The following is a 71,940-nucleotide window of genomic DNA, read 5'->3' on the forward strand; positions in this document are numbered from 1 at the left end:
CAATGATGATTTCCATCAATGATATTCCTATATTAAAGGGAGACAATTACAATGAATGGTACAGAAAGCTGGACCTATATTTCATCATGGGTGAATTGGATTGGGTCCTAGCTACACCGACTCCCACAGAGCCTGTGCCCCCTGTCAGACAGGACACAGACACAGATGCTTCTTGAAAGCAAACAGAGCTTTCTTATAAGAAAGCAAGAGCAGATTATGAGAGGCTTTATGCAAAATGGTTCCCTGCCAACAAGAAGTGCTTGGCAGTGGTAAAGAACACGATTGAGCCTGCAATTATAGGCTCAATCACAGATTGTGCTACTATCACAGAGTATCTTGAGAAATTAAAGAACCAGTACACTGGTTCTTCAAAGACCAGTGGTGAGTGTTTGTGCAGAAAATTTCTGAATCGGGACAAGTTCTAGGGCCTGAAAAGGGGTCTCACTCCTAGGGTCACGTCCTACGGCCAGCCTACGGCTCTGATACCACCTGAAGCGTCCCCCCATCAGGGAATACTTAAAAGCGTTACTTTATCAGTCCCAGGAGGCTGATAACACTTTTATTACATCAGATGGTACATTACCGTACAACTCTTCGCGGTAATGGGCAGTGAAGCGCCACTATCGCGAGGATTACAACAAAAGCCCATACTACTACACTAACTACAAACAGGGGATCATCAGAGTCTTGCGCCATGCGGAGCTCTAACGGTGACCTCACCCACAGGCAAGACTGGGTGCAGGACGGGACCCTACTCGTCGTTCTCGGGGATGTAGTCGGGATCCTCCACTGTAAAGTAAGAACGGGGTGAGTACAAACGTACTCAGCAAGTCCAATCACACCCACGGGGGGGGGGGGGGGGGACACGACAGAATTAAATGCACAAGAAACATTCAAGATAGGAGTTAGGGTTTATTTACGGAAAACTCGGTTATATGCAAGGGTTCGTTTTGGAAAACATTTTCAAAATAAGTTTTCAAATATCAAAGGACACACGATGTGGATCCACACAGGATTCACGTTTTAAATCGCTACCGGACTCCCCGTCCGCCGTAGCACGCGGCACAACCGCTGGATTCTTTCCAAACAACTCACGCCAGCTCAGCCATTCCCAGAGAGAAACACTAGTTATGTGACCACACCGTAACTTGCCCAGTACCGTGGGCACGGCTATTCGAATAGGTTTTAACTCTGCAGAGGTGTGCAACTTTACCCACAGGTGGGGTACCACAGCACGAACACCTTAGTGCCGGTGCAGATCCCATCGAAGCCCTTACCCACCTTAGCTAGACCTGACTAGCCACCACGGGTTCTATCAAGGGGTCATTCGACCTGTCACCGAGGTTTAACCGGGGCATAAGTCACACAGAGCTTATCCCGTCTCCTTGATCACCCGTTGCTCCCAGCCCTCCTGATGGCTATCAGACTAACTAGTGGGGTTAGGCCAAGCCGTTGCCCATACAACGGTCAAGTGGTTTGCACGACAGGAAGCTAGGTGAGACGACACATCAACTCGGTCCTTAGGGGTGACAAGATGGATATCTCCCTTCCACGCTCAACCACTCAGGTACGAGCACACCAACGGCAATTCACACAGAAATGCCATCCATCCCGTCTAACTCACTTTTCAAAACCACACCTTATCCCTTCCCCCACACACACACACTTTTTTTGCAAAATCAAATGGTCAAGGTATGGTTATCATAAGTAAGGTGGCTATCCTACCATGTTTTAGGCACGCAAAACTATGCGATTTTATAAAACAGGCCTCTGGGTTGTGTTTATGAAAACTAGGACAGAAACATGCATCAAAGGGTGGAGTTGAACTTGCCATCGTCAAGTCCTTGCGGAAAGTCCTGATCGAAGCACTGTCCTTCGGGTTCGGGGTCGCAGAACTGGTCCTCAGTTGCTCGGTCGCAGTCGGGGACCTCGCCGTTCACTCCGTGTCCTACGACGCAAACAAATAGACACACAATCAAGCACAAGAACTGAAAGCTTTTATCGTTGAGCTCGAATCGGAAATAATTTAGCTACGGAGGTAGGGTTAATATTTTCGGGTGGTTTCTGTATAGCGTGCTTAGAACTATGCTAGAAAGGGTGTGGTAAAATTTCGGGTCGATCGGAGGTCGTTTCGCACATAAAATGACGAGGTAAAGGAAGGTCTATGGGTTAAACAGGGTTACCGGGGGCTCATTTGCAAGTTTCTGTAAAGAGGGAGGGCTTATTTGTAAATCCTAGAAATATTAGGGGGCAGTGAAAAGTGTGAGGGGTCTATTTGGAAATAATAATATAGGGTGGAGGGATTAGATTTGAAAAGAAATAGTAACCAGGGGCTTTTCTGCAAGTTTTACAAAGGTGGGAGGGCTCTTAACAAAATGGGAAAAAGGGGGGGGGCTAGGGGGCAAAATGCCCCTTTCTTCTTCCTCCTGCCCGCAAGAACAGAGGAGGGAGGGGGAGGGCTCGGCGCCGGCTCGATCCGGGCGGCCGGGGCTCGGGCGGCTCGGGCGCGTGGGGGGAAAGGGAGAGGGAGGCAAGGGGGTTCGATTCCCGGCCTTACCTCGGGCCGGGGCAGCGTGAGGCGGCGGGCCGGCGGTGGCAAGCGGCGGTGGCTCGGGAGCTCGGCGGGGGCAGCGGTGGAGCGCGGGGGAGAGGCAGGGGCGGCGGTGGAGGCTTGTGCGGGGTGAGAGGCCGCGGCCGGCCTACTTATAGGCGGCCGAGCGGCACGGGGAGGCGGTGGCCGGCGGGGCGGCTCCACGGGCGGCCATTAATGGCGCCCGTGGCTTGCGGCGGGGGCGCGGCCGTGCACAGCCGTGCACGTGGGGGGGCCGGGCGGCGGTGTGCGGGCACAGGGGCGGCACGGCGGGCGAGGCGGCACAGCGGCGGGGGCGCGGTGAGTGCGGGCGGGGCAGGGCGGCGGCGTGTGCGCCACGGCGGCCGTGCGGCCGCGCGCGTGCGCCAGCGACGGGCGGCATGGCGGGCGGCGCGGCACGTGGTGCACGCGCGGGTACGGGCGGCCGGGCACAGGCGCGCGCGAGGGGAGGGGGGCCGGTGGCCGGCGCGGCGGGTGCGGCCAGGCACGCGCGCGGGAGCAGGGGCTCGGGAGCGGGGAACAGGGAGGAAGAAAGAAGGAGGGAGAAGGGAGAAAAGGGGAAAAAGAAGAGAAAAGAAAAGGGGAAAAAGGTGGGGAAGGAAAAAGGGAAAATAGGAAAAAGGAGAAAGGAAAAAAAAAGAAAAGAAAAGGGGAAGGAAATAATGAAAAAGGGAGGGATTGACGCGCGCCGGCGGAATTCGCGGCGGCGACCGCGCGGCGGAACTCGCGGCGGTGACCGCGGCTGGTCGGCCACGCGCGCGCGGCGTTCGCGCGCGGAACGAGGGAAAAGATGGCGTGACTGCGGTTGGATTCGGTTGCCGGTTTCGGGTCTCGGAAAAAAATTAGGGTTTCAGGGGGGGGGGTTTAGGGTTTTGGCGAAACGAAGATTTAGCACGTAAACCCTGGGTTAGATTTTCGGGATGTCACAAACCTACCCCACTTAAAATGAATCTCGTCCTCGAGATTCGGCTGGCTTCTAAACAGGTGGGGAAACTCCTTCTTCAGGGCATCTTCGAGTTCCCAAGTTGCTTCTTCCACTCCATGCCTGCTCCACTGAACTCTGCAAATCCGCACTTCGGAGTTCCTTGTCCTTCTGGTGACGGTGTCCAAAATTTTTACCGGTATTTCCTGGTATCGCAGATCCGGCTGTAGGTCTATTGCTTCTATTGGCACGTGTTCCTCCTCAGGTACTCTCAAACACCTTCTTAATTGCGAGACATGAAATACCGGGTGCACGTCCGACATCTCTTCCGGCAGTTGCAACCGATATGCTACGGCTCCGACTTTCTTTAGGACTTGGTACGGCCCGATGTATCGAGGGGCTAATTTTCCTTGCACTTGAAATCTTCGCGTCCCTCGAATAGGCGAGACCTTGAGATAAACAAACTCGCCTGGGTTAAAACTTATTTCTCGCCTTTTCTTGTCCGCGTAGTTCTTTTGCCGGGACTGAGCTGCTTTCAGTTTCTCGCGGATCTCCGCTACTTTTTCTTCTGCCTCTTTTATAAAGTCGGGTCCTTCTAGGGCACGTTCTCCTACTTCCGACCACATTAGGGGAGTTTTGCACTTTCTACCATAGAGGGCTTCGAACGGGGACATGCCTAGGCTGGCTTGATAACCGTTGTTATACGAGAATTCCACATACGACAGACTTTGTTCCCAATCTTTCCCGTAGGTTAGGACACACGCTCTCAGCATATCTTCCAGAATCTGATTCACCCTCTCGGTTTGACCATCCGTCTGCGGGTGATAAGCCGAGCTGAAGTCCAGCTTTGTACCCATGGATCGGTGCAAGCTTTTCCAAAACCTAGAGGTGAATTGGGTCCCTCTGTCTGAGACAATCCTACTAGGCACTCCATATAGCTTTACTATGTTTTCTATATAGAGTTTTGCCAGCTTCTCTCCACCGTAATTGGTTCGTACTGGTATGAAATGAGCCGATTTAGTGAGTCGATCCACAATTACCCATATGGAATCGTGTCCCTTCTGTGTTCGGGGTAATCCCACTACAAAGTCCATCCCTATCTCATCCCACTTCCATACCGGAATAGGCAAGGGTTGCAATAATCCTGCCGGCTTTTGATGCTCGGCCTTTATCCTTTGACAAATGTCACAATGAGCCACGAATCTTGCAATATCCGCCTTCATTCCGTTCCACCAATATTTTTGCTTTATGTCCATATACATTTTGGTGGATCCTGGGTGGATAGAGTAGGCCGAGTTATGGGCTTCGTCCATGATCAATTGCCGGAAATCTCCATTCTGGGGTACACAAATTCTATCCTCGTACCATAATGTTCCCTTATCGTCTACTCGGAAGCCCGGCGCTTTGTTTTCTCCAGTTTGCTTACGGACCTTCATTAACTCCTGATTCGAGCTTTGGGCTTCTCTAATCTTATCCTCTAATGTCGATTGGACGTTTAGCACCTGGCTGGAACCTCGAGGAACGATGTGCACATTTAATCGTGCTATTTCCTCGCATAGGTGGTCATCCTTGGGTCCATAGGTTTTTCGGCTTAAGGCATCGGCTACCACGTTCGCCTTTCCGGGGTGATACTGAATTTCCAAATCATAGTCCTTGACCAACTCCAACCATCTTCTCTGCCTTAAATTTAAATCCGGCTGGGTAAAGATATACTTCAGACTCTTGTGGTCGGTGTAAACCTCACACTTATTTCCGATCAGGTAATGTCTCCAAATCTTAAGGGCATGCACTACGGCTGCTAGTTCCAAATCGTGGGTCGGATAATTCTGCTCATGAGTCCTGAGTTGGCGGGACGCATATGCAACAACCTTTCCGTCTTGCATCAGTACACACCCTAATCCTTGTCGGGATGCATCACAATAAATGACAAAGTCCCGATGAATGTCCGGTAGGGTCAGCACTGGGGCGGTTGTCAGTCTTCGCTTCAATTCTTGAAAACTTCTTTCACGGGATTCTGTCCAAGCGAACTTTTTCTCTTTCTTAAGAAGTTCCGTCATGGGTCGGGCTATCTTAGAGAATCCCTCAATAAATCTCCGATAGTATCCGGCTAATCCAAGGAAACTTCTGATTTCACTTACGTTAGTCGGTTGCTGCCAATTGGATACGGCTTCAACCTTCTCTGGGTCCACTGCCACGCCTTCCGCAGTCAGGATGTGACCGAGGAAAGCTACCTTTTCCAGCCAGAATTCACACTTGCTAAATTTGGCATATAGTTTATGTACCCTTAGTTTTTCCAGCACTACCCGCAAATGTTGCTCATGTTCCTGAACACTTTTGGAGTAGATAAGTATGTCGTCGATAAAGACTACGACAAACTTATCTAGCTCGTCCATAAATACCTTGTTCATGAGATTCATAAAATAGGCAGGGGCATTGGTTAGTCCAAAGGACATTACGGTGAACTCAAACTGCCCGTAGCGGGTGACGAAAGCTGTCTTAGGGATGTCACTTTCCTTAATCTTAAGCTGAAAATATCCTGACCTTAGATCGATCTTGGAAAAGTATTTGGCTCCTTTTAGCTGATCGAAAAGGTCATCTATCCTGGGAGGGGGTACTTGTTCTTAATGGTAACCTCGTTCAGTGCTCGGTAGTCCACGCACAACCTCATACTCCCATCTTTCTTCTTGACAAACAGCACTGGGGCTCCCCATGGCGACGAGCTTGGTCTGATGAAGCCAATCCTCTGCAGTTCTTCTAGTTGCTTCTTTAATTCTGTCAATTCAGAGGCCGCCATCCTATAGGGTCTCTTGGCTATCGGAGAGGTTCCGGGAATAAGGTTTATGACGAATTCTATATCCCTGTCCGGCGGCATACCGGGAAGCTCTTCGGGAAATACATCTGGGTATTCGTTTACTACCGGGACTCCTTCTAAGGGCTTGGCTTCCATGCTAAATATCGTTGGGTCATACTTACTATCTCGGGTACGGCAGATCACTTGTACTCCTTCGTGGTTGGTTAGGTGTACCACTTTATCAGTGCAGCCTATGAGACCATTGTGTCGGCTTAACCAATCCATCCCAAGGATCACGTCTATTCCCCCATGCTTAAGTACTACCAAATCTGCTAGAAAGTCTACCCCACTTAAATTGATCCTTACCCGTGGACAACCCAACTGACAATTAATGTCGCCTCCAGGCGTCCGGGTTAATAGGGGTGTTTTTAGTAATACTGTAGGTATTTTGTGTTTCTCCACATAGCTCGAGGATATAAACGAGTGCGATGCTCCGGAATCAAATAGTACTGTTGCCAGGGCTGAGTTGACTAAGTACTCACCGAGCACTACGCCCTGAGCTTCTTGAGCCTCCTGCGCGTCGATGTGGTTGACGCGGGCTCGTCCAAATGATTGCTGCTTCACCTGCTGGCTGCCGTCGTTGTTGCGGACGGGCACTCGGTTGGCACCGGTCAGGGCCGGTCTGGGCCCATTCGCCGTGTTGGAGAAGGCCGACGTGGCCGGCTTATTCTTGGCGTAGGGGCAATTGGCGATGAAGTGCCCCGTCTCACGGCAGTTGAAACAGGCCCTAACATTGTTGTTGTCGGAGGCGGCCAGACTTGTGTTGCTCTGCGGGGCCCTCATGGTATTCTGACTCTTGGGCTGTGCTTCAGAGGCTCGTGATCCAGTCACTTGGGACTGAGTCCTATACTGCATTGGGGCCTGGGATCTTGGTGTAGTGTAGTTGGAGTTCCTCGACTTTTGGAAGCGGTCCTGCTGGCGAGCCTTATTTTCCAAGAATTTGCGTTTATTGTCCTTTCTTTCTTCGGCCTTGGCCCTTTCTGTGAGGATGGCCTTGTTCATCAGGGTATTGAAGTCCGGATAGATCTGGGGAGTAAGCAAGGTCCGGAGCTCTGGGCTTAACCCTTTCTTGAACATGTCTTGCTTTTTATCGTCGTCGTTCACCTCTTCCGGCGCATATTGGGCCAATTCTATGAACCGGTGGGTGTACTCTTCCACCGTCATATTCCCTTGTTGTAGTGCGCGGAATTCATCCGCCTTGCACTTCATAGTGGCCGAAGGGATGTGGTAGCGGCGGAACTCCCTTACGAATTCTCCCCAGGTGATGGTAGAGGCATCTTCGGCTGCAGCACAATAGTTTTCCCACCAGGATAATGCCGTTCCGGTGAGCTGGTGGGCTGCCAGAAGGACTTTATCCCGGTCCTGGCATTCGAATGGTTCGAGCTTCCTCTGAATTACTCGCAACCAGTCGTCAGCATCCAACGGGTTGCAGGACCCGGCGAAGGTAGGTGGCTTGGTCCTTAGAAAGGCCGTCAGCTTGTCATTCATATTCTGCCCTCGTGGCTGCCGGTTAATGAGGGCATTTGCCAGAGTCTCCAGTATGAGGGTCTGGTTATGGATGATCTGCGCCAGGTCTCCGAGGGGTGGGGGTGGCGGTAGTTGTTCTCCTTCTTGACTTCCCCCTCGGTTCTGGCTTACTTCTTGCTCTTCTTGGGGAAGATTTTGTTCAACGGGCTGTGCTCCGACACTAGCGGCTACGGGGTTCCGGCCACGGGAGGCCCTCGCGACGTTCCGGGGGGTCACCTGTTGATTGGGTAAATCGGGGTTACAATTTTATGATGTTTAAGTTGTTTAATTCGTATATATAAGGCAGAATCTACCTTCTGCCGGTACCCCTATAAACAAGTAGCACACAACAAACCAGCACACAATCATCACAAGCACAAACCCTTTTATTACAGCAAGGGGGGTACAACTTGGGGGTACGACTAGGTCTCGAGCTATTCGGCCAGGGTCTTGCAAAAGGGCACGTCTTAAACAGAAAGGCTGGGAAGGGCATCACTGGGATGGCGTCGGTCACTCTACTTGCGTGGTGTGTCTTCTTCCGGGGCGGACAGGGTGAGAGGTTCTCGCTCGCCGTCTTTTGGGTTCCCATCGGTCAGGGGTTGTATTGCAGCATCCCCTTCGTCGGCGGCGGCAGAACTTTCAGGATTCTCGGGTGGGGCTCGTGTGCTCCCAAAGAGTGATCCCCACCCTATGACGGGTGTCCCGAGCAAAACGTGGTCTTCCCCTATTGCCGGGACTGGCGTCCCACTTTGGGTCCAATCTTGCATACGCCGGTCTCGGGCCTGCCTGAGGCTTTCTTGGGTGACAGCTTCGCTACTGGCCGCGGCTGCAGCTCTCGCCTCGGCATGGGCGGCTCGGATCTGCTGCATCCTCACCGCGAGCTCTGCTTGCTCGGCTCGATGGGTCTGTTCCCTTAGAAGGTTGGCTTGCTCATCAAAGAGTTGGTCCAGGGCGGCTAGGTAAATAGCCACTTGGTACAGGGGGCCTTCTTCGTGGCGACGTCGTTCCAGGTTCCTCATGCGCGCTTCCCAGACTGGGGTTTTGATGGCCGGTGGAAAGAACTTTGCTGGTGTGGGGGCGAGGTGTTCTTCAAAAATCCGGCACAAATAACGGAGTGCTTTTCTGATGGCCAAGGGGTAGGTGTCTTGGTATCTAAACCCTGTGGCGGTCGCCCGCCAGGGCTGGATGTCGGGGTAGCGGTTGCTCCTGGCGATGACCAGGATCACCCTGCAGCGGAGGGTACCATGGTGCTCGTACTCTCGGCTGTAGTACCTTGGGCGCTCCGTAACGCCAAGGTCCTCCAGGGTGTTGATCAAGAGGCTGGGGAATCCAGGTGCAGCTTGGCAATCGCCCTGGGTCCATCCTTCCTCAGCCATCTGAAACAGAAACAGGGTAAACAACCTGGTACAGGTGCAAAAGGGAGTAGATGATATTTATTATTACAACAAGGGTGGTACAGTTTTCATGGATACGTGGTCATTAGGGTAGGGTTTTTGCTAGGGGTGCTAATCCTATCATGGGGATTCCTCCTCGGTCCTGATAGAGCGCTTCTTTATTGGAAGAAACTGATCCATCTCATTTTCGGTCTGAGTACCCTTATCCCAATGGGTTTCCATGGGTTCTTCTTCTTCTTCCTCGATCCACCCACCTATTCCGTTGCGGTTCTCGTATTCTTGCATCTGGGCTTGGAGGGCGGCTAAGGAATACTCGGCGCTTGCGGCTCTTGTCCGTTGTTCCTCCAGCTCCTGGGTTAACTTTTCAATCCCATGGATCAGCTGCTTTAGTTGTGCCGCCTGTTCGCGGTAGAGTGCATCCAAACCAGTGAGGTAGATGGACAGGTGGGAGACCGTGTCTTCCAGGTCTTCTTCTTCTCGTCCAAGTCCCCTCATTCGGGCAATCCAAGTGCGCCCTCTTCCCTCAGCGGGTGGGAAAAATCCCATAGGAGTCCGCTGAAGGTGGTGCCTGTAGAGCATACGCAGTCGTCGCAGGGCTTTACGGGCGGCCTTTCGATAGGTGTCGGGGAAGCGGAAACCAGTGGTGGAGATGAACCAAGGGTCCACATCAGGGTAGCGGGTGCTTTTCTCCACAAAAACCATTACGTCGCACCGAAGGGTGCCTCCGGCGATGTACTCACGGTAGGCATACTCCGGTGGTTCCATAATCCCGACGCGTTCCAGGCTGAGCAATAGCAACTTGGGGAGGCCGGGCTCTGCGTGGCAGATTCCGCTAACCCATCCGTTGCCAGCCATCTGGAACAAGGCAAAGACTTATGCAACCCAGTTAATTAAACGACTGGTTTCAGAAAGATACAATGGTGGTGGCATAAGGGAACACATTCATCGCATGGTCAACCAGAATAACAAGCTTAAGTCATTGGACCTTGCCTTCAAGGAGGATCATATTTGAAGCGTCCCCCCATCAGGGAAGACTTAAAAGCGTTACTTTATCAGTCCCAGGAGGCTGATAACACTTTTATTACATCAGATGGTACATTACCGTACAACTCTTCGCGGTAATGGGCAGTGAAGCGCCACTATCGCGAGGATTACAACAAAAGCCCATACTACTACACTAACTACAAACAGGGGATCATCAGAGTCTTGCGCCATGCGGAGCTCCAACGGTGACCTCACCCACAGGCAAGACTGGGTGCAGGACGGGACCCTACTCGTCGTTCTCGGGGATGTAGTCGGGATCCTCCACTGTAAAGTAAGAACGGGGTGAGTACAAACGTACTCAGCAAGTCCAATCACACCCACGGGGGGGGGGGGGGACACGACAGAATTAAATGCACAAGAAACATTCAAGATAGGAGTTAGGGTTTATTTACGGAAAACTCGGTTATATGCAAGGGTTCGTTTTGGAAAACATTTTCAAAATAAGTTTTCAAATATCAAAGGACACACGATGTGGATCCACACAGGATTCACGTTTTAAATCGCTACCGGACTCCCCGTCCGCCGTAGCACGCGGCACAACCGCCGGATTCTTTCCAAACAACTCACGCCAGCTCAGCCATTCCCAGAGAGAAACACTAGTTATGTGACCACACCGTAACTTGCCCAGTACCGTGGGCACGGCTATTCGAATAGGTTTTAACTCTGCAGAGGTGTGCAACTTTACCCACAGGTGGGGTACCACAGCACGAACACCTTAGTGCCGGTGCAGATCCCATCGAAGCCCTTACCCACCTTAGCTAGACCTGACTAGCCACCACGGGTTCTATCAAGGGGTCATTCGACCTGTCACCGAGGTTTAACCGGGGCATAAGTCACACAGAGCTTATCCCGTCTCCTTGATCACCCGTTGCTCCCAGCCCTCCTGATGGCTATCAGACTAACTAGTGGGGTTAGGCCAAGCCGTTGCCCATACAACGGTCAAGTGGTTTGCACGACAGGAAGCTAGGTGAGACGACACATCAACTCGGTCCTTAGGGGTGACAAGATGGATATCTCCCTTCCACGCTCAACCACTCAGGTACGAGCACACCAACGGCAATTCACACAGAAATGCCATCCATCCCGTCTAACTCACTTTTCAAAACCACACCTTATCCCTTCCCCCACACACACACACTTTCTTTGCAAAATCAAATGGTCAAGGTATGGTTATCATAAGTAAGGTGGCTATCCTACCATGTTTTAGGCACGCAAAACCATGCGATTTTATAAAACAGGCCTCTGGGTTGTGTTTATGAAAACTAGGACAGAAACATGCATCAAAGGGTGGAGTTGAACTTGCCATCGTCAAGTCCTTGCGGAAAGTCCTGATCGAAGCACTGTCCTTCGGGTTCGGGGTCGCAGAACTGGTCCTCAGTTGCTCGGTCGCAGTCGGGGACCTCGCCGTTCACTCCGTGTCCTACGACGCAAACAAACAGACACACAATCAAGCACAAGAACTGAAAGCTTTTATCGTTGAGCTCGAATCGGAAATAATTTAGCTACGGAGGTAGGGTTAATATTTTCGGGTGGTTTCTGTATAGCGTGCTTAGAACTATGCTAGAAAGGGTGTGGTAAAATTTCGGGTCGATCGGAGGTCGTTTCGCACATAAAATGACGAGGTAAAGGAAGGTCTATGGGTTAAACAGGGTTACCGGGGCTCATTTGCAAGTTTCTGTAAAGAGGGAGGGCTTATTTGTAAATCCTAGAAATATTAGGGGGCAGTGAAAAGTGTGAGGGGTCTATTTGGAAATAATAATATAGGGTGGAGGGATTAGATTTGAAAAGAAATAGTAACCAGGGGCTTTTCTGCAAGTTTTACAAAGGTGGGAGGGCTCTTAACAAAATGGGAAAAAAGGGGGGGGGCTAGGGGGCAAAATGCCCCTTTCTTCTTCCTCCTGCCCGCAAGAACAGAGGAGGGAGGGGGAGGGCTCGGCGCCGGCTCGATCCGGGCGGCCGGGGCTCGGGCGGCTCTGGCGCGTGGGGGGAAAGGGAGAGGGAGGCAAGGGGGTTCGATTCCCGGCCTTACCTCGGGCCGGGGCAGCGTGAGGCGGCGGGCCGGCGGTGGCTCGGGAGCTCGGCGGGGGCAGCGGTGGAGCGCGGGGGAGAGGCAGGGGCGGCGGTGGAGGCTTGTGGGGGGTGAGAGGCCGCGGGCGGCCTACTTATAGGCGGCCGAGCGGCACGGGGAGGCGGTGGCCGGCGGGGCGGCTCCACGGGCGGCCATTAATGGCGCCCGTGGCTTGCGGCGGGGGCGCGGCCGTGCACAGCCGTGCACGTGGGGGGCCGGGCGGCGGTGTGCGGGCACAGGGGCGGCACGGCGGGCGAGGCGGCACAGCGGCGGGGGCGCGGTGAGTGCGGGCGGGGCAGGGCGGCGGCGTGTGCGCCACGGTGGCCGTGCGGCCGCGCGCGTGCGCCAGCGACGGGCGGCACGGCGGGCGGCGCGGCACGTGGTGCACGCGCGGGTACGGGCGGCCGGGCACAGGCGCGCGCGAGGGGAGGGGGGGCCGGTGGCCGGCGCGGCGGGTGCGGCCAGGCACGCGCGCGGGAGCAGGGGCTCGGGAGCGGGGAACAGGTAGGAAGAAAGAAGGAGGGAGAAGGGAGAAAAGGGGAAAAAGAAGAGAAAAGAAAAGGGGAAAAAGGTGGGGAAGGAAAAAGGGAAAATAGGAAAAAGGAGAAAGGAAAAAAAAAGAAAAGAAAAGGGGAAGGAAATAATGAAAAAGGGAGGGATTGACGCGCGCCGGCGGAATTCGCGGCGGCGACCGCGCGGCGGAACTCGCGGCGGTGACCGCGGCTGGTCGGCCACGCGTGCGCGGCGTTCGCGCGCGGAACGAGGGAAAAGATGGCGTGACTGCGGTTGGATTCGGTTGCCGGTTTCGGGTCTCGGAAAAAAATTAGGGTTTCAGGGGGGGTTTTAGGGTTTTGGCGAAACGAAGATTTAGCGCGTAAACCCTGGGTTAGATTTTCGGGATGTCACAACATTGTCCATTTGGTTTTTGCTTCGTTGCCAAAAGAATTTGACACTTTTGTTGTCAATTACAACACCCAACCACATACTTGGGATATAGAAAAGACCATTGCGATGTGTGTTCAGGAGGAGGAAAGGATAAGATCCACCACTAGCGGATCTTTAAATTATGTAAACAAGAAGAAAAATACCAATTTCAAGAGTAATTTTTCTTCCTCCTCTAAAGGCAAAAGCTCTCATCAACACAGACCGCAAGAAGGATAGGCTCTAGTAGAAAAGGATCAGTGTCTCTACTGCAAAGAACGGGGTCACTACAAGAAGAACTGTCATCGATATTTAAAGATGATCATGAAAAAGAGAGGTGAGAATATTATTTCATTCATAAATGAATCCTTGTATATATAATATTCAAAAACCACTTGGTGGATTGATTCAGGAGCAACTATTCATGTTGCAAATTCATTGCAGGGATTCCATTCGACGAGAACCACTCAAAGAAGCGAAAAGCAAGTTAGAGTGGCAAATGGAGCCCAGGCAGACATTGAAGCAGTGGGAGACGTTCATTTGGAACTCGACACTGGCTTTATTATAATTCTTAGAGATGTTTTATATGTACCTTCTTTACACAGAAACTTAATTAGTGTGTCTTGCCTGGACAAAGATGGTTATACCTGTCTATTTGGAGATGGCAGGTGTTTGATTGAATGTAATGATACAGTTATTTCCATTGCATTCAGAAAAAATGATCTTTATTTGATATCGTTACGCGAAAGTGTGAATTCCGTATGCGATAACAATGCGAATGTATTCTCGTCTACACTCGCGAATAGAAAACGGAAAAGAACTCAAGATGCGTCGTCGAAATTATGGCACTGTCGTTTAGGCCATATTTCGAGGGGGAGAATAGAGAGATTAATTAAAAGTGAAATTCTTCCTCCATTAGAGTTCTCTGACTTAGAACAATGCATTGAATGCATAAAAGGCAAATTCGTAAAGAAAATAAAGAAAAATGCTAAGAGGAGCACAGGTGTATTAGAAATAATTCACACGGATATCTGTGGTCCGTTCAATGTAAAGAGTGTGGATGGTTATGACTCGTTCATAACATTCACAGACGATTATTCCCGTTATGGATACATTTATACAATTAAAGAAAGATCTGAGACTTTAGATAAATTTAAAATATTCAAGGCCGAAGTAGAAAATCAACATGATTTAAAGATTAAAATCGTAAGATCCGATCGTGGAGGGGAATACTACGGTCGACATACCCAATATGGCCAAGTTCCAGGACCTTTTGCGAAGTTCCTCATGGAGCAAGGCATAGTAGCCCAGTACTCGATGCCGGGCGTACCTCAGCAGAATGGAGTGGCTGAAAGACGCAATCGTACCCTGATGGATATGGTGCGAAGCATGATCAGCTACTCTACATTGCCAGTGAGTTTATGGATGGAGGCTTTGAAAACCGCCATTCATATTCTCAATAGAGTTCTAAGTAAATCGGTGCTGAAAACGCCGTATGAAATGTGGACAGGTAGAGTACCCTCACTGAATCACCTGCGGGTATGGGGGAGTCCTGCTGAGGCAAAAGTATTTAACCCGACCATTGCAAAACTAGATTCTAAAATAGTATCTTGCCATTTCATTGGCTATCCAGAGAGGTCAAAGGGTTTTCGTTTCTACTGCCCAGACAGATCCACAAAATTTGTAGAAACGAGACACGCAGTCTTCCTTGAAGATCAAATGATCCGGGGGAGCGGCACAGCTAGGAAGATTGATCTTGAGGAGAAGCGGGTATATACACCCAATCCCGTGATTTAGGAATCTTTCTTCCCGCTGCCCGCTGTGTCTGCACCGCCAGTGCAAGTCACCGCGATGCCAACACCTGTAGTGGCTTCTTCTGTGGTAACGATGAATGAGAAAGTGGAACCTATTCATCAGGCTCCTAACGAGCCCATTGCTACACAAGAAGGGGAGCAGCAGCAGCTCCAAATAGATGAGGCACCGCAGGCTCAGACTCGTGGGAGACCTCAAAGAACAAGGAAGCCCGCTATTTCTAAAGACTATGAAGTCTATAATAGCGAAGAAATTCAAATGGAGGATGATCCCACTTCATTTGAAGAAGCCATGAGAAGTGAATACTCGTCAAAATGGCTTGATGCCATGGAAGATGAAATAAAATCGATGAGTACCAACAAAGTGTGGGACTTAGAGGAAATTCCTAAAGGAGCCAAAACAGTAGGCTGCAAATGGGTCTACAAAACTAAATATGACTCCTAAGGGAATATAGACAAATTTAAAGCACGACTCGTGGCAAAAGGATACACACAAAGAGAAGGAATTGACTACAATGAGACTTTTCACCAGTCTCATGTAAAGATTCTTTCAGAATTGTAATGGCTCTTATGGCTCATTATGATCTAGAATTACATCAGATGGATGTGAAGACAGCATTCCTAAACGGGGATCTAGATGAAACCGTCTACATGGCACAGCCGAAAGGTTTTGTCGTGGAAGGTAAAGAAAAATTGGGATGCCGTTTGAAGAAATCGATTTATGGGCTAAAGCAAGCTTCAAGACAGTGGTACTTGAAGTTCGATAAAACAATAAAAGAATTCGGGTTCAAAGAAAATGTTGAGAACAATTGCGTTTACGCAAAGTTCAAGAATGGGAAGTATGTCTTCCTAATCCTATAAGTAGTGATGTCAGTCTACTACTAGAAATAAAAAGGTTTTTATCCTCGCATTTCGAGATGAAAGATCTCGGTGAAGCAAGATTCGTTCTAGGAATCGAGATTCATCGAGACAGAATGAAAGGGGTATTATGACTGTCTCAAAAGACATATATAGAAAAGGTCCTAAAGAAATTTAATATGCATAAATGTAGTGCCTCACCTGCACCTATAGTTAAGGGCAACAGATAAGGGGAATTTCAATGCCCCAAGACTCAATATGAAATTAATCAAATGAAAATGGTACCTTATGCTTCTGCTGTGGGAAGTTTACAGTATGCACAAGTGTGTACACGTCCTGACATAGCTTACGTTACCGGGTTGCTTGGCAGATTCTAGAGTAATTCAGGACCAGAACACTGGAAGTTAGTAAAGAAGGTTCTGCGCTATTTGCAAGGAACCAAAGGCTTCATGTTAACATACAGAAAAACAGAATCTCTGTATATCGTAGGATACTCAGACTCCGATTATGCAGGAGATGACAGAAAATCCACGTCAAGATATGTATTCACCCTTGCCGGGGGAGCAATATCGTGGAAAAGTTGCAAACAAACCGTCACTACATCGTCCACAATATATGCCGAGTTTGTTGCATGTTATGAGGCTACAGGGCAGGTGAACTGGCTAAAGAAGTTCATACCCGGTCTGAGAATGGTTGATGATATATCTAAACCATTACAGTTGTACTGCGATAATGAGCCCGCAGTAATGTATGCACACAACAATAAGACAAGTGGTGATGCCAAACACATAGATATAAATTATTATATTGTGAAAGATAAAGTCCGAGATCAGATTATAAATCTCGAGCATATAAGCACAGCGAAAATGCTTGCGGATCCGCTAACGAAAGGCTTACCACCCAGCACGTTCAAGGAACACGTAGCCGGCATGGGGCTAAGGGATAGCCTATGATCTTCGGACTACAAGGGCCCAAAAGGTTAAAGAATCTGTCTCTGAATGGAAGGGTGAATTGTAGCTGCTAAATCTATCGACAGATGATCGTGACGATGAGGCATGCTCTATACGCAAATCTATGACGAAACGTGAAAAAGTAAAAGTAAAAGAAAAGTACAGGGTGAGATAAGGGGGAGACTGTTATAACAGTTTGATCTCCCAGATCATCGGACCCTAACGGGCCCGATGGGCCTTCTCACCTCTGCGACCTGATCGGGGGCACCCCAGCTCGTCCCTAGCTGGTGGGCCCCCGTCGCGTCACGCTATATAGACAGGTGGGGGCCAGCGGCACGGGGCACGAGATTCACCGGCCGCCGCTACCCCACCAACAGTCAAACCCTATCCGATCTAAGTCGAGCGCGGCAACGGCGGGATGCACCACCGCCGGCTATCACCACCGCCGGCTATCGCCTTCGCCTCCGCCTCGACCCCGAGCCCGTGGACGCGACCTGGACCTCGGCCACTGCGAGCACGAACGCCTTCGCCTCGACCACTGTGAGCTCCTGCACTACATCACCATGGCGGGCACGACGACGTCAGCCGCGACGCAAGGGCACGAAGGTATACCCCGTGCCCCTTCCCTGTCTCTCTCTCTATTGAACGGATTGATTAAGAATTACTCGAGCTTTTCCCAATCTAATCGATGCGGAAGCCGATCCAATGTGCTAACAGCATCTTGTAACAATTTGCCATTTCATTTTTAATAATCCAAATGATCGCTCAATAACATTGCGAATAGATGAGTGAACTCGAGTGAACTTTTCCATAGGAGTTCTAGGTTCCATACCTTCTATGCTATTCCGGTACATGATACCTTTCCACTCAATAAAACGCAGGCAGAGAAAGTACGAAGTAAGTAGGGGTGGGTGGGTGGCGAAAGAGACGTGCACCAAGGAAGGACCAAGGCTGCTGCAACCATGTCGACATTGTGTGGGCATCTGACGACATCATGCCTCCTGGGAGCTACAACCGGACTGCTTGGGGTCCAATTAGGGGTAATTTGCGTGACTGCATGTTGACTCATCGCAAAAAGCCCACAACAGCTCACCTACAGCTAGCCCGCCACCACCGCCTCCCTCGGCTCCGCGGCGGGAGCCGTCGGATCCGCCACTGACCAACCATCCCCGCGCTAAATCGATGCCTTCTCGCGCTCCCCTGCCTGAGACTGATCCACCTGTTGTCTTCCCGACTGCCGGTGGCTCCCGCCGCCTTGCCGCACCGCCCAAAAACCCGCCACCGCTGCCAGGCCTCCCTATCGCCCCCACCCCTCTTCTAAGGCCGCCGGCCACTGGAAGCCCCGGTAGTTCACCTCCCCGAAGTCCGGCCGCCGCTGCGCGGGGAAGAAGATGAACAATGTCATAGGCCCGCCTGCAATGACTCGAGGATCCCTTCAGCGATGAGTCAACTCGCAGTTGCCTCGCCTCTGCCAATTGGCCGGAGATACTCCGTACATAGAGGCAAGGCCCGTAATATGCCGCCCCGCTAGGCCCAAGCTCTCGCAACATCAGCCCATGAGCAGTCTTTGTCCAAATAGGCCCAGAACCCACAGCTAATAGCTCTCTCTCCCAGCGTGAGGTCACTTAGTGCTTTGTTTTGTCTCGACCAAGGAGGAGCAGTTTCGGCAGAATATCGTCAAATTTGGACTTATTATGAAATAATGATTAACTTGATTATGTTTTGGAACTCGAACTTGTAAACGCGGGAGCTAGTCAACAACAAACCTCGTTCCACTTGTGATTCCACTGAGGCAAGCTTGGAGAAAGAAGCGTTCTTGACACTCTAGTCATCGACGAGAAAAGAGACAGTAACTTCTGACACTTTTTAAATACACTTTTGAAGGATGATAATTTTATTTGTACACATGCTGGAGTTCTGGATAGTATGTAAATACATATTGGAAAGGATGCTTCACATGCAAATTGAATCCACCAAACCGGATTAAGATGATTTGGTGCTCTTTTTTTTGTGTGTACACACGCATTGATTTCAATGGTTCGTTCACGAAACCAATGTTAATTTGGCCCTCCATTGACATCGGGGAAAATAATGCGAAATGAGTTTGCAAGGAGTATACTGAAGATCCCCTCCAACAACAACATGCATGCCACCTCACAACCGTCCCGCAGCCGCAGGTGATGAAAATCGAGACGCGAGGAAGATGGATAGGCTCCCATGTGGCCACCGACGAGGAACGCCGGAACGTGAGAAGGGTTACCGTTGAGTCGTCAACGTCGAGGAAAAGAGAATACCAGGATTCAATTTCTGACTTGTGATTCAATGCTTCTGAATTTGTCTTTCTCCAATCTCCCACCTCCCTCAGATGCATAGCTTTGTTTGACGAACCTGTACACGGTGGCTACTGGCCAAGCTGGGCTGCATAATTTTTCATATTTTTGCCCTGCTTTTGACTCTGCACCAGTATTTTACTAGCATAGCATCTCCTAACATATGGCGGCTTCTAGTAGCATGTATATGCACAGATGGAGCGAGAAAAGTTTAGACACCCACAAGAGGTGTAACATTTTTCAGTCTTAGAAGGAAGGCAACATGCTGCATATATATATGGAGCAGCCAACCTTTCCTCTGCAGTCAGAAAAAAAAAGGCTCCAAAGTGGGCATCCAAAGTGGCGCTAAATGTGTGAAGAGGTGCAAAACTTGTGAGGAACTGAGGGAATCCATGGGTTTCTCCCTCAGTTTTCACGATCCCTTGCCGATTATCACTGCAACAACGTGAATGTCATGATGAACAGATGATGCCTTATGTGTTGGTCTTGTATGAACAGAGGGCAGTGAGTCAGCAAACGGCCCAGCGGCAAAAATTCCAGATGATGCCTTATGTGTTGGTCTTGTATGGGTCAGGTTGCGGTCATGTAGTGCTCTGGTGCCTATCAAGTGTCCCAAAAAAAATGCATCCATCTGTTTTTACTTTTTTCTTTGCAGTTCAAAGAAACCTACCGTTTTGCATCAAGGCCGGCAGCAATAATAAATAAGATCAATATTTAATCTGCAACTATTTTGCGATAGCTCGAGCCAAATTGTTGCGAAATGAGCAACAACATAGAACATGCATGCCAGCTAGAGCTTTGCTCACATTCTTCATTTCTTGGCCTATAGTTTATCATATTATTTGATTATTAATCCAAACAACACCTTCAATATTATTCCACCAACTTATCAATTGACCGATTATCAACACTGTTCGAGGAAGAAGATGAGAAACAGAGAGACATCAGAAGAGAGAGAATAAGACTGGAAGATGATAGAAATTAGAGGTGTCGGAAGCTCTCCTGGCGTGGTTGGGATCTACAATGGACCTTTTTAGACAGTGTGAGGATTTAAAAATACATTTTAGAAGTTCAGGGACCTGGTAGATGTAGTGGGACAAGAATGGGAACTTGTGGTGTATTTTACTGAAAAAACAACAATAAGATGCATAGTTTGGTTGATCTATACAAAGCGGTGATCGGCAAAGTTAGCCTTGCTTACTGCGTAGTGCATCACGTAGTAGTAGTATATATATACAGAGGGTATACATACAGAGGGGCAGTGAGGAAGCAAATCTACTCACTAAAATGGTAGTAACATTTTTAGTCATGGAAGGAAGGCATAATGGAGGTAGCAAGATTGTGGAGTGACAACTACGTATTGCTTTGCACACATAGGAAGATTCACCAAGATTGTGGACTGACAACTATGAGAGTATTCGGGAGAGCTCCACTCCAACTTTTCTAGCTCCGTTCTACAAATTCTCTGCCAAACATGTCTAGCTTCAGAAACTTCAGATCCGAAAACTCCAGAAAAAAAATCTGGAGTTGGGGGCCAACTCCATATTTTTTACCTGCATATGTGATTTGAAAGTTTGTATGCACTTCGTGCCTAAAAAGTAATTCCAGTTTTCTACTAAGTTAAACCATCTCAAATTTGACTAAGTTTATATAAAAAATATAATATTTATGGTACCAATAAATTACGGTTAGATTCACCATGAGACGACTTTCATGATGTACCTATTTGGTGTCATAAATGTGGATAGAATCCTCCAGAAATTTAGTCAAACTTAATATAGTTTATTTTATGATAAAACTACAATATTTTTTCAGAATTAGAGGGGGTAGATAATCGTAACTTCAACCATATAGAAAAGTGTGTCGTTGCCTTGTTGGATGAGTTGATATAATAGTAATAATAGCTAAACAAGCGAGTAAAAGTAACAAAAAATTCAATTTGGATGTGTTGACATATGATAGTTAAAAAGTGAGTTTTATTTTAGAAAATGAGTTAAAAAAGTGAGTAAAGGTAAAAAAAATTCAGTCACCGTTTGCACCCCCTGTTACTGTCTGGTGTTAATCATCTGCATTAATCACTAATCATGGGCTTAATCATTGTCCAATGTAAAACTTGTAGTCTAGTGTGTGTACTTCAAAATGTTTAACTTCCTTTTTAGTGAAAACTTAGTTAAACAAATCAAAACTTTGGTCAAAATCTGGTCAAACCCATGCTTCAACCTTAGCTAAAAGTTCAGCTTATAAGTCCACCGTTCCAAGGTCTGAAACCAAATGTTCAGAGCTTAATGCGTTTTGAATTTTCATATCAACTGGCCAAAAACCTAAACTTAAGTTTGAAGCCTATACTTGGGCCTACACATTGGTGATGACCTTGATCAATGTTTCAAATCTTTGAGCATGTAAATGTTTGGCCAAATTTATTTCGCTTGAAATTGTAACCATGAACATTTTCTTGCACTGTGCGGACCAGACTTTGACCTCCTTGATCTAAAAAAAAACCCCATGGTCCTGATCACCAAATATTGAATACCAAAGTTGTAACTCTATAATCCATCTACAGACCATAGATAAACATTTTGGTGAGCTGGTGTGCAAAATCATGAGAATTTATTTTTGGGAAAATTGGTTCTGTAACATCAAAAGATCACCACCGAAAGCGTTAGCTCCCGCAAAATACCACCGAAAGATATAAACGTTACTCGATATGTTGTTCACTAAAATGTTTCTTTTGTCTCTTTTCAGCACAATATGGACGTGAAATGACTCGTATACCCCTAGTCCATATGAGCCTTATCCATACGAGCCCCTATGCCTGTCTGGCCGCCACCCCTCCCCACACCCGCGACGCCGCCTGCCCTCCTCCCGCACCGCTGCTGCTGGCCGCCCGCCCTCCTCCCGCACGGGTGACTTGATGCCGCCCGCCCGTGGCCCCTCCGTGCAGGCATCAGAGCGGGCCACAAGGGGCGCGCGCGGTCGTCCCCTGGCCGGGGTCTCTCGAGGCCGGTGCCCTCCAGGCTGGGGCTCTGACCGCCCACCCGCCCGCTGGCCGACGCCAGTGCTGCTTGCCGGTGTCCAGTGCCCGCCGACGCATCCACCTGAGATCCCCAAAGGATAAGAATCAGATCGTCCCATCTCTGTTGTTCCACATGGTTCCTCTAGATTGATAGTAGATGCAAAATGGACTTGTTGGGTCAGGTTTGGACCGATTTTGGTATGCATTGGATATGGTGAGTAATGATTCAACGGAAATTGCAACAAATAAGACATATAGGTAAGAATTGTTGTTGATTTTTGCACTGTTACTATTCCAGGATAGTTGAGAACAATGCTTGTAGAGTAGTGATTGATGATGCTCCTTCTCAACTATAGAGGATGGTCGATCTGTGTACCGGAAGGGCAGACCATTGTAATGGTAGGTAGATTAAGAGGAGTACTCCATCATTGATATGGAGAAAGATGTTCGAAAACACTTCAGTTGGGCAATTTTTCAAGAGGCAAATTTTTGGTTTGCGGATCAGAATGGTCAAACAAGTCACCTTGCTACTGATCAACAGCTTCTAGCCTTGTTGCAGGCTTCACAAGTTGTGAAGTTCATCATGACTATTGATAGATGTGACCATGGTGATATTTCTGTGAATGTGACTCAAATGGAGGATCAAAGCCAAGTGATAAATGATGATGTGCAGGTGGAGGGAAATGAGCAGCAAGTTGTGGTCAGTAATGCAAGGGATGTGCTACAGGTCTCATCTTGAGGTGTGATTGCAGAATCAAGGCAAAGAATGGGCAGAGGAACCAGAACTTGGGGTTACAACAGCTGGTCCTAATAGAATGGAGGAGGAGGAGAAGGATCACTATATGGAGTGTGGTTTTGACCCTGAGGGAGATGATCCAATTGGAGCTGATGAAGAATGGAGACATTTCAAGAAGCAACAAAAGACACCAGAAGGAGGAAGTAATGAGAAAGTGCAACAGGAAAAGAATAAAGTAGAGAAGAAAGGGAAGGTATATGAAGGTACAGATCCTGATGCTGTACCAAGTGATGAAGCCACTATGATTAGTGATGCTATATATTTTTCACACACTACATATGACAGAGACAACTCTGACATAAAGGAAGGATCCACATTTGCCGACAAAGATGCATTCATGCTGATTATCAAACAATATGCCATAAAAAGGGGGTTTCAGACATTTGTAGAGCATAGTGAAAAATCAAGGTATAGGGCAAGATGTTCTGATTCAGAGTGTGAATGGAAAGTTCATGCAAAGAAACTTCGTGGCTGCCCTACATTTATGGTATTTATGTACTGTTTTCAGATTGTATATATACATTTAATGTATATGTTTTGCCCATATTTTCATACTGTTTTCAGATTGCCCATATTTGCATAGTATATGCTAATATACATGTTTTGATTATGTATGTATCTTTTTTTTCTCAGATTGTTTACATTTCAGAAGTCCATACATGTGCTAGCACAAGCCAGGTGAAGGGTAAGGAGGCCACCGAAGTTTGGATTGCGGACAGGGCAAAAGAGGGACTAGAAGGACTTCATGGCACTTGGGAGGACAGTTTCAAAATGTTGTGGAATTTCAAAGCGGAGTTAGAAGCAACATGTCCTGGCAGCATAGTAGAGATTGATTGCAAGAAGAAGAAAGATGGCCGAGTGTACTTCTCTAGGATGTTTGTTGCTATCAAAGCATGTGTTGATGGATTCCTTGCTGGATGCAGGCCGTACCTTGGAGTTGACTCTACTCATCTCACCGGTAAATACAATGGACAGCTAGATGCAGCAACAACAATTGATGGTCATAATTGGATGTATCGAGTGGCATATGTGATTTTTTAAAAGGAGACAAAGGCTGATTGGACTTGGTTCTTGATGCAATTGAAGAGAGCAATCGGAACATGACATGGACTGACCATCCACACTGATGCTTGCAAAGGTTTAGAGGCAGCAGTCCACAAAGTCTTCCAAGATGAAGTTGAACATAGAGAGTGTTTTAGACACCTCATGCAGAATTTTAGGAAGCATTTTGAAGGAGATGTCTTGAAGAACATGTGGCCATGTGCTTGGCATGTACTGCTAGAAGGTATCAGTGGCTTTGGGACAGAATTGTAGAGAATTGTCCAGAAGCAATTCCTTACTTAGAAGCAGAGCACAAACAGATCTGGTCACGTGCTAAGTTCTCAGGAGAATGTAAGTTGACTATGTCAATAACAACATATCAGAATGCTTCAACAACTGGATTAGGGAAACTAAAGGTTTTCCTGTGGATGCCCTTATGGACACAATTAGGGGGATGATCATGGAAAAGATAGCGATGAGGCAATAGATAGCCGAGAGACTTGAAGGGCCAATTCTTCCTAGTGTTATCAATGAGCTGAAGATGAAGAGTAGAAACTTGAAGTACATGATCAAGGGGAGTGGTGGGCTACAGGCCGAGGTATCTGGATTGACTAAGGACAACTATCCTTGGAGGCATGCTGTGGATCTTGATATGAAAACATGCTCATGTGGTCAGTGGCAGATTTCTGGTAAACCTTGCACCTATGCTATCTTTTTTCATAGGTTCACTCAGAAGGGTTAAACTAGAGGACAAGTGCATGATTACTACTCACTTGAGCGTTTTAAGGCTACATATCAGTTTGTGGTAAATCTAATGGTTGACAAATCAGAATGGCGTGTGGCTAATCCCGGTTCTGAGATGTTGCCTCCGAAGCTAGAAAGTATCAGATCTAGAGCCACGGAACTGCGCACATGGTATACATATTTTAGGATAAGGGATGGGACATGGTCCACGCCCTACATCAGTTGTAACTACTCGTACTGTAGTAGAACTAGTCGGAACAGAAGGAAACTACCCGAGTAGTACTTGGGTAGGACTCCTAAGCTCGTATTTGGCTAGGATTTCTATGGAATCCTATCCCCCAGACTATATAAGGGCAGGCAGGGACTCCCTAGAAACACATCAACACCTAAGGCAATACAAATCACAACATAGGATGTAGCGTATTACGCTCTCAGTGGCCCGAACCTATCTAAATCTTGTGTTCCTTGCACCTTCGAGTTCCTGATCTCGGCGACACCCCACCTACAATCTACTACCTCGGGGATATCCCTCGGTGGGCTTGGAGGTTAAACACCGACAGCTGGCGCGCCAGGTAGGGGTGTTCATCGAGCATCCACCGGAGAAATCGATGGCATCTTTCGACTTCACTAGCACTGTGCTCGACGAGGGCACAACGTTTATCTTTGGCTTCTGGATCTGAGTCGCGAACGGCTCAGGTGGCTTTGACAGCCACCTAGCCAACACCAGCAAGCCGCATGCCTCTACAGCAACCTGATGCAGCGATCTCAACAAGTTCGTCGACAACCTCGATGAGAAGCTGCTCCCCGATCTTGCCGGGGAGATCGAGAAGATGTCCGTTCACGCGACTTCAACTCGTGCTGCACCAGGACTTGCCGGATGAGACTCAAACCAGTCTGAGGAGGGCCGTACCCGATTCTCGTTTAGGTTACGCAATGCCGCCTCGGTCTACTAGGAGGCTATGCGGTTTGAGTCCCTCTCTGACTTGGAGGAGGACTTAGATCATCTGCTCAAGATCAGAGATGAGGGAGCCAGTGCTTGCCGGGAGGCCTCTATCTTCAACAACTACTCGGATTCAGACGATGACCCCAAATCCTTTTTGGGTAGTCACTTGGGTGTGACCATAACTACTACGCCGCAAGGCCGGCTCATGTACTGGAAGGGCATGGAGCCCTTTGAGGTACTCGAATATGACTCCCGCCTTGTGGCCTTCATGCAGGAACTGCCTTTCTAGGAAGGCAAGCTCCTTTCTCACATCACTGAAGAGGAAGAGGGCAACAGAGCTAGTCGAGTACAGCCATACGGCTAAGACCTTGCTGGATTGCCAAGTCTACATGGCTTCCCTTCGCAACGCGGAGGATGATGAGCCAGTCCAGAGTACGATACCGAATTACTCGCAGATGTATCCGTCGGTGAGCGCACGACGGACGCTCCCTAGGATGAGAACGAAGAGCACAGGAGGATCTGGCAGTTGAAGAACGCCAAGCGCAGGTGGAACATGGAAAACCGTGCACGCAACCCGCTGTACCGTAGGAACCTCAACAACGCCTTCGCAGCGGCCGAAGATCAGGAGTACTGCATCCCGATCGGCGCCATTGCAGAGGCAGCACTCCTAGTTCAACAACTACCGCCAAATCCCCAGGTGCAAAGGCTGCAATACCTGACCTAGTGCGTGCTTGTGCAACTCAATGAGCAAAACCCCATGTCCTCGACACGTAACACCCTCTCAAGAGCCGAGCGTCACGGTGACTCTGCATAGGTCAGTCGCACCCCCGAAGGTGGAGCCTGACCCTGCGCGTGGGGGGTGTTGGGGGGGGCGACAATCACCAGCGCAACCAGGACAATCAGGGCAGCCACGGAAATCACCAAGGCCAGTAGTCCGCGTGTGGCAACATCGACCAAGAGGTGCAGCAATCTCTACGACCACCCTGTAGCCAGCACAACGCAAGGCCTCAGGGCGAAGCCCAGCCTGAGGCCATCCTACAGAACGCTCCTACGGCTGATCTGAGGCAGAAGATCAATGATGGTCGCGACACGCGACGCGTCACTGAGGCAAGGAGAAGGGATCGACCTGACAGATACCATGACGCCGACGATAGTGACCGATTCCCTGTGTTCACCTCCAACATCACCGATCGTTCCTACCCCAAGGACTTCAAACCAACCGGCATCCCCAAGTACAACGGCAAGCAAGGCCCACACCGGTGGATTCGCTGCTACTCCGTCATCATCGAGGTGTCAGGTCGATCCAACTCCACCAAGGCGCTATACTTCCCGGTAGCCTTGGAATCGGCACTATTGAAAAAAAGCAAGTCAATCTTCTAGAATACTCTTGACCATGCAAGAAAAAAGATATTTTGAAGGTGAAAATATTACCATAGATATAAATATTTATGGAAAGTTCTAGAGTCACTTGTCTTATATGACAAGTGAAAAATATCTAGGAATATTCTAGAATATCTTTTGTTGTATGGTAAAGTAGAAAATATCTAGCAAGGTTCTAGAGTAGGGGACACATGTCATCACCATATGTGTCACCATGGTCTATATATATGAGAACCCCCTCTCCCTCCCCTGGTAACCTAAGAGGCAACAACACATACAAGCCACAAGCATTAGAGAGAGTTGGGGTTGTAGTGTTTGGTGAGTGTGTGAATGCGTGCTAGGATAGCCACTTAAGAAGTGTTCACACTCTCGTGTAATATTGTTGTTCGTGTAATAAAGTGTTGTTCAAAAGAGTTGGTCTCCCAATCTGCTTCTATAGTTTCTAACTATTTAGTGCGTGGATTGTGATCTATCAAAGGTTGGCTTTGCCCCCGAATCACAATGGTCCAAGCTTCATCTGAAGGTTGGCTCTGCCACCCGGAAGCAAGCTTCATCTGTAGGTTGGCTCTGCCACCCGGGAGCTAGAAGGTCGGCCCTGCAGTCAAAAAGGACCAAAAGGCACTAAGTAATTAGAAATTATAAAGCTGTCCACTACAGAGTGAGTGGGTGTTCCTAGGTATAGGTCCACCTTCTAGTGGGTGATTAGGGCCACCTCCATTTCCAACAATTGGTATCAGAGCTAGGTTCGTCCGGGACCGTCATCTTGAGGAGGCATCGGTGAGCACAAGTGCTTGTGGTATCCACTGTCAAGCAGGCGCTAAGGGGAGATTGTGTCGGTGCACAGTCTGGGACTGTGAAGCTTGTTGGTCAGGGACTAGAGGAGCTGATGCTGGGTGTTGATCACTATGGCAGATCTTGGCGCAAGCAGTGGAATCAGGAAGCTCAACAGCCACAACTATGGTTATTGGAAGACCTGCATCGAGTCCTACTTGCAAGGTCAAGATTTATGGGAGGTTGTTGCAGGCAGTGAGGTTGTGCCTCCAGTGAAGGAGAAGGATCAAGGGGAGCCCTTACGAAAATGGAAAATGGAAAATTAAAGCTGGCAAAGCCATGTTCGTGTTGAAGACTACAATCGAGGAGGACCTACTAGAGCATATCAGAGATGCAGATACTCCGAAGACAGCTTGGGAGACTTTGAAAAAGTTGTTTTCCAAGAAGAATGAAGCACGCCTACAACTCCTGGAGAATGAGTTAGCAGGTATCTCTCAAGGAACCTTGACTATCAGTCAATATTTTACCAAGGTGAAGTCTATTTGTCGAGAGATATCTCAGTTTGAGCCCGAGGAGAAGATTGGTGAAGCTCGTATGAAGAGGATAATAATTCATGGGCTTAGACCTGAGTATAGTGGATTTATTGCTGCCATGAGAGGGTGGCCGAATCAACCATCTTTGGTTAAGCTAGAGAATCTATTGGTTAACCAAGAAGAGTTGGCCAAGCAGATGGGGAGCGTTACCGAGAAGGAAGAAGAGGAGGCTTTCTTTACAAGTAAGAAGAAGGGCTCGTTTAGGAGACAGGAAAGATTCAAGCCAAAGTGGACAGATGGTGACATGTATCATGCAAAGGAAAGAAGTCCTTCTTCAGGGGGAGCAAGAGGAAGAGAAGATAAAAAATATCAACCAAAAAAGCAAAATGGAGGGTGCTTCAATTGTGGTAAGGTGGCCATTTTGCTAGAGATTGTCGTCTTCCAAAAAGACGTTTTGAAGGAAATATAGCCACTACCATAAAGGAAGAGAAAAAAGGAGGAAGCACCTAACAGTGAAGAAGAATGGGATATTGAAGCCGGTTTTTCTCAAGAAATAGAAGATAATGAGTTGGAGGAGGACATGGAGGTACCTGCTTTTGCAGCGACAATTGATCCAAAAATTGACTATAAGGAAGATTGGATCATTGATTCTGGGTGCTCCAATCACATGACTAATGACGACAAGAAGTTAGAGGATATGACAGACTACAAAGGAGGAAGAGAAGTATTAATAGCCAATAATTCAAGATTGGCTATTTCTCATGTTGGAAAGACAGCCATTCCAAGGTATGGTCCTCATCAACTCCAACTCAACAAGGTATATCATGTCCCCGGGTTGAAGAAAAATCTTCTATCAGTCTCTCAGTTGACAGAAGAAGGAAAATATGTTCTCTTTGGATCGGAAGGTGTGTCTACATACAGAAAAGTAAAGGTGATTGGCACACCAATTTTGGAAGGAAAGAGGAGACAATCAGTCTATGTCTCTCTGCTGAGTCCGCTGGATAAGAGTCAAAGGAGTGAGACCGGGGATCTTTGGCATGCCCGCCTTGGACATGTCAATTATAGGAAATTAAAGGAGATGATGCAAAAGCAAGTTTTGAAGGGGCTTGCTCAAATGGATATCCGAATTGATATGGTTTGTGCCGGTTGTCAGTTTGGCAAGGCTCATCAATTACCATACAAAGAGTCTGAGCACTGATCGATGACACCGTTGGAACTCATACATTCGGATGTTTTCGGTTCGGTGAAGCAAATATCTCTTGGAGGTATGAGATACATGGTGACTTTTATTGCTGACTTCTCAAGGTATGTTTGGGTTTACTTTATGAAGGAGAAGTCGGAAACCTTTTTGAAGTTTAAGGAGTTTAAGGAGAAGGTAGAAGGTGAGCTCGATATGAAAATTAAGTGTCTTCGGACTGATGATGGGAAAGAATATTTATCAAATGAGTTCACCAACTATCTCAAGAACAATAAGATAAGGAGGCAATTAACATGCCCTCATACCCCACAACAAAATGGAGTTTCAGAGCGAAAGAATCGGCATCTTGCAGAAATGTGTCGAAGTATGCTCCATGCAAAAATTGTTCCTGGAAGGTTCTGGGCTGAGTGTATGAGGACAGCAGCCTATGTAATTAATAGGCTCCCACAATCAAAGTTGGGATTCAAGTCTCCTCATGAGATGCTATGGAAGGTGAAGCCAACGGTAAGCCATCTCAAGATCTTTGGATGTGTATGCTACGTATTTGTGCCAGACCACCTAAGGAGCAAGTTTGAAAAGAAGGTAATTCGATGCATCTTTGTGGGCTATGATGATGCACGGAAAGGTTGGAGGTGCTGTGATCCAACCACGGGGAAATGCCACATCTCAAGGAATGTGGTGTTTGATGAAACTTCGGCATGGTGGTCTCCTGAGAAGGTTGCGTTGCCAGAATCTCATGACTTGGTGGAGGTACCGGAAGAGATCCAAGAGGAGTCTCATGATGGCATTGAGAAGTTTCTAAAAGAAGTATAAGGAGAGGAGCAGATCCCCACTCCGGATCATTCTCCAAGCAATGGGAAGAGCCCATGGAAAACGGGTGTACATTGGCCGGCTCAAAAGAAGGTTCAAGAGCCTATCCAAAAATTACGGAGGACGACAGGGAAAATAGGGCCACCTCCAAGGTATGGGTTTGTTGCTCTCACTGATGAATTACCTATTGAGCCATCTTCATATGAAGAAGCAGAAAAAAGTCAAGAGTGGCAAAATGCTACGAAGGAGGAAATTGAAGCACTAAAAGGAAATCAAACATGAGAATTAGTGCCAAAACCAAAGGATGTGAGACCAATATCCTGCAAATGGGTATATAAGATAACGACTCGCTCTGATGGCTCAATTGAGAGGTATAAAGCTCGAGTTGTTGCTTGGGGATTCTCTCAACAGTATGGACTGAATTATGAAGAAACATTTAGTCCGGTTTCCAAGATTACAACTGTCCGAGTATTACTTGCACTGGCAACAACTAAGTCATGGAGATTATGGCAGTTGGATGTCAAGAATGCATTCCTACATGGAGAACTTGACAAGGAGATATATATGGAGCAACCAAGAGGCTTTAAGAGTAAGATACATCCAGAATATGTTTGCAAATTGAAGAATGCACTCTATGGTCTTAAACAAGCCCCAAGAGCATGGTATGGAAAGATCGGTGAGTTTCTTATTCAAAATGATTTTAAGGTTGCTCCATCGGATTCTAGTTTGTTTGTGAACTTTAAAGAAGGAAGAATAGCAATAGTTCTTGTTTATGTTGATGACTTAATTATCACGGGAGACAATGTTGAGGAGATACAAAGGATTAGAAAGAATCTCTCCATCCGATTTCAAATGAAGAAGCTTGGAGATTTAAAGCATTTCCTTGGATTGGAGGTGGAGCATACAAAAGAGGGAATATTCTTAGGTCAACAAAAATATACCAAATATATTCTTGAAAGGTATGGCATGCTGGACTGCAAACCTATCTCTACTCCTATGGATCCCAATGTGAAGTTCAAAGTGGATGATGATAAGAACTTGGAGGATGTGACTATGTATCAAAAAATGGTTGGAAGTCTCATATATCTTACACTAACCCGTCCCGGTATTGCTTACTCCGTTGGTGTGGTTAGTCGATATATGAGCAATCCAAATAAATCTCATCTTGATGCAGTCAAGCGTATTTTAAGGTATGTTAAGGGTACCATCAATTTTGGTATTCTATATAAGAAGATAAAAGACTGTCAGTTGGTTGGCTATTGTGACGCTGACTATACCGAAGACTATGATATACGAAGATCAACAACCGGGTATTCCTTCAGTCTTGGATCCGGGATTATATCTTGGTGTAGCAAGAGACAACCTACTATGGCATTATCAAGCACCGAAGCAAAATACCGATCAGCAACAATAGCAGCACAAGAGAGCACTTGGCTTAAACAATTGATGAAGGATCTACATCAGCCAACAGAGTACCAAGTAAGGATTTTCTGCGATAACTTATCTTCTATCCGATTGGCTGAAAATCCAGTTTTTCATGCAAGGACCAAACATATAGAAGTTCATTACCATTATATAAGAGAAAAGGTCCCTGAGGATGAAATTGAGATGGTGCCTATCAAGACTGAAGAGCAAAATGACGATATCTTCACCAAAAGCCTTCATAGGGAAAAGTTTGAGAGATTTCGGGAGGCGCTTGGCATGGTCGACAAAGCAACTATTGTGAGAAGATTGCCTTGAGGGGGAGTATTGAAAGAAAGCAAGTCAATCTTCTAGAATACTCTTGACCATGCAAGAAAGAAGATATTTTGAATGTGAAGATATTACCATGGATAAAAATATTTATGGAAAGTTCTAGAGTCACTTGTCTTATATGGCAAGTAAAAAAAATATCTAGGAATATTCTAGAATATCTTTTGTTGTATGGTAAAGTAGAAAATATCTAGCAAGGTTCTAGAGTAGGGGACACATGTCATCACCATATGTATCGCCATAGTCTATATATATGAGAACCCCCTCTCCCTCCCCTAGTAACCTAAGAGGCAACAACACATACAAGCCACAAGCATTAGAGAGAGTTGGGGTTGTAGTGCTAGGTGAGTGTGTGAATGAGTGCTAGGATAGCCACTTAAGAAGTGTTCACACTCTCGTATAATATTATTGTTCGTGTAATAAAGTGTTGTTCAAAAGAGTTGGTCTCCCAATCTGCTTCTATAGTTTCTAACTATTTAGTGCGTGGATTGTGATCTATCAAAGGTTGGCTTTGCCCCCGGATCACAATGGTCCAAACTTCATCTGAAGGTTGGCTCTGCCACCCGGAAGCAAGCTTCATCTGTAGGTTGGCTCTGCCACCCGGGAGCTAGAAGGTCGTCCCTGCAGCCAAATAGGACCAAAAGGCACTAAGTAATTAGAAATTATAAAACTGTCCACTATAGAGTGAGTGGGTGTTCCTAGGTATAGGTCCACCTTCAAGTGGGTGATTAGGGCCACCTCCGTTTCCAACACGCACCTCTCACTTGGCTCGAGAGCCTCAAGCCGAACTCCATCGACTCCTAGGAGGATCTCAAGAGGCCCTTCATCGACAACTTTTAGGGATCCATGATCCGAGCAGGTTCTTGTCATGACTTATCTTAGGTTAAGCAAGAGATGAACGAGACCCTGAGGTCTTACACCCGGTGTTTCTTCGAGATGCGAGCCACCATCGCCAACATCACCGATAAGGACGTCATCCGCTGCTTCCAGAATATTTTTTCGAAGCACACCTACCACAACTTCGGATGCAACTGCTTGATTACTGCCGTGGAACTCCATGACATGATGGCATGGTGGGCCGACCAGGAGGATGAGGAGAATGAGCGCTTCCCAAAGTACAACAACAACAGATAGGGCAACGACAGCAACTACTCTGACAACGGCTAGCGGAACAACTCGGGAAACCCCCGAAAATGCAAGCTAGACCATGAAGTCACGACTGTTGAGTGCAATCCGCGAGGCAAGAAGTCGGGGAACAATCAAAATTAGTTTGAGAAAGTCCTGCACAAGCAATGCCCGATGCACCCGAAGCCCAAGCATTCGCTCTTCGAGTGTGTCAGCCTCCACAAGACACTCAACACTCCACTCCCTGATCAAGACGGCAAGCGGAAGGATCAAGAGGATGATGATGAGAGCGATAAGTCGGGGGCCAAAGATTTCCAAGACCCAAAAAATATCATCAACATCATCTTCGGTGGAGACGGCGGCTTTCCCTCGAAGCATGCGCAGAAGCTAATTCTGCACGAGATCATCTCTGTCAAGCCGGCCATATAGAAATCTCTGAGATACAGCGAGGTCCCAATCTCCTTCTCCACGGAGGACTAGTGGACCAGCTTCTCCGAGCCGGGAAAATTCTGGCTCGTCCTAGATCCTATCGTGGTAGGCTCACAGTTGACCCGAGTACTCATCAATGGTGGGAGCGGCCTCAACCTGAGCTCCGTGAGTACACTGAAGAAGATGGGGCTGAACATCACCAAGATGCTCACCCCCACCAAGGCTCCCTTCTACAGTATCGTCCAGGATAATGCGGCTACACCACTCGGTTCGGTGGTACTGCCAGTTACCTTTGGGACCAAAGACAACTATCGCACGGTATGGGAGGGAAAGAAGAAGAAGAACGTCGGCAAAATGCATATCTGTAAGACGGAAGCAGTAATCCCATAGCAAAACTGAAAAAATGGGAAAAATTGCCCCCAAAGCGCCAGCTGCTGTCCAAAGACAATGGCGAACAACCACTTTGCTCGCGGGTAGCGGTCACGGGCTGTAATAATGGAGCGAGATCATTGGTAACGGGCGTAGAATGCGGACCGTTAAAAATGTCCTTTGCCTAATCAAATGAGGCTTACCCGCTAGGACCACTCTCAGTCTTGGTAACGGGTGTAACATGAAGCTCGTTACCAATGGCCGTCATTTATTACGGTCTTTGGATACTGCCCATTACAAATTCTAGACTGACGATAGGCCCACCTGCAGGCCTAGTTCGGACCTTATGTCCGAATGGATAAGACGGCTGACTAGCCGTGAAGCAGCTTTCTTGGTCTGCTATTGCTCGCTCTCGCTCTTGCTTTCAGCCGCCGCTGCCCATTGCGCCACCCCCAAGATGTCACCACGGCCGACATCGCCACCGCCGTTGTCAACTTGTCAACTTTCTCGTCTTCCTCTAGTTCCTCAACATCCCAAGATTTTGAAGGGCAGGGGCTTTCCATGGCGAGCAGCAGCCGGCCGCCATCGTTGTTGCTTAGTGGATTGGTGACGAGTGGCTATCTCCCCCTCATCGATTGCAAGCGTTACCGAAGCAAGATCATTTTTCTAAGGAGCCGAGCTGACGAAGTGTTACACGTGCCCCAACAACTTCCAGGTGAGCGGCTAATACCGAGATCTTGGGTCCTATTCTTTTTGAAATGGGTTTTGCAGGCAGATTTGTTTGCTTGGTGCTCTAGGATGATCCAAATAATCCGTGCCGCCTCTCATACTGGCTTGAGAGAAACTATATGAATCACTTAACCGACAAGTTTCCCCAGTGTTGCACAAGAGGGAGGTCAAACTTCAACAGCTGCAATGAGGCCTATTCCTGAACGGATTCCACAATGCCCAGTTGAAGAACCAAGCAACAGGTGTGACCATGAATATGCAAGATATGAAGATGCAAATTTGTGATATCAAGATGGAGATTTTTCAAATAAAAATGAAAATTGCAGAGCTTTCGGGAGTTAAACTTGGTGGTGTTGGAGTTGTTCTTGTTGTAGTTATAGGTCTATTTGTTGGAATGTATCTTTCTAGGGTGAAGGTGGTAGCTCAATGACAAGCTTAGCTTTCTAGTACCTTTGTTGTGTGTTGTTTGATCACTAGTCTTGTACTGAGGAGCATGAGTTGCATTTTAATTACTGTGCTTGAATTGAGTATTGAATTTGGACTGAAATGGCCTGAGCTCAACATATGAATAGGTAACGGGCTTCATATGACGCCTGTTACCGTTCGAATATCGTAGTAGGCAAGTCGTCACATGACTTGGTAATGGTCTTCATGTGACGCCCGTTACCTTTCATTGTTTACTGGTAACAGGCTACATATGAAGCCCATTACCAATGACATATCAAAAGGTAATGGCCGTATAATGATGCCCATTACAAATGACATATCCTTATGGGCACGCTAGCATTCGAGGTAACAGGCTTCATATGACGCCCGTTACTGGACGGTCCAACTTCCTATTCACACCTCCCTTAGTTATACACGTTCATACACGCTCAGGGATCTAGAGAAGTGGAAGCATCCAGTATTAACTTCTGCAGTCTAGTCAATTCATCTTCCACTGCAAGCTGTCGCGGTTTATTCTGCCTATAAAGTAGACCTGGTCACTCTCGCATCTTATCTCCCCTTTCTTGATCAACCAGCAGTAGTTGTTCTTTCTCTTCACCTTCGATCTTTGTTGCTCTAATATGTTTCAAAAGGCAAAAGGTTTTACATTTTGGACAATTTTTTAGATTTGCTTCGATTGTATTGTTATAATCTAGATCCAATGATCGTATAGGGGGAGTAGAGCATGGCCTTCATCGGACCACCATCACTAGTCGAGGTAATCATCTCTAACTGGGTCATCGAGTAGTTGAGAGTGTGGAGCAGATTGCAGGATTGCATCGTCGCTGCCTACGTGACAAGGGAGCACTTCAAGCTATTCATCACCACCAGCGTCGTTGCCAAGCACGTCATCGGCGACTACAACTGCCGGATCGTCCACGATAATGATTCTAGCTTAATCTTCTACGTGCGGCTTCCGTCCCTGTGGCAGAACCGCTTGAATTATTCCGGTTCAAGTGCGCAGACCATCGCTATACATGCGACATGACCTCAACGCACTTCAAACGGAACAACCTAATGGTCTGTCGGGTAACGTCCTGATGAAACCATCGGATTCCGGATCAATCAAGCGTACCTCGCACGAAGGCGAGTCCAGAGATACAATCACCGTCACATTTTTACAACATAGGTGCAAGTATTTATTACAAACCGGGTTTTGATAGAGTACTGCAAACCTAACTAAAACAAATTTATACAGGCATTGTTCGAAAACTTCAGGTTTTAACGGACATTATTCAGAGATGGCAGCGGAAAGGAAACATCTACATGACTACACATCGCAACAGCAGGCACCATACTTAGCCCAAAGCATGGCGTCATTCCGAAGGGTCATTGTCGGCCGGGGACGGATACCATTCCACGGACCAGCCAGGTGGTAAAGTGCAGGGCCAAGGGGAACTAACAACTGAGTCCTCGAATGACGTACCTGAAAAACCACATTACTAGCAAGACTAAGTATACTAATACTCAGCAAGGGTTACCCGTCAATTGGGTATAGTTAGCCCATAACTTGACCATGAGAGGTTGAAAGGCTCTAGGTTTGTTTTGCTAAAAAACAACAAAGAATATGTCCTTATTTCCATATTTTAGATTTCAGATTCTAGTTCAATTAACCATTCTAAGTGAGTATTTATACTAGACAAGCAAGGTAGGTATTAAAGCATACATCAATATTGTTCCATCAACTGTTGCTCTTGTTACTCTATGTGGCAGAAGTATCAAGCAGTCTCAATCACCGTGAGAAATGGACGATTCCTGAATCGAATTTCATAACCTTGCAAGGGATTCTAACTCACATGCTCGGAAACTTTCCTTTCAGGGCAACCATTCCTCTCATATTCCGGGTCGTGGATCAGCGCCACCGCAAGCGACTGCAGGACCATACGCACATCCAATGTGCAGGATGTACGTCTACAGCGCGACTGTATGACCGTACTCCCGTCTACTATGCAGAATGTACTCCCGCACATCCAATGTGCAGGATGTACGTCTACAGCGCGACTGTATGACCGTACTCCCGTCTACTATGCAGAATGTACTCCCACACGTCGGTGCGTGTGAACATAAACCAAAATTCGAGTGGTGGGGGATATGTCCACTTGCTGGGCCAATCAGGTATTAGGCTTACCGCGTACCATATTTACGGTATGTGGCTAGTACTTTCAAATGCTTGACCACCACTACCACACACTGCAGCCTTATCAAATTGATCAACATAGACGGGGTACCATTCCAAGCCATAATACTGCACATAACCCCGTCCATGATCCTTATATGTATTGCAGAAAAGTAAACAATCAACTCCTATATCGCGCGAGTGACAGGAAATCACTCGACTTCTGCCGGTCCTATTAGCAGAGCATCTACTCGATAAGAACTTGGAAACATTACATAGGTTCCTAGGTTTCATGCAACTAGGGTTTCATAACAATTCCTAGAACTTAATGCACAATATAGATATATAACAATATAAGTGCATAATTTAAAATACTGGGTTATGCACCGGGGCTTGCCTTCACTGGTGAGGCTGGGGCCAGTGATGTCAGTATCTTCCGAACCTTGGTTCGGGTCTTCAGAAAGATCCTTGGCGACGTTCACTTGAGCTTCAGAAATACCCTCGTTGGGTTCCGGGATTAGCTCGTAGGTACTGTCGGCGAGTGTTGTCAAATCTACATAATATGCAATGATTTGAAGCAAATGGTTATTATCTTAATATTTTATTTTCATGATAAAGTTGCAATCCAACAAGAATACATCACTTCAAGACTTAACTAATTTGTACAAACAAACAAAAAGATTTGAAAAAATAAACTTAAGTAGAGTTTTTGGGTGTAGAAACTTTGCTCAAAACGACTATTTGGTAAAGGTTACTACAGAGCCGATCGGATCTACTTCATAGCATGTTTTTCAGATAGCTTTTCTAGCCGATTAGGGTGTGCATCGGGAAAATCCGATCCGTGCATTCGGCATCGACTGTGTTTAGCCAATTGATGTGTCCTATATCAGCTGTGCCTAGCCGATACCTGCCTGAGGTGTTAACCTAGGTAACTACTTGTGCACGCATCGGCCCAATTTTTCTTCGGCAAAACTAGCCGATAGAAGTGTAGCCGATCGACGTGTAGCCGATGGGCATGTGGCCGATGGGTATGTAGCTGATGGGCGTGTAACTTACAGACGTGCAGCCGATTAATTCCTGGTATTTTACAGAAAAGATCCTAGAAAGAAACAAAGGCTTGCAATTGGGTCCCTAATCGACTTGAACAAAAGAAGCCGAGCGGCGGCGATCAAAATCCAGCGAGGAGGCTCACCGGCAGTGAGGGGAAGGTGGGGAAAAAGGTTCAGGAGCTCACGGCGGACTTGGAGGTGGCTGGAATCGTAGAAGGGAAGCTCGGAGGCGGCGGTTCGACTAGAAACAGAGCCGGCGTGGCGAGGTTCCGAGGGAGGCGGCGGTGTTCCAGCGACCTGAGTGCAGGAAGACGAATGTGAATTGATCAGGGAGCTTCGGTGTGGAGATGTGGTGCTGATGGTGCTCTTGGCGAGGTAGGAGAAGGGGTGGAACTTTGGTTCGAGTAGAAATAAGACGGCGGCGGGGGTGAGATCGCCGGTGCGGCGCACACACGGGAGGAGGAAGAAGAGCGGGTCAGGAAGGGGCAGTGAGATGCGGCGGTGCTGGTGGAGCACGAAATTGGAGAGGAGGAGCGGCGGAGGCGGCTGAAGGCGGTGGACAGAGAAGCTCCGGTGAAGTAGACGAGCGGAGAAGAGAACAGGAATGCGGGTGCACGCGAGGGAATAAAAGAAGGAAGAAGTTCACTGGGCACATTCCAAAGCCAAAAAGAGGCACGCGGGCGGCTGGCAAGCAGCTGCTGGCAGTCGACAGCGCGCGTGGCGGCTCGGGCGGGCAGCGGCGCGACGCGTCCGTGCGAGGAGGAGCCAGCGGGGTTGGGCGAGCGGCGGGCGGACTAGCTGGGGACCAAGTGGCGCAGGAAATGCGGCGAGGGGGCAGCTGGCGGCCCGGGAAAACGCCGATGATGGGCGGTGGGCGGCGCTGCAGAGAAACAGAGAGGGGGAAGCAGGAGGAAGAAGATGAGGACCTGCTCGTAAATTTTGTAAAAGTTCAAGGAGTTCACTGTAAAGTAAAATTTTCTTCCAAACTATAGCTCTAATGAAAATATTCTCAATATCAAAAGTGTAGAGCTTAAAAAGATCTACCACTTTGCTTTAGGGTCTAACTTCAAAAGAGTTAGGGTTTTGAAATTATTTTTAACAGCCAACAAATTATTCAATTTCAAATAAATCCAAAATAAATTTTACCTTTTCAATGAAGCCTTGGAGTATTTACTCTTCTTACAGTGGTTAAAGAGTAAAAACTTACATTTGCAAATCAACCCTTCATACATTTTTGAAATTATCTCCCGTTTACACACAATTTACAAAAATAACCCTAATTTTTCCAATATTACAGAAATACCCTTTAACGTGTATTTAAGTTTTTAAAGGCATTCATCAAAACAAACACAAATTTCACACTAACAAGCACAACGTCGCACTAGAAATTAGTGTGCCTAGCTCCTAAGTACCTGAAATGTCATAGTCCCCTTTGGATGTGGACAAGTTCTATGGCCACGTAAGGAACTGGTGGGGGGAGTACATGTTCTTCCACCACGTCAGTCAACTCCAAGAAGCTCTATCTCGGAACCTGTTAAATGATCACCTCCCTCGTGAGCTCCATTACTCTGCATTAGTCTTCGATAAGTCGTATATTCGCATTATTTTGTTCTATGTCTAATTTCATGTTATCTGGATGTCTTTGTAATACGAACAAATTTCCTTTAAGTAAGTATGCTAATGCGAACAAATTTTCTTTTTCAAGTGCATTGGCAACATCACGCAGCTTCTTGACCATGTGCCTCTTTAGGACTTTGAAATTTCCCTAAACCTTAGTAGCAACACGTGCACAGTCAAAAGTTAGTGGTAACGGGCTTCATATGACGCCCGTTACCGAAGACTTATCAAAGGTAATGGGCATCATATGATGCCTGTTTCTGATAATGTTATGGGCAACAATTATGTAATGATGCCCGTTATAAATGTCAATTAATCCTTAGGTCAAAAGTCATTGGCACGCATGCATCTTAACAAGTTCACAACCATCAGGCATCTTAACAAATTCACAACCTAGGCTTCTTAACAAATTAACTACCTGGGCATCTTAATTAACAAGTTCACAACCAAGGCATCTTAATTAACAAGTTTTGCAACCCAGGCATCTTAACAAGTTCACAAAACATTCCCCAGCAAGGGCAAAAGATTGGCCAGGAAGGGCAAAAGATAATTATTACAAACTAATCTTGAGATCAAACTAATCATCTTGCTACGGCATGTGGTACATATAGCTACCAGCTAGTAAAAACTAATCCTGCCTTCTACCTACGACATGCCGACTCCTCGCGTAAAGCTTGAGCACCATCTTCCGCGCACGATCAACTTCCACAAGGCCCGGCTCCTCGCATCTCGCCTTGCATTGGGCCAGCCAAGCTTTATCTTCAGTAGTGCCGTAGATAGCCGCATACCTAGCCTATATACGAGCCGCACGGATCCACGCTAGTGCAACACTCGCATGACGCATATGTTCCCGAGCACGAATGCTTAGAAGCCCTACACGATCCACTGCTCCAATGAGAATAGGGTCATACCCTGCACGTGCAATCCGTAGACGGGCTTTGGCCCGATGCTCCAATGCTCGGGGCTGAATCATTGCTGTGTAGCAACAAGATTAATATATGAAAGTTTGTAGTACATTTATTCATCTTTTTCATAGCATATCCATCTACCTATTCATCAAAAATCATATGGCATATGTCCACATTATCACTAACGTTGTTCTAACCATATCATGAATAGCACATTGTTTCCAGCCCCATGAACTAACATTCATCTAACATCCATCATATGACAGCACATTCATACATCCATGCATCCATAGGGCATAAGGAGGAGAACTCACCTCAGTGGAGGATGCCAAGGCCCGAAAGGCACACCGGTGGGGGAGGAGGAGAGGTGGAGGAGGCGCGATGGTGGAGGAGGCCGTCGGTGGAGGATGCCAAGCCGGTGATGGAGGCGCAATAGTGTAGGAGGCCGAGCCGGTGGAGGAGATGGCCTAGCCGTCGGGTCCGCATCGGGGAGAGGCGCCGGTTGTGGAGGAGGAGTGGCGAGGTTTGCACGCGGGATCTACCGGGGATGGCCCGCGCCTCCATATATCCTAGAATGAACTCATTGGTAACGGGCAAAGAAACCTCATTACCATTGTTAACCATATTGGTAACAGCCCTTAACAACGTATGTTACCAACGAAAACTAATTGGTAATGGACATAAGATGCCAGTTATCATGGTTTACCAGATTGGTAACAGGCGTTAACACTGACCGTTACCAATGATAATAGTAACCGATGTAGATCAGGCGCGGACCTGAGGGTCTTATTGGTAATAGTCTATAGGAAAGTCCGTTACGATTAATGTTTCTTGTAACGGACATCTTGTGCCAGTTACCAATGGCACGTTACCTAATTTTGCTTTTCACATAGTGAATATTACAAAAAAAGCAAGAAGATCTTTGCTAATCAATTTGTTTTGGCTGATATAGCAAAGCACTTCATGACATGATCAGCGAGGTTTCCATCTACAACACCACCGATGACTCACATAACAGGCTGGCACATAATTAGACAGTAAACATGCATTCTTGAATTGCAACTTTATCGTGAAATAAAATAAAACAGTATGCATTCTTTAATTTACAACTTTGCATATCATATAGACTCGACTACTCTCGTCGACGGTGACTACGAACTGATCTCGGATCAAGCCGTAGAAGTTTCTGAAGACCCTGAGAGCGCCGTCGAAGGTCTAACTAAAGCTCCGAACCAGAGTTCGGAAAACTTTGACGCTACTACCCCCAACCCTACGCAAGAAGGCAAGCCCCGGATATAAGCTCTACTTTGTTTACACTGCAATCTATACTATTTATATATATATATATCTATGCATTAAGTTCTTAAGAATTGTATGAGAAACCTTAATTGCATTTCCGTAGGAACCAATGTATTGAGTATTAGCACTTGAGTTCGAATAGCCGCTATGCTAATAAGACCGGTAGAAGTCGGGTGATTTCCTGTCACTCGCGCGATTTAGGAGTTGTAATGTTTACATTCCTGCAATCACTATAAGGATGACGGACGGGATTCGTGAGAGGTATCATGGTTGAGATGATACCCCATCTGTGTTGTGAAATTTGATAAGGTCGCAGTGTGTGATAGCGGTGGTTAAGCGTTTGAAAGTACTAGCCACATGCCGTGAAATATGGTAAGCGGTAAGCCTAGTAACCAATCGGCCCAAGGAGTGGACATACCTCCCACCACCCGTAATTTGATTCTTCCTGTTACTCGATTCGACGTGTAGAAATACGTGTTGCAGGGCAACCAGAAGTATGGTCGTGTAGTCGCTCTACAGGCATACGTCCTGCACATTGGATGTGCGTATGTTCCTGCAGTCGCTTGTGGTGGCTCTGATCCATGAGTCGGAATGAAAGGCAAACGGTTGCTTCGGAACAATCGTGGGATGTTCCAAGCGTGTGAGTTAGGTTTACCCTTGCAAGGCTGAAATTCGATTCAGGAATCGTCCATTTCGCGCGGAGATTGAGACTACTTGATCCCTTTACCACCTAGAGTAACAAGAGCAATTATGTGGTTAGTAAAGATGATGTTTGACCAAAAGATTCTACCATGCTTGATTATCTATAGGTGCTCATCTAGAATGGATAACCACATAGAAATGGAAAGCTAAAAGTTGAAATTAAGGATCTACTCTTTGTTGCTTTTCAGCTGAAAACCCTACCCAAAACCTGAAAAGCCTTCATAAGTCTAGTTACATGGCTATGTATACCATGAACGGGTAAGCCTTGCTGAGTATTAGAATACTCAGTCTTGCCTTGTAACTTTTGTTCAGGTAATCTCCCTGACGACTCAGCTCTGCCTGTATCGTGGCCCTACCCTCTACCTGATGGTTGGTCCGTGGAGTGGGACCCGTCCTCGGCCAACGCAGACCCCTCCGAATGATATCATGCCAGGGCTAGCATGATATCCGAACTGACGACGTGTACAGGGCCCGTGTTTTAAAACTCCGCTGCGTGACTTGAAACGTAAGACTGTTTTGTAATAATTGCCATCAGTTGGAAACTGATGTCACTTTTGAACTCTCATGTAATATACTTGCCTGTGATGTAAAATGTGATGGTATTTGTATCTCTGGACTCGTCTTCGTGCAAGGTACTTTTTTTGATCCTGCAATCGGTGGTTTATCGGGACGTTACCCGACAGGCCAAGAGATTATACCGTTTGAAGCACGTGGGAGCCCTCACGAGTGGACTCGCGTACTTGAGCCGGTGTAATTCAGGTTGGTTCTGCCACAGCTGGTATCAGAGCTAACAAGAGTACACTGGAGATATGAAACGTCTTAAAAATATTTTTAGTATGAAATTTGACTAACCAAGTCTTTGTAAAACTGCGTTGGTTTCGTTAAGACTTGTGCTTAGTACGTAAAGCCCTAGGGTGATATCTAAGGGAATTAGAGGTGGCTCTAGTATATATAAATAACTCTAACCACCAGCATTACTTTTCTGTTAAAACTTAAATTCATGCACAACCCAACTTTACTTTCTGTATCGACACCTTCGATGGAAAGGTAAGGAGGTAAGGATCCTCAGCTAACTGGGGAGTTAGCCTTCCCGTCGGTGATAGGAACCGCACGCTGTTTCTCAAGCAGTGGCCTACTTGAGATGCTGCCAATTTATCAACTTCGGTTGATTATATTGGGAGTATCTGGTTTGGCGCAGGGTATGGCGATTGCTATTCATACCCCCGCATTATGCGGTACCCCCGTGAATACGTTGTTTCGATGACGTATGTTAACGTTGTCTGTACGGCGGTAATGGTACAGATGCTGTTTCTATAGTGAGCAGTAATGATTGAGGACGCTTTCATGATATGCTGGAATGAAAGGTTCATTGAATATATATTGTGATTTTCTGCAGGTACACTAACTATGATTATGAAATTAGGATGGATAGGGTTTATTGACTAGTTAATAGTGAGAGACGTATGTATTATGCCACCGAAAATTGACCATGTAAGTCGAAAGATATTTAGCAGTTGTTTTAGTTGTGACGTTAAATAGAACGTGCATGCATAATTCATCATCAAACACATGAATAAAATGTATGTTTTGGTTTCCTAAGGATATGTAGTAGGTTGTTTATCTCTAGTATGGGTTAATTGGATTCTTGTGGTAACATTGGTCGAGTACCTTAAGTATCCATCTGTTTCCAGCCTTTGCTGTTATCAGAATCGTTATCTCATTTTATTTACCTTGTAAGTTCTCAGCAGGGTAAACATATCTCACCATTTGCATTCTTGTTGCAGATGGCAGGCTCTTCCAACGTCTTTTGGGATCTGGCAGGGTATCTTCATACAAATGCCTTGCATTGGGAGGGTTTTCCTCATTTACTTTGGGAATCTTTGAGGTTATTCTGCTATACAGAACCTCCACAATATGATGCAGTAGAATATCAGGAAGAAGGTGTTCATCGAGCTCGAGTCAGAATGACTATTCCTCAACATCCTTTTTGATCCCAATGGCAGCCCATTGGAGTTGACGTGATGGGCTATCGAATAGTTGACACCATCGAAGGAGCAGCACTGGAAGCCATTTATCTTTTCTGTAATCAACATCCGGGAGAAGTTGCAGGACAGCCGATTGGTATATTTTCTACTACAGATCCCAATGATCCAGACTGGAACCTCAGGATAGTCCCTGAAGGTCACAGGTTAGAAGGTTCCATAGAAGAAGCACTGCGAGGTACTATGTGATTTATGAAGGTGCAGCATCACTATCAACTGCTACTACGTCGCGAGATGGGTCAGTTGATCAACACCGCGCGAGGTCATTATAGGGAGGCTGATAGAAAAGTTACTCAAGTTGATCAACTTCGAGCCTTGGTGACTCAGAAGGATGAGATCATTGCAGCACGGGATGAGACCATCCTTCATCGAGAAGATCAGATCAACGAAAGTGATCATATAATCACTCAGCACAACACCATCATTGAGTTCCTTCAGGAACAAATTCATGGTCTGATCCTTGAGGCTGATGATGCCCAGGCTCACCTTGAAGAACTGCAACAGCAACCAATACCTCCCGCCGCACCCGCAGTACCCAAGGCTGAAGTAGAAGATCCAGAGGAAATTGAAGGGATCTCAGAGCTTGACTCTGAGCATGGGGACCCTATTCTTAGCCCCCATCATTCTTCTTCTGGCAGTCAGTCTTCTGTAGGAAATTTCGATGATTTCTAGTTGTCAAATCGCCGACTCTCTAGATGTAACCCGTGAGTAGTGTAATGTCTTAGATAGTACGTAGCTTACTTAGACCTTGCACCATTTGTTGTAACATAGATGGCCTGTGTACGGATCCTTCGGATGTATGATGGGGAGAACAATCAAAATTTGCGTTGTAATAGAAGCTTCCTATTTTGTCCTTTTGTTCCCTATCTTTATGTTCTGAAATGAGATGATGGAATGGAATATGTGCATTGTTTATTTGAGTATTGTATCTTCTGAAATTGGGAGTAAGGCCATGAGGTTAATAACGGACGTCTCCTTTATTTCAGATGGTTGGAGCCACGCGCGGAACCCCGGAAGGCTTCCGGGCAGAACAAGTCAGTGGTTCTCAACAACCGCCACCGCCACCTCCCAACCTAGCTGAGGTGATGGCACGACAAACTGAACTCCTCAATCTGCTGATACAAGCACAGCAAAACCAGCAACGTCAACAGTCCCGAGGAGGTCATGACGACCTCAATCCTCCAGTGGCCAGCTATCTGGACTTTCTCAGTACCCAACCTCCATTTTTCAGTAAGGCTGAAGAACCTTTGGACGCTGATGCCTGGCTTCATATCATTGAATCGAAGTTCGCTCTCTTGACTATACCTTGTGCGGACTCGAGTAAAGCTTATTTTGTCGCCCAGCAACTTCGCGGTGCTGCCCGTGTATGGTGGGATAATTTTTACGCCATGCAGCCCGTGGGACATGTCATCTCCTGGGATGAATTTCGGATTGCCTTCAGGGCACATTACATTCCTGAAGGATTGCTGCAGCGAAAGTTGAACGAGTTCTTGGCACTTACCCAATGTTCTAACACAGTATTGCAGTATGCACAGACTTTTAATCATCTATGCCAATATGCAGGCTATCATGCAGACAATGACGTCAAGAAACAAGATCGTTTTCGTCGTGGCCTTAATACCAAGCTCAAGGAGCGCATGAATCTTATTAGGGCTAATAATTTCAGCGAGCTGGTTAATATGGCCTTGACCCAGAAGGACTGCATCATGGCACATCGTGCTGAGAAGAAGAGGAAGATCCCTACTGGACCCTCGAGTGCTCAATAACCGAGGTATCGGGTTGTTCCCAACACACAAATCAGAGCGCCACAGCGGAATGCCCCGTTTGGCAGACTAGTTTTCCAGCCGCCCCAACAACAAGGAAGGTATAGACCTCCTGTACCTCCGCAACAACCACAGCAATCTGGCCCAAGGCCAAATGTTCAACAAGTTCAACAGAGAAATAGCAACTATCGCTGTTTCAATTGCGGGAGCGCGGATCATTTCATCAGGGATTGTCCGCGGCCCAAGAAACCTAATCAAGGGCAGAATTCCAGTCAAGGTAACCAGAACAAGGGCAAGAGGCCGATGATGCAAGTCCGGCAAGGGCGAATTAACTTCACTACCCTTGCAGAACTTCCAGACGGAGCCCCCGTCATGTCGGGTACATTCTCTATTTACCACAAACCAGTTGTTACATTATTTGATTCAGGAGCAACTCATAGTTTTATTAGTAACAACTGTGGTACCTGAATAGGACTTGATCTTTGTCCTACCCAGGGATCATACATGATTTCTACCCCTGGAGGCAAGATCACTTCCGATCAAATGATTAGAAGTGTACCAATTCAGTTAGGCAGCAAAATAATCAAAACTGATTTGGTTTTGCTAAACTTAGAGGGTATTGATGTTATACTTGGGACAAATTGGATGACTGAGCATAGAGTACTGTTAGATATCTCTTCTCGAGTTATTGAGATTGATTCCCCATACCATGGAGCCATTACCCTCTATCTGCCCCAGCAGGAGTATCTGTATTCTTGCGCTTATGCCATCCCCAACATCAAAGTAAAAGATATTCCTGTAGTCTGTGAGTTTCCCGATGTCTTTCCAGACGACTTGCCTGGAATGCCACCAGACAGAGACATCGAGTTCATCATTGAACTTCAACCTGGCACTGCTCCTATTTCAAAGAGGCCATATCGTATGCCTCCAAATGAATTGGCCGAGCTAAAGATCCAACTTCAAGATCTTCTTGATAAAGGTTTCATACACCCAAGTGCTTCACCTTGGGGTTGTCCCGCTCTCTTCGTTAAGAAAAAGGATAATACCCTAAGGTTATGTGTTGACTATCGACCACTCAATGCGGTCACTATCAAAAACAAGTATCCTCTTCCGCGCATTGATATCTTGTTCGATCAGTTAGCTGGAGCTAAAGTCTTTTCCAAGATTGACTTACGCTCTGGTTATCACCAGATCAAAATCAAGCCTTGTGATATTCCAAAAACGGCTTTCTCGACCAGGTATGGGCTATATGAATATCTGGTTATGTCATTTGGGCTTACTAACGCACCGGCATATTTCATGTATCTCATCAATTCAGTCTTTATGCCGGAACTCGATAAATTCGTCGTGGTCTTCATCGACGATATTCTAATATATTCCAAGACTAATGAAGACCATGCTAATCATATATGTGTCGTTCTTCAACGACTACGTGATCATCGCCTTTACGCCAAATTCTCGAAATGTGAATTTTGGCTGGATAGTGTGAAATTTTTGGGACACACTATCTCTAGTGAAGGCATATCGGTTGATCCAACCAAAGTTCAGGAAGTTATGGATTGGAAGCCTCCAACTTCAGTCCATCAAATCCGAAGTTTTCTTAGATTGGCGGGATACTATCGCCGATTCATTCCAGACTTCTCCAAGATAGCCAAACCTATGACTGAGCTACTTAAGAAAGAAGTTAAATATCGATGGGACGATAAGTGTGATGAAGCGTTCCACACCTTGAGAAAGCTTCTAACAACCGCTCCAGTACTAGCTCAGCCAGATAACACTCAGCCATTTAATGTTTACTGCGATGCTTCCGAAACTGGCCTTGGTTGCGTTCTAATGCAAAACAACCGGGTCATTGCTTATGGATCCAGAGCACTCCGGAACCACGAGCAAAACTATCCAACTCATGATCTTGAATTGGCAGCAGTTATTCACGCTCTTAAAATCTGGAGATATCATCTCATGGGTGCTAAGAGTAACATTTACACTGACCATAAGAGACTCAAATATATCTTTACCCAAGCTGACCTTAATATGAGACGAAGGCGTTGGTTAGAATTGATCAAAGACTATGATCTTGAGGTACACTACCATCCTGGCAAAGCCAATGTGGTTGTGGATGCACTTAGCCGCAAGGCACATTGTCATTGCTTATCTATAACAGCTTTCAGTAACACTCTCTGCAATCTGATGAGAAAACTCAATCTAGAGATCATTCTTCAAGGTAGTCTAAATCTTTTATCTATCGAATCTACTCTTCAAGATAGAATCATCATGTCACAACAACATGATGAAGGTATCAAAATTATCAAGCTAAAACTATCTCAGGGAGAAGCTAAATACAAGTGTTTTCACACCGATCATCAAGGAGTCCTATGGTTCAACAATCGTATTGTTATACCTAAAGATCACCAACTTCGAAAAAAAATCCTTGATGAAGCACATATATCTAAATTCTCTATTCATCCTGGTAGCACCAAAATGTATTAAGATCTACGACAACATTTTTGGTGGACCAGAATGAAAAGAGAAATTGCCAAGTATGTATCCGAATGTGATACGTATCAGAGAGTCAAAACCAGCCATCTAAAAGCATCTGGTACACTTCAACCATTACCCATTCCGTCATGGAAATGGGAAGACATTAGTATGGATTTCATTGTCGGTCTTCCTAACACGTCTCAAAAACATGACTCCATATGGGTAATCATTGATAGACTCACAAAAATGGCTCATTTTCTTCCTGTGCATACCACTTACTCTGCTAAGAAGTATGCCGAAGTCTATCTTGATCAAATCGTTCGGTTACATGGTGTCCCCAAGACCATCATCTCTGATAGAGGGGCCCAATTCATTGCACGCTTCTGGGAACAATTGCAATCTGCTCTTGGAACCAAACTGATTCGGAGTTCTGCGTACCATCCCTAGACAGATGGGCAAACTGAGCGAGTCAACCAAATTCTTGAAGACATGCTCCGAGCTTGTATTATCCACTATGGAACAAGCTGGGACAAATGTCTTGCCTTGACCGAATTCTCTTATAACAACAGCTACCAATCCAGTCTTCAGATGGCACCTTTTGAAGCGTTGTACGGTCGAAAATGTCGAACTCCTTTAAGTTGCTCTGAGACCGGCGAACGCAAAATCTTTGGACCAGACCTAGTTGTCGAAGCCGAAGATAAGGTCAAGGTTATTCAAACCAACCTTAAGACAGCCCAGTCTAGGCAAAAGAGTTATGCAGATCGAAGAAGGAAACCTCTGCAATTCCATGTAGGAGATTTTGTCTGTCTTCGAGTATCTCCTACTAAAGGCGTTCAACGTTTCGGCATAAAAGGGAAATTAGCACCCCAATATGTTGGACCCTTTGAGATCCTTAAAGTTTGTGGCCCAGTGGCTTACAAAGTTTGCCTTCCATCTCAAATGGCTGCCATTCATGATGTTTTCCATGTTTCTCAACTTAAGAAGTGTATCAAAGTACCCACGGAAATCGTGGAGACCCGTGCCATTGAGATCGAACCCGATCTATCTTACACCGAACAACCTATCCAAATTTTAGATACCAAAGAAAGGGTCACCAGAAGGAAGAAGATCAAAATGTACAAGATCTTATGGGATCATCACACCGAAGAAGAAGCGACTTGGGAAGCGGAATCTTATCTTCAACGAAACTTCCCAGACTTCCTTCAAGCCAATCCCCAAGTTTAATCATCCAACTCCAATCTACATCGGAATCTCGGGACGAGATTCCTTTTAGGGGGGAAGGCTGTGACATTCAGGTAATTAGAGACATAGAAACTAGGTTTTAGTATGATATATGTATGCTTGCTATGGTATATGTGGGTAGTACAAAAGACTAGGGGTATATTTGTAATTCCTATAAAACATAGACCCTTGAGTGTAAATTGGGTGAAATGGCAGATAGCATTAAAACCTAGGAGAAATATTATACTAAGTGTTAAGTTTATATTACTATAGGAAAGAAAGTGTAAAAGGTAGATTAAATTCCAAGGACAATAAGCCTTTAAGCAAGAACAGGGACCTAAGTGTAAATAAAACAAATACCATAGGGCCTTTTATGCAAAATAGTTGAGGTGTAAAAGTAACTTTCATGTTTACTTGAGGGCTAATATGTAAGAATATAAGTCATCATGACATTCCATGAACATTTGCAAATGTATCTAAAATTTGATCAAATCACTTTGGTAAGGACAAAGGTAATTCAAATTTCACCTTTATTCAAAACTTAACATGTAAGGCTGCAAAATTGGAGTTTTTGAACTTGAGCCCTAAATGAATTTTGTAGAGCTTGAAAAACTCTACAATTTTTATTTTGGGATTTTCCTCAGAAAACCTCTAGATCAGTGGAAAATCTTTCTTTACTATGGGGTCCCTGAAGTTTTTGGTTTTCACAAACTGGTCCTCCGGACCTCCTCCCTCTCTTCTTCTTCCTTTGAACCCCTCTGCCCTCTGCTCCTCTGCTTCTCCTGCTCTGCCGCCGGTGCAGCTCCCCCTCCGGCCACCGCTGTGCAGGCCGCCGCCGTCCACCTCCTGCTTCCCTTCCTCCCACGCGTCGTCCTCTCCATGCCCTTGACCTCTTTTCCCTCCTCGCTGTCCTGCCATGCGCGCGCCACGGCCTTCCCGAGCACCCACCGGCCGCCACCTCGCCGCCGCGGTAATTCCCGAGCGAGCTTGCCTTATTTCCCTCTCTCTTCTGCTCAGCAACACCAGTAGCTTGTGCTCGCTCCAATTGCACCGCTAGTCCCCCTTCTGCAAGCACCCCGAGCTCCCAACGCCCCCGCCGCCACTCTTTCCCTCCGGTGAACCACGGGTCACCGTGGGCAGCAACCATCAGCCACCCATTGCCCCCGCTAGCTCCTCCGCAAGCTTTCCCGACCTCCACTCGTGCTCCCTAGCCCCCGGCCATCTCTCAATTTCAACCGAGGCACCCTCACCGACGATCACCGTCCACCGCCGCCTCCTGCCCATCGTGGGCAGCTCACTTCGAGCCTTCCTGCGCCACCACAATCCCTCAGCCCGCACGACATCAACCCCGCGAAGCTCCCCGACCCCTCAATTGGTTCTCTAGAGCACCCCACCGGCGCCCCAACGAGCTCCCGACGATCTTCACCGCCGCCGCCTTCTGTTCACCGTGGGACACCTGCCCCCGGCCCTCCCCGACCTCAATTGTTTCCACCCCGAGCATCCCCACCTCGCCTTGAAGCTCCTCGACTACTTTTCTGCCCCTCCCGGCCACCGGAGCACCTTTCCCGCCGTTCTTCCCCATCGCCGGCCGCACTGTCTCCGTCGAGCCACCGCCATAGCTCACCCCGACCCGATTCCAGCCACCCACAGGTGCGCCTTGATGTGGTCGTGCTTCTCCACCCTTCCACCCTCGCCGCCGGCGATCGCCGTCGCCGGAACAGATCGGTCAAACCCGGGTTCCCCTCTCTGACCAAGGCCGAGGACCTCGGGTTAGAAGATACAAAAGTCCAGGGGGGTTTCTGCAAGGCCTGTGACTCATAGGAATAGTGCTCTAAGGACCTCCTGATGTAATTTATGCTGTCCACTTTGAAAATCCATATCAAATCAAGGAAAAATCATAAAAATGCCAACTAAAATTTGTTGGAATCCTCTTTTTAAGATCTGCAACTTTCCTTAAGGGATGAATTTCAGCTTCTATATATTTTGTGCTCTAATTTAAATGTTAAGTTTAGTTAGTTGTAGGCTTAGGAAATGCATAGTAATTGATAGAAAAATGATAAAAATATGAAACCAATTGCATTAATCCTGTGTTATTATGTAGTACTTAGGAAAAATAATTAACCTACTATTTAGATAATATTTTCTTAATGTAGGATTTAATTATGAATAATGCATGGTTAACCTTGTATACTTAATATCTATGGTTTTAAATGTTCAAAAATCATGAAAATATTTTTGTGGTACTGTTCTTGAGTGATATAATCTGTCACTAAATCCTCACCCTAGGATTAGGTGTAAAACCACCAAAACAAATAAAACATGCTATGATAAAGATTATGCCTTATCTAAATAGAATAAGTCAATAGTTAAGTGATAACCTAGAGTTAGTATCAATAATTAGTTAAGCAAATAAATGAAGTTAGTAGTTATAATTAGTTTAAATGTTTAAAGCTAACCCAACCTGCTACCTAATGCTATTAGTTCAAGGTTTAAGGTAATCAACCCTATTACTTCATGTAACTACATAAAATGATGAGTACTCGATAAATAACTGCCCAGTAGGAAAAATAAAAGATATATTCAATAATGAAGTTATGTTTTCTTGAATTGCAAATTTATCGTGAAATAAAATAAAACAGTATGCATTCTTTAATTTACAACTTTGCATATCATATAGACTCGACTACTCCCGCCGACGGTGACTACGAACTGATCTCGGATCAAGCCGTAGAAGTTTCTGAAGACCCTGAGAGCGCCGTCGAAGGTCTAACTGAAGCTCGGAACCAAAGTTCGGAAAACTTTGACACTACTACCCCCAACCCTACGCAAGAAGGCAAGCCCCGGACATAACCCCTACTTTGTTTACACTGCAATCTATACTGTTTATATATATATATATATCTCTATGCATTAAGTTCTTAAGGATTGTATGAGAAACCTTAATTGCATTTCCGTAGGAACCAATGTATTGAGTATTAGCACTTGAGTTCGAATAGCCACTATGCTAATAAGACCGGTAGAAGTCGGGTGATTTCCTGTCACTCGCGCGATTTAGGAGTTGTAATGTTTACATTCCAGCAATCACTATAAGGATGACGGACGGGATTCGTGAGAGGTATCATGGTTGAGATGATACCCCGTCTGTGTTGTGAAATTTGATAAGGTCGCAGTGTGTGATAGCGGTGGTTAAGCGTTTGAAAGTACTAGCCACATGCCGCGAAATATGGTAAGCGGTAAGCCTAGTATCCAATCGGCCCGAGGAGTGGACATACCTCCCACCACTCGTAATTTGGTTTTCCTGTTACTCGATTTGACGTGTAGGAATACATGTTGCAGGGCAACCAGGAGTATGGTCGTGTAGTCACTCTACAGGCATACGTCCTGCACATTGGATGTGCGTATGTTCCTGCAGTCGTTTGTGGTGGCTCTAATCTACGAGTCGGAATGAAAGGCAAACGGTTGCTTCGGAACAATCGTGGGATGTTCCAAGCGTGTGAGTTAGGTTTACCCTTGCAAGGCTGAAATTCGTTTCAGGAATCGTCCGTTTCTCGCGGAGATTGAGACTGCTTGATCCCTTTGCCACATAGAGTAACAAGAGCAATTATGTGGTTAGTAAAGATGATGTTTGACCAAAAGATTCTACCATGCTTGATTATCTATAGGTGCTCATCTAGAATGGATAATCACATAGAAATGGAAAGCTAAAAGTTGAAATTAAGGATCTACTCTTTGTTGCTTTTCAGCTGAAAACCCTACCCAAAACATGAAAAGCCTTCATAAGTTTAGTTACATGGCTATGTATACCATGGACGGGTAAGCCTTGCTGAGTATTAGAATACTCAGTCTTGCCTTGTAACTTTTGTTCAGGTAATCTCCCTGATGACTCAGCTCTGCCTGTATCGTGGCCCTACCCTCTACCTGATGGTTGGTCCGTGGAGTGGGACCTGTCTCCGGCCAACGCAGACCCCTCCGAATGATATCATGCCAGGGCTAGCATGATATCCGAACTGACGACGTGTACAGGGCTAGTGTTTTAAAACTCCGCTGCGTGACTTGAAACGTAAGACTGTTTGTAATAATTGCTATCAGTTGGAAACTGATGTCACTTTTGAACTCTCATGTAATATACTTGCCTGTGATGTAAAATGTGATGGCATTTGTATCTCTGGACTTGTCTTCGTGCGAGGTACCTTGTTTGATCCTACAATTGGTGGTTTATCGAGATGTGACCTGACAGGCCAAGGGATTATACCGTTTGAAGCACGTGGGAGCCCTCACGAGTGGACTCGCGTACTTGAGCCGGTGTAATTCAGGTTGGTTCTGCCCCAAATACCGTCCATAACTACTATACATGTGCTGTATCACACCTCAGCCTGGACATGTGTGACTATTTCATACACTACCTTTTGAAATTACGCTACACTATGGTTGGCGCAACCGTTGCTCCTGCGGCTGCAGCACCTGGCCGCCGGCTGCATTAGGTGGCCACCAGCTACAGACAGTTGCCTTGCAGCTGTAGCACAATGAGCCCTGCAGGCAAGCAACTGTTCAGCTTATTGTTGACACTCGTTAAATACCAAAAATGCGTCAATCTGACCATTAATAAGGACGAGCTTGCATTACTTACATACATGATGTTAATAAAACTTCCATATTCCATATATCCTTGGAGAAAACCATGCATGCAGGGCAAGGAAGCACACCTTCGACGAATCAGCTTCTGCCATGCAGGTGTACCATGGATAGAAGGTCCCACAACTGAGGCCAAACCACCTCAATTTAGCGCGGTGCACCGACCAATATCCAAGGGGCCCACTTGTCTATGACTTGTCCGAAGATGGGGCGAAAGGCGGCAAGTGTAGGTCAGTTGAACCATTGGTTTGGCCGAAGCATTGGTCGAACGACACTTTTTCCTCTCATGCCAGGCTTCCATGTGTCGTCTCCAATAGCCTTCCCAAGGTCTGTTACGCATGGTTGACCCAAGTTCATCGGACACAAGCCGCCATTCCAAGCCTATAAATACAAGATGGGTGTCTCACTTTTGAACAAACCACAAGATGTAGCTCTTCTCCCTTTCTAAGGTTCTCTAGGCCAGTGGAGTTGAGTTGGGGAGTCTACTTCAGGGTCTCTTGGTCTTCATGAGAAGTTGGGTATTGTCGGTACATATGGACAGGCGTACCTGCTACTAGTGTATCCAGCCCGAGGGGCGCGAGGTTATCCGTAACCTCGCACTAAGTTTCTGGACGACAGGGCATACGGCCCGGGCCTGATAACTGGGGGCACGGTCTCTGGACCTCCCCCCACGCACTAGCACGTCTGGCGCCTCACGTGCTCGCAAGGACAAAGTGCTCAGGAACAGTACCACGGGCCCGGACCACCGTGGGATGGTCTTGGGCCCCCACGTGAGGAAGCTGGACCCCCAGGGGGCCTGGGTGCCTGGGCCAGCCAGGGGGCCCAGACCTCCCATCCCACCAGGGAGGAGGTCCGGTGCCGCCACGTGCCCCTGAGGAAGCGGCCGCTAAACCAGCACCGCCACGTGTCCGGTGGATTCCAGCCTTCTGCGAGAAGCCAGCCCAACTACCACATTAAATGCGGGTGGTTGGGGTGCGCGTGCCTGGGACAGGGCATGGGCTGCCCTCTGACACGTTGGGCAGGTCTGGGTGACATCATGGTAAGCTCGCCAGTTACCGAGGCGGGGCATCACATCACAGCGCCGCGTGCATGGGCAAGGGACGTATGGTCACATCATAGTGCCGCGCACGTGGGTGAAGAGTTATTATAACCTGCTGTGGGAAGGCCACAACATACGCTGCTACAGTGCGCAAAGGCTATAGCACGGCAGGTCAGTATAGCCCCTTCGCCTATCAGCGGGAGCTGACTCTACAGCGACAGCACGACTCCCTCTACGCATGTCAGCGGCAGCAGACCCTATGCTAGCAAGACGGCACAAGACCATATCCAGACGGAGGATACGCATGGAGGCTGATGAGGAAGATCTCCGGATCTAAGGCATTTAAGGCTCCAATGTGTACGTTATTTAATATGTCGCCGGGTCCACCTATCGGGACCCCGCTCAGTGTACGCGCTCCCCTTGAGCCTATAAAAGGGAGAGCGCGCACATTAGAACACAAGTTTTCACAGACACATAGAAGTTTCACAAACTCACAGGCAATACAACACACAGTGGACGAAGGGTATTACGCTGCAGCGGCCTGAACCACTCTAAACCCTTGTGTGCCACTCGTGTTCATATGCCTCTAGATCGAGCATTCCTTGACTGCCCCCAAACTCATCCTAAGCTAGGATTAGGTGGGTGCACTCCACCACCCGGCTGGAGAAATCCTCCGACATTTGGTGCGCCAGGTAGGGGTAGGTTTGGTTTGCGCTTGATCATGGCTCAAGACCACAATGCCACGGGTAGTCGAGCACCATGACCACCTGATTGGGGAGGAAGTGGCGTCATCTGCACCACATGTCTCTCGCCGTGCTCCATCGAGGGGTGTGGCGCGTGTCGCGCCGCAGCGTGCTGCGGAGCAGGCCTCCAAGGCCCTAACGCAGCCCGCACCAAACGGGCCATTGGTGGTGGCCAGGGAGCTACTCCACAATTCGCTGGATGCGGCGGCCTCGCCTGACGTGCTGAGGCAATGGTGTGACAACGTCGACCACCTCCTCAACTTGGCGCAGGTCACCCCAGGCTCAGTGGGGGGATCTGTGTCCAGGCAGCATCGCTGTCAGGGCGACGCATCCGGCTCTGTGCACTCACCAACAGTGAGGAGTGCACGGACCGAAGACCCGCGGGCGGAACTCAACCGCAGGCGTGCGAGAGAGGATGCCCGCGTCACCTTGGAGCAGGCGCGTGAGCGCCGGCTCAACATCGAGGGTCGGAACCTTGAGGCCGAGCTTGACGCGGCTGTACCGAAGCCGCAAGAACATGTCCAGGCCCCGGTGTCTGGGGTGGGCTGCGCAGCGATTGCAGACCACCTCCAAGCGGTCGTCTGGCCATCCAAGTTTCGGCCCCACCTGCCGGAACAGTACGACGGGTCTACCAACCCGTCAGAATTCCTGCAGGTCTACATCACCAACATCACGGTGGCTGGGGGTAACGACGTCGTAATGGCGAGTTACTTCCACGTAGCCTTGACCGGGCCAGCCTGGACTTGGCTCATGAATCTCGCCCCGGCATCCATCCAATCCTGGGGAGAACTCTGTGCTATTCTCGGCGAACTTCGCCAGCGCATACCAGCAGCATGGCGTGGAGGCCCACCTCCACGCTGTGAGGCAGCAACCCGGGGAAACGCTCCGGGCCTTCATCTCCCACTTCACCAAGGTACATGGAACCATTCCACATATTTCGGATGCATCTATTATCACGGCTTTTCGACAGGGGGTCCGTGATGAGAAGATGCTGGAGAAGCTGGCGACACATCAGGTGGAAACCGTTACCATCTTGTTTGCCTTGGCAGACAAATACGCCAGGGCTGCTGAGGGTCGTGCATGGCACTCAGCCCCTCAAGGAGGGGCCCCCCAGACGGGGGGTTCCAGTGTCGCTGCCCCTGGCGGTAGCAAGAAGAAGAACAAGAAGAACCGCGGCGCAAACATGCCGCAGACTGGAGCTCCGGTCGCTGCAGCGGCAGCGGCCGGGGGCCAGAACCCTCGCGGCAAGCGTCCGCGCTAGCAGTGTAGTGACCCTGGGTCATGTCCTATTCATCCTGAAGCTCGCAGAGCGCATCAGCAAGAGGCGTGAGCAGGCCTCCAAGGATGACTCCTCCCCACCGCGGTGGTCTGGCAAGCAGAAGGTCTCCGATGCCGACGCTGCCGCGGCGGAGAAGGAATTGGGGTACCAAACCCCAAAGAAGGACGGGCCTCTACCACCAGTATGACTCTGAGTCCGGGGGTGACGAGCGCTGCAAGAAGCTGTACATCTTGTACGATGTCAGCTCGGAGCTCGTCTCCTGGAGAGACGTCAAGACTCTTCGCCGAGAAGTTTTTTCGATGAAGCCAGGGGCACCGAAAGCGGTGCCCCACCAACGCTGGAGGAGCACCACCATCTCCTTCAGGCCATCCGACTGCCCAGAGAACATGGTGGGGGCTTGGGTGCTACCACTTGTCACCGCCCCCACCATCGCCAACATCAAGCTCCACTACGTACTGATCGACGGAGGCACCAGCCTGAACGTCATCAGCTATGCACCGTTCAAGCAGTTGCAGATCCCGGAGTCCAAGCTGGACCCCTCTCGCCCATTCTCTGGAGTGGGCCCACATCCTGTCTACCCGGTGGGGACCATCTCCCTGCCGGTCACGTTCGGGATGGAGGAAAACTTCCGCACGGAGAATGTACAGTTCGATGTTGCGGAGGTGAACCTCCCATCCAATGCCATCTCGTTGGTAGGCCAGCTCTGTACCGGTTCATGGCCGTTGCCCATTATGGGTATCTAGTCCTTAAGATGCCGTCCCCTGCAGGAGTCCTCATCGTGCAGGGTGACCGGACCGCTGCTGTAGCGGCAGTTGAGAAGCTGCATGCACTAGCATTGAGCCTCGCCCCGGCTGCCAGCGCAGAGGGGTCCGAGCCCTCATCCTCACATGCTAGGGCACCAGCCAGGGCACCCAAAGTTCATCCGTCTGATACGGACGATGTCCTTGTGTAGACCATCGAGGTTGGAGCAGAGTCCTCCCAGACCACCCGCATCGGGGGGGACCTGGGAGAGAAATAGGTAAGCGCGCTCATCACCTTCCTCCGGGCAAATGTCGATGTGTTCACCTAGGAGCCGTCACAGATGCCCAGGATCCCCAGGGAGGTGATTGAGCACCATCTAAAGATCCACCCCGACGCCAGGTCGGTGCGGCAAAAGCCACGGAAGTAGTCCATCGAGCGGCAGAACTTCATCCGTGAAGAGGTCCGCAAGCTGCTGCAAGCCGGTTTCATTGAAGAGGTCCACCACCCCGAGTGGTTGGCCAATCCAGTCGTCGTCCCAAAGGCCAACGGGAAGCTTCGGATGTGCATCACCTCAACAAGGCATGTCCAAAAGACCCCTATCCACTTCCACGTATAGATAAAATTGTAGATTCCACCTCCAGATGTGACTTGCTATCCTTCATAGATGCCTATTCTGGTTTTCATCAAATCAAAATGGCTAAGGTAGATAGGAAGCATACAGCTTTTGTAACAGTGGATGGTCTTTATTGCTATATTGTAATGCCATATGGACTGCTTAATGCTTTGCCCACCTTTGCCCACGCAATGAACATTACATTAGGTGATTTGATTAGAGACATAGTTGAGGTTTATGTTGATGACATCATAGTCAAGACTAGAGAAGCGAATTCCCTTCTAGGAAATTTAGCTTAGGTCATCGACAAACTACGCGCAATATGCACAAAGCTCAACCCCGAGAAATGTGTCTTTGGCGTCTCGGCGGGGAAGCTCCTCGGGTTCCCGGTGTCACACAGGGGGATCGAGGCAAACCTGGACAGGATCCGGGCAATTGAAGCAATGAGGCCCCCTGCTCGACTCAGAGATGTGCAGAAGTTAATGGGGTCGCTTGCAGCCCTCAGCCGCTTCATCTCGAGGCTGGCCGAGAGAGCTCTCCCCTTCTTCAAGTTGATGAGGGGGTCCGGTCCATTCACATGGACTGAGGAGGCAGAGCAAGCCTTCCAAGAAATGAAGTAGTATCTTACCTCCCTGCCAGTACTGGTTGCTCCGGAGCCGGGTGAGATGCTGTTTCTGTACCTTGCAGCGATGACTGAGGTGATCAGCATGGTGTTGGTCACAGAGAGGTCCAAGCAACTCATGCAGGGCCCCCGCGGTCCCCCCGTTGAAAGTGGAGGTCTGACCACCACCAAGGAAACAACCGACCCTGCTTTGGGGGGTCCGGCTGGGTCCCGACCCGGGAAAGAGCCAAAAGACCTAGGGTCCAGAGAATCCCCAGCTCAGGAAGAAGAGCCCAGTCCTGCTACTAAAGTCAAGACCGTCAAAAAGCTAGTCTACTACATCAGCGAGGTCCTGCATGAAGCAAAGGCTAGGTATTCCGAGATGCATAAGCTCCTTTATGCTATACTTATTGCGTCCCGAAAGCTCCGCCATTATTTCTAGGCCCACAAAATTGTGGTGATGACCTCTTATCCATTGAGGGCCATCCTCCACAACTCCAACGCCACGGGTAACATCGCTAAGTGGGCTGCAGAGCTTGCTGGATTTCAACTCGATTTCCAGCCCCGCCACGCCATCAAGAGTCAAGTTCTTGCCGACTTCGTTGCAGAGTGGACTCCTACACCAAGCGTCCCTGGTGGTCCGGACCATGGTTCGGACCCCCCGCTTCAAGAAACCAGGGCTCCGGTGTTCACCGGACCCCACTGGACACTCTTCTTCGACGGGTCCGCACGCAACAAGAAGGCTGGTGCTAGTGTGGTCCTCATCGACCCGAATGGCGAACAAGTGAAGTACATGGTGCTCCTCAACTTTGAGGCCACCAACAACATGGCGGAATATGAGGCCCTGATCTTCGGACTAACTGTGGCTCTATCCCTAGAGATCCGGGAGCTCCTGTTCAAGGGAGACTCCCAGCTCATCATCAAGCAGGTCTGGGGGATTGCAGTTGCAACAAACCCCAGCTTGCAGCATACCTCTTCCATGTGAGGAAGCTGGAGAAGGATTTTGACATACTGGAACTGCAACACGTTCCACGTGAAGACAACTCGGCAGCAGATGCACTCTCCACGAGGGCATCAACTCAGGCATCCGTGCCGGAGGGCGTCTTTTAAAGACGGCTGCTGAAGCCATCTGCCCAGCCTGCCGAACTGGGCGTAGGGGGTCAGTCTAGCACCTCGAAACTAGCGGTCCCGGCGGTGCTCCATCCGTGGGGCCCGCCAAGGATTGTGTGCACCTTCGAGTGTCCCGAAGACCTCGAGGAGCCGCATCCAAACTCTTAGGGGGGTCCCGATGCATGGATCTCTAAGATTTGGGACTACCTGAAAGACAACATCGTTCCTGAAGACCATGTATCCGCTGAGCGCATAGTGTGATTGGCTAAGCGATACGCGGTGGTAGAAGGGGATCTCTACCGCCGTGGCGCCAATGGCATCCTCATGCGGTGCATCACCTAGGAAGAGGGCTGTGACTTGCTCGCAGAGATCCATGAAGGCGAGTACGGAAGTCATTCTTCATCCCGCACGCTAGTCGGTAAGGCCTTCCGGCATGGCTTTTACTAGCCGACAGCGCTTCAGGATGCAGCTGAGCTGGTAAAGTCCTGCAAAGCATGCCTGTTCCATGCAAAGCAGATACACACTCTGGCTCAGGCTCTGCAAATGATTCCACCCTCTTGGCCTTTCGCTGTATGGGGGTTGGATATCTTGGGACCTTTCCCCAGGGCCGTCGGCGGGTACCGGTACCTGTACGTTTCCATCGACAAGTTCACCAAGTGGCCGGAAGCTACCCCTATGGTCAACATCACCAAAGCATCTGCTAACGCATTCCTCAAGTCAATTGTGTGCAGGCTCGGGGTCCCAAACCGAATCATCATCGATAATGGGACCCAGTTCAAGAGCCAGCACTTTCAAGAGTAATGCGAGGATATCAGCATCCAGCTCTGCTTCGCTTCTGTGGCACACCCCAGAAACAATTGCTAAGTAGAGCGGGCTAATGCTGAGATACTCAGGGGGCTCAAGATTCGCACCTACAACAATCTCAAAAAGCATGGTGTGAAATGGGTCGACTAGCTTCCGGGCGTCCTATGGGGGAACCGGACCACACCCAGCTGAGCGACCGGGGAGACCCCTTTCTTCCTGGTCTACGGGGCCGAAGCATGCCTTCCCCCGGAGATCACTATGGTCTCGCTACGAGTCCAAGCCTTCGATGAGGAATTGCAGGAGCGGCAGCACCGTCAAGATGTAGACCTCGCGGATGAGCGAAGATGGTGAATAGCAGTCTGAAATGCACGGTATAACCAAGCGCTCCGACGTTACCATCAACGGTTCGTGCATAGTAGGGAGCTCCGAGTCGGGAACCTGGTCCTGCGGCGAATCCTAAACCGAGAAGGGCTCCACAAGCTCTCCCCAGCTGGGAGGTCCCCTTTAAGGTGTCAAAGGTGTGCCGATCTGGTTCAGTTCGCTTAGCTACGGAGGAGGGCGTGCAACTACCCAACCCATGGAACATTGAGCACCTCCGTAAGTTTTATCCTTAGGGGCCTAGCCGAGAATAAATTTTTTCCTCTATAATATGGTAGCACCTCTGTGCGGACCAGGGCGGTGGAGGTCTATCCTCGTAAACCCGGCCCCTAGCATTCATCGCACATTCTATCTGTACCAATTTATCAAGGAAAAATTTATTCTCAGTCTGTCTTTGAGGTTGATGCAAGTTAGTTCTTTTTCTTGCCTCCCGCTTACTCTAACCCCCATGTGGTCCCTTATTCCTGTGCTGTGCTTGATGCCCGAATTGAGTTGCTGGATTGTGTCTCTACTCAAGATCCCTCCTTCACAGGAAGGAGGGGTCCGGTCTTCTGGGGACTAGCTTCGGGGAAGCGTACTTGTCCTCGGGGGAGGCCCAGAGTCGTGTAGCCGCTTAGCCTGGTTCTGTACCCTAAGCCTGCACGCTCTACCACCCTAGGATAGGTACCGTAGTACCTAGAACTACGGATCCGGAAGTCCGGATCCCTTCAATCCCAAAGGCTAGGTCCTGGCGCTCTCATTCACTAAGCCTAGTTTTACATCTCAAAGGACTCTTGCCAGCGAGATCCGGGACCCCGTGGGAATGTTGCTAAGCGCCGATCCTAAGTCATGTGTAGGTCTAAACCTCATTTTCATGGTAGCTAGCCCCAATACCTTACGACTACCTCCCAGGGGGCCAAGGGACCTCGGGGCCTGGGGGCACATGATAGAAGGAGAACAAGCAAATGAAAAACAGCTAAGTTTTTATATTACATATCATACACATAATATTACATAACTTACAATATGTACAAAAACAACAAAAGCTACTCCTATTCCTTCGGCAGTCCGGAGGGGCCCTCTCCCTTTCCAGGTCCGGCTCTACGTTGCGCTCAAAGCGGGACGCCACAATCTCAACCGCCTCTTGTACTCCCTCCCGGGCTGCGGCCTCTGCTTCTGGTACGGGGCCCTCCAGGACTGGAGTTAAGGAGATGGCAGGATCATGGCTCCGGAACCAGGTCAGGACGTGGTCTACCACCATCCGAGCAAGCTCCCGCCCTTCAGCCTCGAGGTGCGCAACTAGAGTGGACTCCAGGCGCTGCAGACGCTCGGCGGCGGAGTCCAGCACCGGAAGCACGGAGCCGATGGAAGAAGGTACCTCTGCAACCTGGATGGGGCTTAGCCCCAGGCGTTCCAGAGTGGTACTTGCTTCACCAACCCACTTCGTGATCCGCTGCACCCCGGTACGCTGCTCTGCCAGGAGCCCCTCTACCTCGGCCTCCCGGTGCTTGAGGGCCTCGAGCCGTTTGGAGAGGGATCGGCTCTCCTCTTCCTGGTGAAGTCGCTAGCCCTCAAGGGCTCGGGTTTGGGCCTCCCGGTCTGTCCGGAGGGCGGAGAGGCGGTCCTCCTCCTCCTTGACGGCTGCCTCCTGGAGGGACAGGTCCTGCTCTTGCTGGTTGAGGGCGGCCTGCTCGTCATCAATCGTCTTTGCCATAGCCTTGGTAGTGTCGATGGTATGACGAGCCACCCGCTCCTTCAGCTCCATCTCCTTCTCCTTTCGGGCTGCCACCCTCTCCCGGGAGGCGATCGCGACCTCCCGGTCAAAGGTCCTGCGGATCTTCTCGTGGAGGGCCTCGCGCTCCTGCTCGAGCTGGGCCCATTCCTCGGCGGCGTGGGAGGCCACCACCTGGATGCGGTTTCCCATATGGTGCTCCTAGTCGGAGAGCCGAAGGCACTCTGCCTCTAGCCTCTCCCACTCCCGCCGAAAGCCCGCTTCCGCCTCCTCCATCGCCCGCGGGGCCTTGACCAGGAGGCGGGGAAGAGGGACCTCCACCGGGCTCGGGAGGAGGTGCCTCCCATGCACCACCTCCGGCTCATCCCCCTGCGCGGCCTGGGGGCCGGAGCTGGGCGCGCTCACATCGGGTCTCCGATCACTTGCTCCCATGACTTCTGCTGCGGCTGCCCCCGTAGTTGCCTCCTCCACCGGCGTCTCCGTCGCGACCTCCTGCGCAGCTGGCTCTACGGAGCGCGCCTCCGCCGTGGCTCCCACTGAAGCCAACAGCCTCTCCGCATGCCTTGGCTGGAGGGGTTGCCTCCATTCGCGGTGCGGCCTCAGCCACCGGAGCTCCGGCCCGGACCTCCGTGGCCGCGGGCGGGGCTGGAGGTGTTGTCGGTAAAGCTGCCGGCCCCTCAGCAGTGGTTGTGGAGGAAGCCTGCTGGGGACCGGACCTGCCGGTTGAGGAGTCGCCGGAGGAAGCAGAAGTTGAGGCAGGGCGAGTAGTATTGGCAAGCATCATCAAGATAAGGATTCAAAAAATAAAAAATAAATAAATAAAGAGGACAAGGGGAGTTAACCACTCACGTGGAGCTCCGCACCCCCATCCTTCCTTGAAGACTGGGGATTGCCTCCTCCCTGAGGCTGGCGCCCCGGGCGCCCGGCGGGGCTGCTCCACCGTAGGCGTCTCCGGTGGCGGTGGCGGGGCCTTTTGCTGCTGCTGTCGCGGCGGTGGTGGTAGGGCCTGGTGCTGCCGCTGGGGCGGTGGCGATGGCGGTGCCTGGCATTGCTTTGGGGGCTGAGGCAGTAGCGGCGGTGGTCACTGTTGTGGTAGAAACCGCCGTGGCTCCTCAGGCCTCCCCTGCGGCTGCTGCTGGCGATGGGGTGGCGGCGGCGGAGCCCGAGAGCTACTCTGCCCCCCCCCCCCGACTCCGATGTCCTCTGGCGCTTGGGGGCCAGCTCCCCCACAAAGGACCCATCGCCGCGGCGGAGCCTCCACGACCTGTCCTCCTCGCGGTCCCAGCTTGTCACACCCTAGAGTTTTAGTGTGTTGTCATGTGTAAAATGTGGTAGAGATGTGTTTAAAATGTGCAATGCTAAGGAAAAGTGTTTAGTTATATAATTATATTTTAACTAGAGGTCCTTTTGTGCTAAATGGGTAAAAATGGAGGGAAAAGTTCAAAAGCATGAGGATTGTTTTGCAAAAGATGGAAACTTGCATTTAAGTCGCAAATATATGTAAAACTACCCTTGGATATACGTGTAGTGTAGTTTTATTTATAGGATTCACATAAAGTTTGAAAATATTACTAAGTTTTATATTAACTTCAAAACTGTTGCTCTTCTGCAGATGAACCTTAAAGTAAAGTTGTAGAGCTTGAAAAACTATGCATTTTTGCTTTTGGGACCATCTCCATTTGAGCACCTGTTTAAAAGTTATAGATGCTTTACAGTGGAGTCCCTGTGTTTCTCTGATTTTGCGTTTCAGTCCTCTTCTTCTACCTCCCTCTCTCCCTCCCCTGCTTCCCCTCTGCTGCACGCCGCCGCCTGCGCCCGACCCTGAGCACCGCCCTGCTGCTCTGCGCCCCGCTCCACGCGTCGTGCTGCCTTCTCCCCCACCGCCCTAGTTTCCCTTGCTGGCTCCTCGCTCGAGTGCCACGCCGCTTGCGGCACTGCCAGCGCCGCCCGCCGGCACCTCTGCCCGACCGCCGTAGCCTTCTGGTCGCCACCCCGTAGTGGCTCAAAGCCGAGGCACTGCTTGCTCTTGCCTTCCTCCTCATTCCCAGTTGCATATAAAACGCTGCATCGGGTCCTGCTCGTGCGCCCCAGTGCTGCCGCCTCTCCCTTGCACCAATGAGCTCCTGTCCGCCACGGGATTCCCTCCTCAGCCCTCTCCCTCCCCAAATTGGTAGCATACTCACCTCCCGCAGCCCCCACCGTACCTCCCCAGCTCAGCCCCTCCTTCCCCCGGACGCCGGAGCGCCGCCGCCGCAGCTCACCCCCGGCCGCCGTCTCTGGCTCACGTCGACCGCTCCCCTCCGGCCACCTCAAGCTCGCCCAAGACCACCAGCAAGTAGCCTGAGTTTCCCTCATGCTCTCCCTCCCCGTGCCCCTCACCACCGGTAAACCCCATGGCCGGATTTTGGTCGGAGCTGTGCTCCTTCCCCACGGCCGGCCATGGCTGGATCCAATTGCTTGGATCAGTTTAGTCTTAGGGGGTTTTCTGTAAAAGCTAAGGACTGGTTTATAGAAAGAGTGTTTGTTATTTCATGTGCGTGTGTTTTCTGTCTTGCAAAATTCGTAGAAAACCATAGAAAAATCCAAAAATTGTAAAATTAGTTTTGTTAGAAAGTAGAGTTCAAACCCTACAACTTTTGTTTATGAAATTTGACATGAAACCAGATACTTTTGTACCTAGTTTAGACTTAAAATTAAAGGGTATATAGTATATAGTTTCTACATTTTAACTTTGCTTCTCATGATTTTTGACATGTATATTCTGCGAGCTATATGTAACCTTGTGTTAAGATTTCAAACTTAGATTTGTTTAATAACTTAACTTCTTTTGAATTGGGCATTTAAAATTTGAAATGCTAGCTAAGCATGTTCTATAAGCCCAATTAATTAAGATCTTTTTGTCATACTCTAATGGGCTAATGTTTAGTATATATCTAAGTTTTCAAAACCCTATGATCCTTTTAACCTAAAGTTTTGAATTTAAATTGGAATTTAAATTCAAATTTCAAATGATCTAGTTCTGTTTGCAATAAATTTAGTACTAAGTTATGACTCACTTATGGAGAGTCATTCAAACCTAAACCCTTTTATTTCATGACTCTTGTATGTTGACTTGATGAATTGCAACTTTTGTAATGTAAGATCTTAAATTTAAATCTCGTCTTACTTAAATTATTGCATCTCATATAGAATTAACGACACTCGACGACGAAGATTACGAGTTGGTCTTAGAACAAGACCAAGGATTTTCGGAAGACCCAACACAAGTCGTCGAGGAACTAACTGAAGTCCCGAACCAAGGTTCAGAAGCCTCTGACACTCCTGCCCCCAACCCCACTCAAGAAGGCAAGCCCCGGACATATCCCACTACTTTATTTACACTGCAATCTATGTCTATTTATCTATACTTATGCATTAAGTCTAGGAGTTGAAGTGAAACCCTAGATGCATGAATCCTAAGAATCCAATGTAATGTACCCAAGTCCTGATCACATAGACGCTCTGCTAATAGGCCGGTAGAAGTCAGGTGATTTTCTGTCACTCGCGCGATATAGGAGTTGCATGTTTACTATTCTGCAACCACTATAAGGATGACGGACAGGGTCATGTGCTGTGTCATGACCTGGAAGTTTACTCTATCTGTTTTGTTAAAAGTTGATAAGGTCGATATGTGTGGTAGTGGTGGCTAAGCGTTTGAACAGTACTAACCACATGCCGTGAAATATGGTAAAGCGGTAAGCCTAGTAACCAATCGGCCCGGCAAGTGGACATACCTCCCACCACTCGATCTTTATTTTATGTTCACACGCACCGACGTGTGGGAGTACGTTCTGCATGGCAGACAGGAATACGGGTTTTGTAGTCGCGCTACAGACGTATGTCCTGTACACATTAGGTGTGCGTACGGTCCTACAGTCGCTTGTGGTGGCCTGTCCACGACCCGGAATGAGAGGCAAACGGTTGCTTCGGAACGATCTTTGGATGTTTCAAGCGTGTGTGTTAGGTTTACCTTGCAAGGTTGAATTCGATTCAGAATCGTTCGCTTCTCACGAAGATTGAGACTGCTTATCCCTTTTACCACATAGAGTAAGAAGTGTAACTATTGATGGAATAATCCGGATGAATGATAATCTCTACCTTGCTTGCTTAGTGTAGGTGCTAATCTAGAATGAAAACCAACTAGAAGCTGAAAGCTAAAATTTGAAAGTAGTTCATACTCTCTGTTGCTTTTCAGCTGAAAATGAACCTAGAGCCTTTACAATACCATCATTTGTCTAGTTACGGGTTAAAGTATACCCAACCCCGGGTAAGCCTTGCTGAGTATTAGAATACTCAGTCTTGCTAGTACCATTTGCAGGTATAACCTTCGAGAGCCCCACGGACAACCCTACATGGCCAACTTCTGTTCCTTTTGGCTGGTCCGTGGAATGGGATCCGTCTCCAGCTGGCAGTGACCCTCCTGAGTGACACCAGGCCTTGGGCTGAGCATGATGTCAACCTTTGCGGCGAGAGTAGTCGCACGTTTGTTTTCCTTCCGCTGTAAACATGGACAAGCTGTCTAGCTTGTCAGTTTAAACATCGTTTGTATAAATTTTATTTGCAGTTGAACAAGGCTTGTAATAAAGTTTACTTTTCTGTAAATTAAAATTAATGAGTTGTACTGTGGTTGTAGACTCGCCTTCGTGCGAAGTAAACCTGCATCGATCCTGTTGAACCGTGGTTGTATCGGGCGGAGACCCGACAGACCAATGGGTTACACCGTTTGAAGTACATTGGAGCCCTTGAGAGAGGACTTGCGTATTTGAGCCGGTGTAATTCAGGCGGTTCTACCACAGCTGGTATCAGAGCTGTAGGTTTACCATTACAATTACAACAACTCTTAAAAAGTATTTTCGAAATAAAATTTGGTCAACAAATGAATTTACAACGTACGTTTGATTCGTTAAGGTGGGTGATAGAACGTAAAGCCCTAGGGATATATGTGGGAAATATCAGGTGGCAATTAGAATATATGTATAATCCTGACTTGCAGCACTACTTTCCGTCAAAACTTAAATTCATGCATAACCCAACCTTACTTTCGGTAACGACACCTACGATCGGAGGTAAGAAGGTAAGGATCCTCAGCCAACTGAGGGAGCTTGGCCTTCCTGTCGGTGATGCGAACCGAACGCTGAATCTCAAGCAGTGGCCTACTTGAAATGCTGCCAATATATCAACTTAGGTTGAATATATTGGGAGTAGATGGTTCGGCGCAGGGTATGGCTGTGGCAGAACCAACCTGAATTATACCGACTCAAGTACGCGAGTCCTCACCGAAGGGCTACCTCGCACTTCAAACGGTATAAAACCATTGGTCTGTCGGGTAACGTCCCGATAAACCACCGAACTCAGGATCCAACAAGGTACCTCACACGAAGGTGAGTCCAGAGATACAATGCCAAAATATCTTACACCACAGGCAGTTACCTTACAACAATGTACAAAACATCATTAGCTCCCACAGAGGAGAGATTATTACAAGACAGGTTTTAGTTTTTAGTCAAAGCAGCGGAATTGAAAAGCGTAGCCATTATACACGTCGTCATTACAGATATTATGCTAGCCCTGGCATAATATCACTCGGTGGAATCGGTGTTGGCCGGGGACGGATCCCATTCCACGGACCAACCATCAGGCAAAGGGTAGGGCCACGGAGTAATGAATGCTGGCTCATCAGAAGGATTACCTGGATTAAATCAACAAAAACAAGGCTGAGTATACTAATACTCAGCAAGACTTACCCGGAATTGGGTATACCTTAGCCCATAACTAGACTCATGAAGGCTTTTAGCTTTAGGTAGAGTTTTCAGCTGAAAAGCAACAAAGAGTAGATCCTTATTTCCAATTTTTAGCTTTCAGGTTCTAGTTGATTAACCATTCTAGGTAAGCACCTATAACTAATCAAGCATGGTGAAATCTTTAATCAAGCACCATCTTTGATAATCATAAAGTTTCTCTTGTTACTCTATGTGATAAAGGGATCAAGCAGTCTCATTCATCGTGAGAGGCGGACGATTCCTGAATCGAGATTCAACCCTTGCAAGGTAAACCTAACACACACGCTTGGAACACCACAGGGTCGTTCCGAAGCAACCGTTTACCTTTCATTCCGACTCGTGGATCAGATCCACCACAAGCGACTGCAGGTCATACGCACATCCAAAGTGCAGGACGTACGTCTGTAGCGCGACTACAAAACCCGTACTCCTGGTTGCCCAGCAACACGTATGCCTACACGTCGAACAGAGTAACCAAAAGAAGCAAATACATGTGGTGGGGGGTATGTCCACTCCTTGGGCCGATCGGTTACTAGGCTTACCGCTTACCATATTTCACGGCATGTGGCTAGTACTTTCAAACGCTTAACCACCGCTACCACACACTGCGACCTTATCCAATTCACCAAAACAGACGGGATATCATCTTGACCATGATACCTCATAAAACTCCCGTCCGTCATCCTTATAATGATAACAGGAATGTAAACATTACACTTCCTATATCGCGCGAGTGACAGGAAATCACTCGACTTCTACCGGTCCTATAAGCAGAGCAGCTATTCGGACTTCAGTTCTAGTGTTCAATACATTGGTTCCTAGAATAATGCAACTAAGGTTCCCAAACAATTCCTAAGAACGTGATGCAAAAAGATATATATAAATAGTATAGATTGCAGTGTAATAAAGTAGGGGTTATGTCCGGGGCTTGCCTTCGTTGGTAGGGTTGGGGTTAGTCAAACTATTTTCTTCCGAACCTTGGTTTGGGGCTTCAGATAAATCCGCGACGAGAGTTCCAGGGTCTTCAGAATAACTTCCTTCTTGTTCCGGGATCAGTTGATAATCCCCGTCGGCGAGAGTGGTCGAGTCTACATGATATGCAAAATGAAGTTTAATGGATGCATACATTGGTAGGTCAGTTCACGATGAAGTTGCAATCTAATCTTAAGAAAAATTACATTACGATGATAATCTAATTACCCTGTACTGGGTAGTCATTTATCGAGTACTAATTAAACTAACTAGTCTCGTTAGGCAACCGGGATGGGTTACTCTAAACATCCAATTTAACTATATTAGGTAGTGTATTAATTACTTTAAGTAACACCACATATACTTAGCAATTCCCATTTATTAGTTAAACATTGTAATTAACTTTAGGTTATTATTTAATTATGGTTAACCTCGAATTAATCTTAGGCAAATTATAATTTAGTAAAATTAGATTAATACTTATGAAAATTACCCTAAGTGGGTTTAATAACATTACTCTAGACATTTTATACAATAAATAACAGCTTACTTAATTTTAAACATGATCAGGATTTGAAATTTCAAGGTGTAATTACAATTAGAGTTTTACACTACAATTAGAGTTCAAAATTTAATATCATCATAAACTAATCAAGGCTAACATTCCAGAAAAGTTTCATAAATTTTCATGCATTCTAATTATTGTTTATGATTTATCTTGAAATCTAAGTTTGAAATTTACAACTCAAGTTATGTTAGGTTTCTGTTTCTCAAATTTTTATCTTATATCACTCTCATAAAGACTAAACTACAGTAAAAATTTCATCCCTAAATATGCATAGATACTTCTGAAATTAATTTGCCAAGCTTTTATTAACTTATAACAAAAGTAACTAAATACCTTAGCTAGAAAGCTGATCTAGGCCTCAAGAATTTACA

At 47.9% G+C, this 71,940-nt stretch overlaps 2 protein-coding genes across 4 annotated transcripts; one reads left to right on the forward strand and one right to left on the reverse strand.

The window, feature by feature from the left end:
• The first annotated feature begins 22,093 nt into the window (after positions 1–22,093).
• LOC112889576 lies at positions 22,094–44,991 on the forward strand. 3 transcript variants are annotated; one of them, XR_003228133.1, is made up of 3 exons: positions 22,094–23,541; positions 23,688–24,784; positions 44,840–44,991. XR_003228133.1 is itself a non-coding variant. In XM_025956291.1 (3 exons), the coding sequence occupies exons 2-3, from the start codon at positions 23,074–23,076 to the stop codon at positions 24,093–24,095; spliced, it is 876 nt and encodes a 291-aa protein (XP_025812076.1). In that variant the 5' UTR covers positions 22,094–22,516; positions 22,615–23,073; the 3' UTR covers positions 24,096–25,257. The 3 variants fall into 3 exon arrangements, 2 of the variants coding, with proteins under 2 accessions (XP_025812076.1, XP_025812077.1); XM_025956291.1 differs by lacking the exon at positions 44,840–44,991 and having other exon boundaries at positions 22,094–22,516; positions 22,615–23,541; positions 23,688–25,257; XM_025956292.1 differs by lacking the exon at positions 44,840–44,991 and having other exon boundaries at positions 22,094–22,472; positions 22,557–23,541; positions 23,688–25,257.
• A 19,420-nt stretch (positions 44,992–64,411) lies between these two features.
• On the reverse strand, positions 64,412–65,259 carry LOC112890357 (skin secretory protein xP2-like). The gene is made up of 2 exons (XM_025957260.1): positions 65,074–65,259; positions 64,412–64,855 (listed from the first exon to the last, which is right to left on the reverse strand). The coding sequence occupies exons 1-2, from the start codon at positions 65,257–65,259 to the stop codon at positions 64,412–64,414; spliced, it is 630 nt and encodes a 209-aa protein (XP_025813045.1).
• Between the last annotated feature and the right edge of the window lie 6,681 nt (positions 65,260–71,940).

Source organism: Panicum hallii, chromosome 4 (assembly GCF_002211085.1).
Source record: "Panicum hallii strain FIL2 chromosome 4, PHallii_v3.1, whole genome shotgun sequence".
NCBI classification, from domain to species: domain Eukaryota; kingdom Viridiplantae; phylum Streptophyta; class Magnoliopsida; order Poales; family Poaceae; genus Panicum; species Panicum hallii.

What these genes read in the sequence shown, in the direction of transcription:
- LOC112889576 (XM_025956291.1), top strand. Translation starts at nt 23,074, where the DNA reads ATGGAGGAGGAGGAGAAGGATCACTATATGGAGTGTGGTTTTGACCCT. An exon ending in GTGGCTGCCCTACATTTATG is followed by an intron (nt 23,542 to 23,687) that starts GTATTTATGTAC and finishes TTTTTTTCTCAG; the next exon opens with ATTGTTTACATTTCAGAAGT.
- LOC112890357 (XM_025957260.1), bottom strand. Translation starts at nt 65,259, where the DNA reads ATGCCAGGCACCGCCATCGCCACCGCCCCAGCGGCAGCACCAGGCCCT. An exon ending in GTCTTCAAGGAAGGATGGGG is followed by an intron (nt 64,856 to 65,073) that starts GTGCGGAGCTCC and finishes CAACACCTCCAG; the next exon opens with CCCCGCCCGCGGCCACGGAG.